This window comes from Squalius cephalus (assembly GCF_949319135.1).
Source record: "Squalius cephalus genome assembly, chromosome: 13".
Classification (NCBI taxonomy): Eukaryota; Metazoa; Chordata; class Actinopteri; order Cypriniformes; family Leuciscidae; genus Squalius; species Squalius cephalus.
The window spans coordinates 13,499,283-13,551,666 of record NC_137134.1 but is presented as its reverse complement, the minus strand read 5'-3'; the positions used below and the strand labels follow the sequence as shown (position 1 = coordinate 13,551,666).

The 52,384-nt window shown below is 39.1% G+C and overlaps 1 protein-coding gene across 22 annotated transcripts; it reads left to right on the top strand.

Moving 5' to 3' along the window:
• The first annotated feature begins 15,426 nt into the window (after window positions 1-15,426).
• abi3bpb (ABI family, member 3 (NESH) binding protein b) lies at window positions 15,427-43,393 on the top strand. Of its 22 annotated transcripts, none has more exons than XM_079891545.1 (22): window positions 15,538-15,771; window positions 21,284-21,463; window positions 23,611-23,679; window positions 23,863-23,995; window positions 25,801-25,982; window positions 26,075-26,127; window positions 26,996-27,032; window positions 27,763-27,834; window positions 28,031-28,105; window positions 29,863-30,063; window positions 31,421-31,591; window positions 32,176-32,241; window positions 35,715-35,783; window positions 35,986-36,099; window positions 36,274-36,363; window positions 36,491-36,700; window positions 37,579-37,684; window positions 38,291-38,370; window positions 39,961-39,990; window positions 40,594-40,752; window positions 40,845-40,967; window positions 42,035-43,393. In XM_079891545.1, exons 1-22 carry the CDS (start codon window positions 15,681-15,683, stop codon window positions 42,148-42,150), a joined length of 2,427 nt encoding a protein of 808 aa, XP_079747671.1. In that variant the 5' UTR covers window positions 15,538-15,680; the 3' UTR covers window positions 42,151-43,393. The 22 variants fall into 22 exon arrangements, with proteins under 22 accessions (XP_079747662.1, XP_079747671.1, XP_079747660.1 ...); XM_079891534.1 differs by having other exon boundaries at window positions 35,983-36,099; XM_079891551.1 differs by lacking the exon at window positions 28,031-28,105.
• The last annotated feature ends 8,991 nt before the right edge of the window (window positions 43,394-52,384 follow it).

Below are 52,384 nucleotides of genomic sequence, written 5' to 3'. Positions count from 1 at the left end.
GGGCCACTTTTGGCTCACACCCAGATGAGCCAGTGCTCACTGAGCCATATCTTTGCCAAAACTGGCCCAGATATGTTTTAAGATAACTGGGCCACATTTTCAGCATCATATGTGGGCCACTTTTGGCTCACATCCAGATGAGACAGTGCCATTGAGCCATATCTTTGCCAAAACTGGCCCAGATGTGTTTTAAAATAACTGGGCCACATTTGCAGCAGCATATGTGGGCCACTTTTGGCTCACATCCAGATGAGACAGTGCCACTGAGCCATATCTTTGCCAAAACTGGCCCAGATATGGTTTAAGATAACTGGGCCACATTTGAAGCATCATATGTGGGCCACTTTTGGCTCACATCCAGATGAGACAGTGCCACTGAGCCATATATTTGCCAAAACTGGCCCAAATGTGTTTTAAGATAACTGGGCCACATTTGCAGCATTATATGTGGGCCACTTTTGGCTCACATCCAGATGAGACAGTGCCACTGTGCCATATCTTTGCCAAAACTGGCCCAGATATGTTTTAAGAAAACTGGGCCACATTTGCTGAAACATATGTGGGCCATTTTTGGTTTACATCCAGATTAGTCATTGTCGATTGTGCCACGGTTTTGCCATAGGTGGCCCACATTTGGTTTGTGATATTTGGGCCATATTCATTGTTTATCATATGGGCCACTTTAGGCTCACATTCAGATTACACATTCCCATGAGTGCCGCATCTTTGCCTAAAAAGGCCCACATGTGATTTAACATATTTGGGCCATATTTGCCATTTTACATGTGGGCCACTTCAGGCTCAGACACATTTGGTCCGGGCCATAAGTAGGCCAGCAGTGCCGCATCATTGCCTGAAGTGGCCCACATCCGTCTGCTATCTGGGTCTGTGTTGCAAGGCACTTTTTGGTCCTTGTGAGTAATGAACTGTACCATGCAGTGGAAAAGCGTCAAAAGTATAAAAAAAAAGTTTTTCTTTAGTCATGTTTGATTTTGCCTAGAGCACTTAGTGAACCAGGACTGCGACTGATGCATGGCCCTCAAAAAAAAAACAAAAAAAAAACTATTAACCCTTTCAAGCGTGGTGTTGAGAGAAGGTCGGACAAATAAGATTAATTCAAACAGACTTTAATAACAGAATGCAAACCTTCACCAAACTCAGAGCAACAATAATGATAACCGACAAAGGAAACAGAAACACAGGCATGTGATGATTGGAGAAACAGAGGTGATACAAATAAGGGAGCTACTGAGTAACCATAGAGACTAACTAGAACGTAATGAGTAACCAGGGAGACAAACTGAGAACAATGGAGACCGGAAACTGATGAGTGCAAACTAAAAGTCCATGAAAAGGAAGAACATAATCGTGACAGAACACCGCCAGGATGAGAAGCCATTGTGGAGTCTTGACTGATGACATGACTGGGGGACAACCGACGGAGAAGAAGCCATTGATAGTGGAGCCCTAGGCGCAGACAGAGAGCCAATGGAACCGAAGGCTTCTGAGGCTGTGACAGACCTGTTGGATGACCCCTCGAGGTGGAACCGGGGTACCTAAAGAATGAGGCGGAACTGGAGCAACTGAGGGATGGCGGAGCATGACGGAGCTGTAGAGGGGGAGAGCCGGAGCACAGCAGACCTGTCCGTGGCGCAGGATGGGAAATGTCAGGCCGAGGTGAAGCCGGTGGTCCGAGGGAGCCCGGTGGATCCATAGGGCTGATGGTCCCTGGTGGAGCCGAGGGAGGGAGGAACAAAGGTGGAGGGAGTCAGGGCAACAGGAGTGGTGGAGTGACGGAATCAGCGGCCAGAGGCGGAGCCGGGGGATCCACGTGCTTGGGCGAAGCTGGTGGCTCTAATACCCAAGGCTTATCCGTACTGCAAAGCATCAGGGACTGCAGGAAACCAGCGAAGACGGAGCTGAAGGACTGGCTAGATCTTGATGAGACGGTGGGAGAGAGAGGCTGAGCGGGATCAGTGACAACAACACCATCCCAACACAGGGTGATGAAACAGGCTTTGTGCTGGGCAGGAAACAGCGGCAATGAAGGCACAGACGACCCAGGGCTGGACAGGACCAGAGATGATGAACAGACATATGTTCTGGAATGGACTGGTGGTGATAAGAGTTTGTGGGTGGGCTTGTGGAAAGTATTTCCTCCGTTTCCCAGTTGATAAGCCTCTCATCTGTGTCCAGCTCCACCAACACTCTTGCACAGATGTTGCCGGTTCACACACCTGGTCAGACTCACTGTGGGGCTTCATCTCCGGGACGATGGTCAGCACTGTCCTCATCACAGGCACATCCATCAGGCAGGTGTTAGCTCCCCATCTGCGGTGGGCTCTGACTTCTTATCCGCGGTGCAGGGTGAAGGTTGGCTGGACTTGGCGTGGTGACTGGTGCAAGGTGGGAGCGACATTTCCCTGGCATACACACACTCCACACACCGGAGAACGGCCTCACTTTTGGTAAATCCAAAGGGGAATAAAAATGTGCTCCTATCCAAAACGAAGATTTCAACATCTCATCATTAAAACGAAAGCATTGGGTGAGCTGGCAGAAGCAAACTAAATATTCGGGGGGAAAAAAGAAGAAAAAGTCCTTCCTGGGCGAAAGCAATGAAATTTGCTGCATAATATTATTGGGACCGGTTATTCTGTCACGCTTCCAAGCGTGGTGTAGAGAGGAGGTAGGACGAAGATGATTACTTACTGGAAACTAACTGAACATAATCGTGATATATGTCAAATTAAAAAGTCTCTCTGAGGGCTGACACTAGACCTACTGGATCTGTTTTTGCTCACCCGCCACAAAATACACCCACATTTTCCCACAAGCAGGCAAACTTGACTAGAAATTGCAGCAATATTACAGAAATTGGATTGTAACGCAACTAATAAATTTGTCCAGAAATTCAGCTTCATCACAGCAGGCATTTAACAAGCATCTTACTCTTTGACATCCACTTGCATAACTTTTTGGATGCACTGCAGGGAAACCTATGATAGCTAATCATAACCCAAATGCTGATCTACAGCTGCAAGTCACTCTACAGCTGCCATGGGGTTAGTCATGACTGTTGATAAGAAAAACACACATGATGGGCTCAATAGTCCTTGCCTCAAAAACACTCCAAGATATTGCTTCTGTTTTTAAAAAGAGCTTTAAAGGAATATATTAAAGTAAACAAAAAATATAAATTACTCACCCTCATGTCATTCCAAACCTGTATGAAGAAGAAATTTTTAAGAATGTTCATGCTGCTCTTTTCTATTGAATAAAAGCGTAAAGATATGAGAGTTATTGAATGAATACAGACAGGCTACAAATAGCCACATTATTACAAAAATTGGGCGGCAATTCAACTAATAAATAGCCAGTGTTTTACTAGCAGTGCACACAGAAGCTCAGCTTCATCACAGCAGGCATTTAACAAGCTTCTGACGAACAGAGCCCACTCACTGACGTGAACCTGCATCACTTTCTGGATGCAGTGCAGGGAAATCTATGATAGCTAATCGTAATCCAAGCACTGAGCTACATCTGCAATTTAGCCTACACAGCGGCTGAGGGGTTAGTCATTCCTGCAGATAAGAAAAACACACGATAACAGTTAACCATCCTTTCCTCAAAAACACCCCAAGATAACAGGTTTTAAAGTAGTGCCTGGATTTATGATGGTAGAGAGATTAAAATCTCTTCCTGCTTCTTTTTTTTTTTTTTTTTTTTTGTTTTTTTGTTCACTGAGAGGTTTAAAAGCATAGTTAAGCTAAAAATGAAAGTTCTGTCATCAGGTACTGAACTTCATGTCGTTCCAAAGCCAAATCTTTCTTCTCTATGGCATCTGAAGAATATAGCACACGGGCTACTATATATGGGCTACTTTTATGGTGGTTTTTGGAGCTTCAAAGGAAAAGAGCAGCATGGACATTCTTTAAAGTTGAAATGAAATGGAAACATAAAATGATATCATAAAATGCATCTTAATAATGTTATTGTGAACCATTCATAATTTTTTTGTAATATTTCATAGTCTTGATCTTCCTGTGAAACAACAGACTTCTCTTTGGTGACATATGCTGGACTTCTCCAATCACTTCAATCACAATCACAAACTCCACCCCTTTCTTATATTCAGATATGCTTTTATCCAATCAACAACCAAGGGATATAACCAAGTCCCCACCCTACATGTTTTACTTTTTTTTGATAATCCATTTCACTTGGATGTACGTCACAATACGGAAGAAATTATCTGTCACTTACTTCTTCTGTTACATTGCATATTTAAAGTTTCTAGTGTGTTTAAGTCACGTCACAATGGTCGTGCCAAGTGCAAATGAACACTACCATAAACTCAAAATACCATTAAAAACACTTTTTCAAGCCTTGACGTTTCCAGGTTGTGCACGTCATTTAAAAAAACACAATGAAGCAAATCATTATTAAATGTAATTATAAATGTTGATAGTACAATTTAGTTTTTACACATTTCCTGAACCATTAATGAAGAATAGCATTGATGATAGCCAGTAAACACTCATTTATCTGGTTTATGAGGAGGCAACATTATGCAACAAGACTACATTTCCCATCACTCTCTGCTGTAGCCTAGGAATAATAGAATACACAGATTTAACCAAATGTGCATCTATTTATGTTACATTAGAATTAAAAACTATCAGGCTTTTTGGAAAACATCCATCTTATTTAAAAACAAAATCACTTGAACGCACATCATGTTGGAATTTCCGAACTTAAAAGTAGGAACTTCCCTAGAGCACTTGAAAACAGGATCCTAAATTACTTGAAAGTGTTTTCAAGCCTTAAAGGTGAAGTATGCTGGATAAGTATATATGAAATGCATTACATCAAAGTTTAATGATTCTATACACTTAGGACCATGAATAACATGCATAATATTTCAGCACTTTTTTATTTCTGTTGCTAGAATGTGTATCATAACTGATCAAAATGTAGGCTATCATAATTTTCAAATCAGTACTGGCAGTACCGCACATGCTCAGATACTTATTCTTTTTTATATATAACAAACAAATTTCAATGCCAAGTGGAAATGTGAAATGTGAGTGAGAGCATTCTGTCCTTGGCCGTTTCTCTATTCATGGAACATCAAAAAATGATTTGCTTTCATAAAGCTCCACAAGACATTTCAGAAAATTCTTGGGTAACAACAAATAGTAAATGATACTCCACTACACACATGATGTTCAGAGTCTTTATAATTGATTGAGATCTGTTCTGGTAACATGACGTAGCCAAATAATTCCTAGAAATTGCTCCAGGCAAGAGATTGCTGTGCTTTCAGTACTTCGGGACCGATTAGCACACAGTCAGTGGAATATTATGTACCGACAGCTGGTTTTAACTGACAACAAAACATGTTTAAAAGGTGTGTGTCCTTTATGGTGCAAGAATTAACATAGCAAATACTTAAATCTCTGCCAGATTAAAATAACATGCCTGAAATTCTTCAGCAATCAGTGTTTGTGTATCATGTTTAGGAGAAATTAGGAACATTTTTAGATGCATTCAATATGTGGACCTTATGGTTTGGATTGGGAACTTTTGTAACTCTCGGTTGAGAGTCTAAGGACTAGAGTTGGAATATTTACAAATATTTGGTATTGGAAATTATATTTTGATGACTTTATATTCATCAAAGAATCCTGAAAAATATATGATGCCAAGTAAGTTTAATGGGCTTTTAAAAACATCCTAACTCATCAGTCTCTCCATCTAACAGAAGTACAACCTCTGGCCTAAAACGCTGTTATGGATGGTCATGGGTGATGACCAAGGTCATAGTGAATGAAACCTTGGAACATTTAACAAGAAAAGGAAGAAAACTGAGTTGTGAGAAACTTCCCATTAAACAGTGAAATGGCTGCGGTGGCTTTGTTATGGGTGTCTTCAGACAATGCAATTTATGACTCCACCGAATGAAGAGGTTTTGGCAGCGGATCATAGATAAGGAATTTCTGTGCCTGCAGTATGTGGGAAATGAGGGGAACGTTCATGTTTGACGCTAGATTTCGTGTCAGTGCTTCTATATGTGAGGTGGGACTCATGTTTCAGTATCCTGAAATCATTATCTGATAATCATATGGCTCATAAGTATCATGGGATGGCTGTGGCTTAGTAGTGGTAATTGAAAGGTTGTATGTTAAATCACAAAGTGTGATGCATAAGATACCATCATAGTAGTCTCATGTAGCCAGACGTTTGATGACTAGCAAAAGGACTAGTCCAAAATGTATCTTATTCTGACTTCAACAGGAAGAGACTAAGGCTACTAAGTGCCTCAAACAAAACTCTTAAACAAACAAAAATTTTACAACACAGCAAGGTTGCTTTAAATTACTTCCATTTGAGCTGTATAGGCCGCTATTATGAGTGATGAATCATCTAAACGAAACGATAACAAGTCCAGATGCTCCTCAATAAACTGTCCCAAACATTACTTGCAGATGGATTTGTTGACAGAGCCTAATTTGGGAGCATCTAGATGTGGTGTGATATAGATTCTAGGTCACCACTGAAATTAGAAGAGGCAGACTTTTAAGCAAACAAATGCTACACTGCTCTAATTTTGACAACAACCAACCTCAGCCTACCATCAAAGGTTGACCAACAAAGCACCACGAGAAAAGTCAATATGTGACATTCATAAGTGAGTGAACAAAAGCAGATTAGGCCAAACTGTTCCAGACCAGCCCATATGGGTTACAACTGCACGCATTTTCCGAATCGCAAATCCTGCTGACCAAAGAAAGCATCTTCTGAAATTTTGAGGTATATTGCTTTCTTGAACTAGTTTTGCCATAAGTGACAATTTTACACTAAATAAGAAGTATATTGTATCTTGTATATGAATACATAATTTTTTTTTTAACCAGCATAATATTTTTTTTTTCATTCATTTACTAATCTTACATTGGTTCTGATCACATAACAAGGCAGAAAATAGATATTTGTTGTTTTGTATGTTAACGGTCAGTTGGCCTTTTTTTCCTATCACATATTTTACAAGTCATCATAAATTAGGTCTCACTCGAGAGCTCAAACACTCAACATTTTTGTGATATCAACTTCAAATTTGGAACATAACTTGATTAGACACATGGCAGGCCTGGCGCCGGAAACACAAATTGGGGGAGTATTTATATTTCTCAGAGGGGAATTTAACCCATTTAACCCATTATGTCCCATTTAACATCCCTCGGTTCAACACTTTGTGGACTTCGTAGGCGTGGCACTTGAAGTCCACATACTTCGAAGGATGCAGCCTCTGAATTAGGACACAGCTCATAAATGGCACTTGGAGGACTGATTTCCTCATGAGTCATCATACAATGTTACATCGCTCTTCTTCGCTGGTCATACCGGCTCAAGAGTGATCTCTAGTTTTGTGCATGAATGAAACGCACATAAAAAAGAGTGTATCAGATTAGTGTAATTTAGTGGAAAATAGTTAAGAATGAAGATGCTACACTACAAGTAAACATGAGAATCCACTAGTATTTATCTAAATGTGCAGACTTCTGGATTAAAACTTCATGATTGAACAGGTGTTTCTATATTACTTTAAAACTCTGTTCAGTTTTTGTATTCCTAACAAAACTTCACTGGAATGTATTGATCGTAAAACTGTGATCACATATTGAAGTTGAAGCCTTATGCCATTCTAATTATGTATAGTTTGAAAAGATGAAAATATATTGTAAATAAAGGGTTTGGGAGTCATGTGCCTCCAAGCAAAATCTCTAATAAATACATAAATATATAATGTAAATAAATATTTCTATACAAGTATATTGAAGTATAAATTGTTTAGTAACTGGTCATTATTAATCTTTTTGCAATCATATGTTTGTAGTATAAGCTGTTTAAAAGTTTTAGATGTCACCCTTCCATGAAATGTGTCTTGTCATCTGCACACATGTGGGTTTTAGTGAGCACACTCCTGTCTATAGTGTTAAGTGTGCTAAGAGTCTCAGTGTGAGCCGGGCCCCTCAAGCGAGAGAAATTAAAGTCTGACGCATCGCAGCCTCTTTCACCACCATGAACATGTGGAACGTGTAACGTCCACACATCTATGCACAAGATGTCCAGGACATTAATAGGCGTTAAACCCCACAGGAATTAGGTCTCATCTGGATCTCAAAAGCGGAGCGAAAAGACACTCTGACCTACATTCACTCAATGATCGTCTTTTCCCCAGGACATGCAAATAAAGAGGTGGAAAATACCCAGCATGCCGTTCCTGCAAAGGAGCTCTGGACGTTTCTCTTCAGCCAGTTCCAGATGTACGTATGGTCCTTCTAGTGTTCGAGCTGAGGGGGGCTCTCTGACACCCTTAAGAATTAAGGGACAAGAATGGAAAAAAATATAAGGTGCTTGCTTTAAAAATACTGTTGCATTATTGCCCTTATAATTTGCTTGACATTCATGACATTTTTCATCGGTGATATGAAATCAATTTTGTATGTTCATAAAGTTTTCATTTTTTTTTTTTTTTTTTTTTTCATATTTCTTAATAGTTGTTTTGATACTACAACAACAACAACAACAACAACAAAAAAGGCTTCTTAACAAATCTTTCATATAGGCACACACAGACATCAAGAATTAGTGTATGAATCTCAGCAATGGTGACAAACCATATATTCAGATAAAGAGATCAACTCTAAACATAAGCTCATTATTTATTCATGCAGCAATGCATGTTGGGAGCCATGAATGAGTTTTGATTGGTGGGACCCAGAGTGCACTGCAACATGCTTTATAATTGTCGCCATTGTTGAGATTCACAGGCTGATTCTTGATGTCTGTCTAAAAAAAAAAAAAAAAAATTGTGTAAGAACAACTTTTAAGAAATAATTTGGGTTACATTGTAAATGTTAAAATATTATGCTGTTCAAGTACATTACTGCTAAAATCAATAAAGTAAAAATAACTCAGGAACTAGTCTCTATACGAGTTCAGTGATTCAGGTCAAATGATTGTGAAATATTGATGTTAAAACACAACACCCTCATATCACCTTTTCTCTTCGATCATCTGGCTGTTATAACTCTAGAACAGCCAAACTAAATCTAAAGTTAATTATTTAAAGGTCATGAGCCCAACTAAAGCATACACTGATCACCATAATGGCGACTTAACATTTGTGATTTTCTCCTTCAGTGATTCTGCTTGTTAACATCAGGTGTCTTCAATAATGGTCAATAATCACTCAATTAATCACTTAATTATCTCATTAACTTTAACACTGCTTCAGTGTTACTTATAACACTCTGAGTGTGGACTCATATAAACACAGAGCAGTGTTAATTTAACAATGGGGATTATGGCAACGGATGTTGGTAGGTTTACGTATATCGCAGCCACTGCAATAGCCATATTTCTAATAGAAGGAGATGTATGTTATCCAAGCATTAATGGTAAGAAAATGCCCCATCCCCTCCGAATATGAAAGGAATATTAATTCCGAAATCAAGAGCATAAAAGAAGCACAATTCATAATCTCATAATTCAAATAAAACAGATCAAGTCATTACATGTATGAATTGCATTATTTATGTATTTTTAAATAAATCAATATATCCGGACCAAAAAAAACATAACATCATTTTCCCATATGTATGCAATAAGGTTCATTATTTGCAGGGCTGGAAATGGCTAAGATTCACTGGTGGGGACTCAGTGCCTTTTTTTTCTCATTATTATTATTATTATTATTATTATTATTATTTTTACATTTAATGACTTCTCAGATGTACTTAAAAATGAAATATTATATGATCTATAATAGCATTAAACAGGTCAATTCCATGTTTCCTCCAAACAATACTTTCTTAATTATCAAGACAGGCACATGAAAGGTCAATGAACAGCATTTATTAATTGTGTGTGGCACAAATATGTTTATTCAACAGAATCTCTACTTGGAGAAAATTTTGATTTTGGCCAAATTAAAGATACATTGTCTAGGAATCTGCATATGTGGTGCATACAGAATTAGTTCTTAAAATCAACAGTTATTAAACATTTAAAGGTGAATCCAGTTTTAAGGGAAGGGAAACTGATGACCATTCTAAAATGCAAAATAATTTGGATAAACCTTTTTGGATAAAACATTGTTTTTCTTAAACTATGGTTAAAAGGGTTGAAATGTGATATTTATCATTTTATAAAACTTTTTGTTTTGAGGATGTTACCATCAGGGTCGTACGCACGATTTTATAAATACCGAGGTCCCAAAGGTGATCTTGCTAGGGGGATTCGGGGGATTTTGAATCGAACAAATCTTTTGAATGAATGATTCAATGACAAGTAAATTTTTTAACAGTCACTTGTCTCCACCTACTGGTGTAACAATGTAATCGATATCTTTATTTGAAGCATCAAGTTACTTTCAAAAGGTGATTTACTCTATTTTGTTCACTTCTGTTTGAGAGGGGGGAACTGGTTGTCTCCCTCGGTGGCAAGGCTGTAGTTTGGGTTTGAACATTGGGGGGTTAAAGTGCGAACCGTTTAACGGGGTAGCAGGAAATGCTCCCTCGTGAGGTTTATTTATTTGTTTTTTGCTTTATTTTTGCAAAATGGCCCACACATGCAAAGTTGGTTGATAACAATCACTTGTTTACAAAGTGGGAAATCAAATTATCATTGCTTAAAATTTTCAAAATTTGCTTAATTTTTTTTTAAAATGTTAGTTCCTGTCATTAATTGGATTATCTTTTATTTTCCCAATAGGCATATCTGTCATATTAGCAGAACACATTTTACACATGAGGAAAACCAATTGTTTAGTCAATAATTCAAGAAGGTCCATACTTTAAAGCTCTTGATTCTAACTTGTACTTGGCCCTATGAAAAAGTAGTTATTGTAATTGTTTAATATAGCATTTGTTACAATAAGGATATAATTACAGGTAGACCATTGATGGCTCACATTTTAACTTTTTCTTTAAGTCTATTCCCTTAACAGATTATTTATTATAAATTCTACAACAAGTTAGTTCAAATGTAGCCTACTACAATAAAAACAATAGAACTTGATAAATTGTAGTAAAGGTGGTCATGAGAAGTTTTAATAGCTTGCAGGAAGATGTTTTCCCCTCGTTTCATCAGTCTTTTTAGTGGCTGTTTTTAGATCATGTTTGACTTTCTCCACAGCGTTTTACTACATTCTCAATAGAATTAAAATGGGTTGTACATTTTATCAACGGCTCGCGCAAATCTTATCACAATTTTGAGCGCGATGTATACAATTAATTAATTAGCCTGATTTTATGTTTCTGTCAGAGAACGGCAACATGCGAGAAGTGCCGGCACGCAAGAAAAAGTGAGGGTATACAACTTCAAATACCGGTGCGTACCGGCCCACTTCAAGCACTAAGATCCATAGACAGTAAAAGAAATGGACACAGCGACCCCATAGACTTCAACGGAGAAAAGTGAAGTCAATTAGAAGCACTCACTTCCTGATGGCTGAGCGTACTGCGCAGACTCAAACTGAGCTTGACGACGTAGATGTGACGTGAGCAACCTGTCTGATAGTTGTAAGTCTTCTAGTAGCTGTGCCAAGAGAAATCTGAATGATTCCCTTCCGAATCTTGCAGAGACGGAGAGCGCGAGTAGGAGGTGTCCATGAGCTAGGAGCAGGAGCAACTTTATGACTCTCTATGGGCTTCTCCCTTGACTTTATCAGACTTTATGCCTCCATGTCCCCCCGATTGCCTGCGAGCTTCTCCTCCTGTCTATACGGTAATTTCTCTACTGTGCGACAGAGAGTCGCATGGTTATGATGTAATCGTTAGCCTATTTTTACAAAAACTACTTCTATGGGGCCATAACGTAAGATACAAGGTAATGGAGCCTTTTATACATTGTCGTGTTTCTTTAGAAATAAACAATGGATAAATCGAGTCTTTAAACACCTCAGATGTAAAGTTATTTGCTGTCAAAGTGATGCCAAAATGAATGAGAGTCAGCAGGTGATGGCTTGCTAACCAATGGCGGCCTCCGGGGAAGGTACGCTTTCCGGGTGCTGGATTACCCCCTTGGTAAGATCACGTGGATGTTTGGAACCAGATCGCGATATTTTAAAGCGGCGCTATGCAGTTCTGGCAATTTCTTCGCTGTTTTCTCGCTTTTTGGCCCGCCGACCCAAAACTGCAAGGGTGGTTTTTCCGCTCAAAGGCGCTAGGGCGGTGGGAGAAGACCACCATTCAACCCGAAAAAAGTCATATAACCATTCCAATGACTCCGAAGCTGTTCAGTTAAGGTAAATTAAGCTAAAAAAAAACCCTGTATAGTTCACCTTTAATGATTAATTATGCAATTTAATTGTGCTGTTTTGTGCTGAACTCGTGCGGAACGCCTGGACTCCATGGACTCTGTGTTACCCCCCATTTCCAGCCCTGGATTTTGGAGTAAGGTTGGGAAACCCCTTGAGCTATGATACAATTCGAACACTGGCTGGTTCCTGCTAAGACCATGCCGTCATCTCATTTTCATTCACCAAAACAATACATAAACCTGTCATGGCCACCATCCGCTCACAAGAAATTATTTATGTACAACAACTTCCAGCTGTAACAGTCTGTTCTGTTCTGTTCTGTTCTGTTCTGTTCTGTTCTAATCCTCGCTCAAATGAGCAGCCCATGGTGATGCCTAAGGTAACAGCTGGGTTACGTGCTGAAGAACATGATCTGTAATACACTCCAGCAGATAGAATACAATGATTGATGGTTTAAGAATAGAGGTTAATGTTCATGAGTACATGCTGGATTTCTTTGTGATCAGTGTGTTGCTTCTGGGTCAGAAAGACAACACTGGAGGGTAGGAGCAGACAAATGATTAATGGATCTCACAAAACAGGTGAGTGTTTTCCTCAGAGGGTGATGTAAGAAATTATGGTTTATGTGACTCAGCAGGGAATTTCAGTGGCTTTTCAGTTTTGAAGATGTACATGAAGCCAAACACGCACATTAGAACCTTTCCAGATGATAAAGCAAAACTTTTCCAATGTTTTGACATAAATGGTTGAACATTTGCACTAATATACAGTTCAATTTTCCTTCTCAGATCAAAAGTATAACCAGAAAAATAAGCTTTTTAGTATATCTAGCATTTAAAAGTCAGTTCTGCAACATCTCTTTTCTCTAGCTGAATTAATTTACGGGTAAATCAAGTGTCTGGAGGTTGGCGAAAGAGTGTTTTTGAACGTTTGCTGGAGTAATTTGGAGCCACTTTGAGCTGGGCTTCATTTTAGCATAAAATGTCTCACAGATGGGACTAACAATGCTTCTATGTACACATCTTTATATCAAACAGGCCTTGAAATCTGAGGAATTGCTTGATGTGTGCAAAGATTCCAGAATCAGAAATGTGCCATTAACCAGAGGTGACGTTTTCATTGGCCATTTTTGCAGTAATGTAAGCCATGCAGTTCAGATGTTCAGAGAAACAACAGCTTTAACTTCACATCCATGTGGAATACAATGGAACAAGCCCAAACCTGAGCAGCATTAGTACAGCCTGTGACAGTGATACCTGTGAAGAAGGCAACTCAACCTGACAGTTAGGTCATGGAACATCTCATTTATATAATCTGTTATACACTGTACATATAGCAGGGGATGCTGGAGGGGAGGCTTTAAATGTTTGTTTCCTTTTTAGAAAGATTTCATAGATCCACGTCACACTCCTTAAACTGATGCCATTTGCTCAAGGCTAAAAGACAATGGCTGCATTGTAAGGCTAAGAATGATTTTCCCTTCTTAGAAGCTCGATTTGCAGGCCAGGCATGGTGAAGCTGTTATATAAGCCATGATTTCTATGACATACACACTGCATGAAGCCCGTCATGTCTTTCCTGTAGTTTCAACACTCATCATCTTGATATGTAACAGGAGAGGCCATGAGCAGACTGTGTGTCATATGTGTGTGTTCCTCTGGTAGTATAGACACAATTTCTGCAGTCGATACCAATATGTGTACAATTTCACAGTTCTTGATATTACAGAAAAGTAAACAACAACAAAAGTATGCTATTGAATTTTTTTTATTTTTTTTTATTTTATTATTTTATTTCATTATGCAATTTTAAGTTATATTAAAAAGTGACATACCACGATTCAACCTGAAACATTGCGAAATCCATTTCTCAGTTGAAAGGTGAGCCGCTTGACCTCAGAGTAATTGTTAGGCAGTTAAATGGCAGCATAACAATTTGTAGCATGTTCCTAAGAAGGGTTACAGGTCAACATGTTTTCAGGTATGAAAAACAAAGCTGTAATGACCTGATTCTGGTCTACAAGTCTTCTCTAATTTATCCAAGCCTCAGCCCTATCCAGCTCGGTCTTTTGAAGTAACTCATTAAGAATTTACAAGGTAATCACAGAGACTCAGAGTGGTACCAGCTGTAGAAACCATTTTTATATATGCACCAGAAAGATGTATGTGGGGTTAAAGCTCTAGCCAAAGGCATCGCACGGCCTGTTGAGATGATTCTGGCAACTCACTTTGTTGTAAACTGTTGTGCTGGTAAAGCAAGCAGTCCTAGACATGATCACAGCTGCAAATGAGTGACGTTTTGTTTGAGTCATGATAGGGAGTGGTTTTCCAAATTGTACTTTCGTTTTTTTGTTTTTTTTGTTGTTGTTTTATTTATTTTTTTTGCTTGTAATGCTCTTTAAAATAATTCTTCTCGGAGCACGGGACGTTCTAAAGTAGGTTTCTTGTTTTATGGTGCTATGTCCTGATGATGTAGTAGGAGACAGGCTGTAGTTGCATAATTTTTGGGCAGCTTGATTCATGAATATGTCTTTGTTCACATCCTGTGGGTCAGACGAGACTCACTGGAACGAGTGCTTCCCTTTGCATGTCGCATGCAGTGGCACGTGTTGGAAGCACTTTCATTATGATCACTTTCCTCCCCCCCACCCCCACCCCCTCCAAAATTTCCTCCTATGTCCCTGGAGGTTAAGTTGTTTGGCAAGAAGTGTGGGGCTGGATGGCCAACTAGACGAGACGTAATGTGCAGCGGTTAGCAATGGCCGCAGATAGACAAGTGCTTCTGTCCGTGATGATGAAATAGAGGGATACTGTACTTTCCACCAGGTCAACTTACTGGATCAAGAGAGGCATATGCCATCTGCTGGTCCATCTTATGTCCTGCTCATGTACTCTATCATTCATTGTCCTCCTTGAACCCAGACTCCCTTTAGGCTATTTACCATTGTATGGGTGCCCCAAGTCCATGTATTAGGTCCAATCAGATTTTGGAGGAAACAGCCTTACACAAGCACAGACATGCACACCCACAAACACACAAGCTGCAGGAAAAAAAATCCTTGATGGAAGAAAAAGTGAGAGTGTGTGGTCGAGCAAGCCCAGTAAATGAAAGCCATGCCCCCACACATGTGTGTGTGTGTGAAGGTGGGTGTGATTGAGGCACACATCAGCAATCTCCTCCCTCCCTGGTCACTATACATCCTAGAGGACTCCTCGCACTGTCTATCACTCAGCAGAGGCACTCAGTGAGCTCAAGAAGTCCTGACCTGACACCAACTCAAGCAGAAGAACCAGCAGCAACTGTCTTAGAGAAATCAGGCAGCATCCCTTCTCTATTGGAGCAGAGCACCATGGCAGGCAGCACTGTCCTTCACTTGGGCTTCCTTCTGACGCTCGCAGGAATTCTCCTCCTCACATGCAGCTCCGCGCAAAGAGTCAGAGGCAAGTTCAGCACCACGGTGCCGCATGCTCGCAGAACAGGGGCACTCGTGTTTAATTTTTGTGATGCACCTGTTTGTGTTTGAGAATGCCATGCATTTCTGCAGTAGTTCTCGTATAATTAGGATAGCAATAGTTAAAGATGTTTTATTGGAGTTGCAGGTGTTAAGCTTTAACTATAGGACAAATTTCATTATCATTAACCTGTTGCATTACAAGGTGCCTTGGACTGGTCATCAATTTTAATTTTCATTAATTTTTAAGAACATGCATTAAATCTTGCACTTGCAGGTGCATTTGGGCATGCATGAGCAGAACTGAGTGTGTATTATGGGAATTATATGCAGCAGTCAGTCTTGCATGATTATAGATGGGGCGAAGCCAAACTCTGCAAAAGCGAGAGAAAAAAAAGGATAACTGGAGCCTGAAAGGTGCTGGAAAATTAGACACGTGCAATCTGTCTGCCATTGTCCAGAGTCCAACTTGAGAAACCAGCCAGGCACGTAGATCTTCTGTCTTTCTGGCCAAAATCACAGTTTATTTTGTGCATGTATGTGTGTATGTATATATTCCATGAAGGTGATTGATTGTGTGTGTTATAGTGCATGTGTAAATGCAGAATGAATACATTGCACCTTGGCATCCTGTTCAAAGTGCATTTGTGTATGTGTCTAAATATCTTCCAACACCATCCTTCTTTGTGCTAGAGTTGTCCGTGCATATGTGGCGTGTTTCTGTGCAAGATCTCATGCCCCCAGCATCCCTGTGGGCTCAGATTAGCTATGGCATTAGTAATACAAGCTCTCGGTTCACTATCAGCACTCGTTCATCAGCTATTAAAAACCACCTCCATCTCCGGAGGGGAAGAATGTCTGCGCTGGCTCAATGCCCTTTCTCTTGTACTGAGCGTCATTCATCACAGCTAGTCAATCAGCCCAGCAGCGTTCTGTGTTTATACTTCGTTGGCCAACTTCGTTTCCTTATGGATGTTGACTGGACAAAAAGACAGTTTAAATTACCGGGTGGGGATGAGTTCAACAAGAGTGAAGACATATTGAAAATATCTCATTCTTGCTGAAAAGAAACACGCTTATCTGATTCAACTGGTGTGGTTTGCTGGTTTTAGAGTGGTTTTGGCCACTTTTCAGCTCGTTTTGCTTGGAGACCACTTCTGTGAAACAGCTGTACACCAGCTTGGTCAAGTCGGGGGACCAGCTAAACCAGGTTGGACAAGCTTGACCAGACTAGGAGACCAGCTAGAACAGGTTGGACAAGCTTGGCCAGACTGGGAGACCAGCTAGACCAGGGGTAGGCAAGTTCAGTCCTAGAGAGCCGCTATCCTACAGATTTAGGCTCCAACCCTGAAAAAATCCCTCACCTGCCTATAGCCTTAGTAATCCCAAAGACATTGATTATCTTGTTCAAGTATGTTTGAATTAGGGTTGGAGCTAAACTCTGCAGGACAGCGGCTCTCTAGGACCAAATTTGCCATCTTAACCATCTTAAACCTGTTAAAACCAGCAAACCATCTTAATCTGGTTTAAGTTTTTTCAGCATGAATGATGAATTGATAATTGACGCCTTAAAAGGAAACAGCAGTCTGAGCTGTCTGCATGTTCGCTCGACTTAGACATAGCTTCTACTTGTTACTGTACTTCGAGTTGCCGTGGGGCAAAGACAGCTTAACAACACATGTGCAGGCAGCTGTACTGTAAAAGCAAGCCATAGAGGTTCACAATGCACTCTGGGAACTGCAGCCCAATGTTATTGGGGAAACAAACATTGAATTTTGAAATGAGCATGTGTTTAGGAGTGGTGATAGCAATCAAGGGTTGTCTGTATGCTACTAATACTGGTTGTTAATATCAAAATGTGTCTAGATGAATACCTCTGAAAAGTCAGAACAAGACAGAGTGGATGAAAGGATTTGGGGGGTGAAGGGGAGATGGGAACAGCTGTTGAGTGCAGAGATCAGGACTGTTGTAAATGTGCCTGAAAGACGAATGATTTGCTGATGTACGGGAAAACATTAGATTTACGTTCCCTCCGCGCCCTCAGGTGATTTGCTTCTTCTGAAGTTTAGTGGCATTTTTAAATAATCTCCTTGGATATTTGGGTCATGTTTGTCCTTTAATGGGGTACAAAAGAGCCTGCAGTTCTGCAGAAGGACCAGATTTCAGAATTTTCCATGAAAAGTGCTGACTTAAAGAAATAGCTCACCCAAAAATGAATTTGCTTACTCTCATGTCGTTCCATTGCATGCCTTTTTCGTCTGCAAATTAAGAATGTTTCAACAGTTTTTGCCAATTCAATGACAAAACAACTTTGGACCCAACTGATGTTCAATGTATAGACAAACAAAAAAAAGAAAGTCATACAGATTTGATTTGGTGGACATGAGGGTGAGTAAATAGTGATAGAATTTTCATCTTTTTTTTGCGGTGAACTAACCCTTTGGTGGTTGTTCATTGTAAAGCCAAAGATCAGTTTTAGTTTTCTTGAATTTGCTTATTTAAAGCCTTGAACATGAAGGGGGAAAAACAACTGAAATCGTTTGAGAGTGATTTGATAAATTGGACTGATTTTGAATGCAGACTTGGCAACTGCCTTGTGTAGCATGGCTTCAGTCCAGGAGGAATGCTGTGAATCAAACTGACCCTTCTAGAAATCAGTGTGTTTGTAAATTATGTTTTAAGTGGAACAAGTGCCAGACGTCCAATAAAAACTGGACCGTATTCATGCATAAAGCCAAAAACGAACCGTATCTGACAGAACACAGCTTGGGGCTGGTCTTTGACTGATCAGTCTGAACCTGGAAATCATTCAACATCAGAGCCAGGAAAGAGCATGCATGATTACGCTTGTCAGTGGTGTCAAATGAGATATACCTTCCCCCTCTGCTTCCCCTCCATATCTGAGCTATTCGCCCACCCTCTGCGTTTCTGGCTTTTTAAGGTACAACATCAAATCTTTGTATTGAAAAACATATGAAAGAATCAATCCAAGTGACTGGAAACCAAATTTTCAATTGAACTTTGGTGCAAAAAATACCAATTACTCAATGATAATTTTGTTTACTTCGCAAAGTGAAGTGCACAACATGACTTGGCTAAAAACGTATTATTAGTCAAGTAATTGAATCCATTTTTTTCTTTCAAAGTTGAAATGTTTTGGCTTGTTCATTTTGTAATAAGAATGTGTTTCAGATTCTGAGGCTTTCAAAATGATTCATGATTTGACCAGCATGGTTCCCCTGAAAAATGTGATTGTGTTTTCCCTTGACCGTAGAGGTTAAACCATTGTCCAGCCCTTCTCCACTGGTATGGTAAAACTCTTGTAACTGCAAAGCAACATTTTACGATTCTTGTCAGATGTAAAGCTATTACATTTTGGGAACGGAAAATATCTCTCAGCTACGGCTTTTAAAACCTCTGTGGTGACAAGCTGGTGTGAACAGATAAACCAACAACACTCAACCGCAAGTGTCCAGCCTGGTCCGTGACTCAGAGCCTTGGCCCCAGTCTAAAGCTACACTGAGACGATTTAGCAACTGAAAAAGACATCTGATAAAGAAACAAGACTGTGCCTGCCTTTTAATTATAGTTTATCAAAGTTATACGGTACATTTTTGTAATGTAACACCTAAAGTAGAGTTCATCTTAAAGTTCTCTCCACTGAGGAGTTTATTTTACAATGATCCCAGTGATTCAGAAGTGTGTATTTTTCCCTTGTACAAATTCAGCAGCTTCCCTGACCACACACACTTCCTCTCTTCTGTTTGTTTAACTGATTTTTAAAGATTAAGAAGACGAGTTACTGAATCATGTTGTAGATGTTTCGCCTTTCTGTTTGTGGGATCTGAAAGGTGTCTTCTTAGACAGTTTGGAAACACAAAAAGCTTGCAATAAAAACAAATCTTCATGCAGCTTATTTCCAAACAAAATCAGTTCATAGTGACTTACATCCAAATATTATTTAAAAAAAATGTATCATAAAAGTGGTCCATCAGATTCATGTTCTATATTCCAAGTCTTCTGAAGTCATACAATAGCTTTATGTGAGGAAACCCCAAATTTAAGTCATTATTTACTGAAAATATTCCCCTCCGGTGAGCAGTTAACTCTAGAACGATTGTAACTGAATCAATGAGTTGAACTCAGAGGAACAATGAATTCATATTATTTTAATTTAGTCTGTTCTTTTCAATGTTCTGTTTATCCATTTCACAAGCCGGACTGCATGATTAATTCGTGAATGGATAAACTAGATCATTCAAAAGAATAGGCTCAAAGTAAATATTCTTTCACTGATCCAGTTATTGCTTTCAACTCATTGAATCAATGATCTAATTACAGCAGTTCTTAACAGCTTACTAAAGAGGAAGATAATCCATGAATAATGACTCAACTTTCTCACACAAAGCTGTCATATGATTTAAGGAAACTTGGTGTAATGCTGTTCACTATTATATGAACCTCTTTTATGGTGCTTTTTTGGTGGTCACTATGAAATGTCGCTGTGAAGATTTTTCAGAACTTTAAATATTTTACTCTACAGACATCAAATGATTTTGGAGTGACATGAGGGTGAGTAAATAATGACAGAATTTTCATTTTTGGGTGAACTGTCCCTTTAATGAGCCTGATTAATGAGATCTCCAGTCAAGTTTGGTGCTTCACTGTGACTGACAGATTGGGGCGATGAGCTTGACCTGCCAAGCTTGCAATTACTTATAAAGTTAAATACACACATCACTTTCCAAAGGCCGAGACCAACCAGCTTAAATCAGTTTAAGGAGGACGTTTCGTGGCCTCTTTAACTCAGCGTAATCGTTAAACAGTTCTGATTGATGGGAAAAAGGTGGAAGCGGAAAAATCTCAACCCAGCCTGGTGGCTTATTGGATTTAGAATGGGCCTGAAACTGACTCGAAACATTTTCCATGCTGCAAATTATCCAATGAAATGGCAGTGAAAGATGACGCTGGTATAAAAGGAGGAAATTTATAAGGAATTGCTTGGCGCAGGTATGAAAAGATAATGATCAAATCACTTTAAATGTGTGTCAGTGTCATATTCTGAAACTGTTCAAAGCCTCATAATTCTGGTAAATATAATGCTGCGGAATATTGGAGGTCCATATGCTACTGTGCTTTGAGTGAAGCGATGAGGAGCTCAACTGTGAAAGCAATTGTCCTTGATTTACCTCAACGAATATTTTCATGGCACACACTTTTGCACTCCTCAAAAGTGCACTCCCCCTTTGGCCACATAAATCAGTAAACCCCATAAATTCACAAACCCCATCCAACACATGGGAAACATAATGTCTTACTCTTTACTCTTTCAGTAATTAATCATTTATTCATTGCCGTGTTCTGAAAGTCACTATTTTTGTGCAATTCCTTTTTCCTGCCATTGAATGTCAAACAAAGAAACACAGAGTGTTTGAAGAGTTGCAGCACTGTTTCTGAAGCCAATTAAAAATATTACAAACACTACTTTTTCCTCCGCACAGTAAGAAGACAGAATATGAAGGTTCGGATCAACGCCACTGGGGATACCATAGTTTTGAAGTTTGTTCGTCCCAACCCTGACATCAAACTTGAGGGCTACATCTTAGGCTATGGTTCCAGCATGTTCTCCAAACAGTTCATCCAACTTCCAGAAAACGGGGAACCCTATGAGACCGAGATTGGTGAGTTAGAGTATAACCACACTCAGCTGTTATTTCGCTCAAGAGCCTGAAGGAAGCCCACAAAACAATCACTAATGTTGTTTTGTGGGTTAGCATGGGAATGGAGGAGTAACCACAAATTGTTGATTCCTTAACCCAACAAAACCACCGTCTTGATTTGCACACCTATGTTTGCGCCAACTCTTCCATTATTTCAAAGCATAAACTGTAATTAAACCCAAAATGAATGCTATTTGTTAAAGCTTTGGTAACCACAACATTTGTCAACACACAAAAGCAACAGATCACGTTTGACAAGGTAAAAAGGTCACATATTACTCCCAGTAAGACTAACCACAATTATTTTATGAATGGACCTGTGGTCCATTCATCATCATTCTCCCAGGAGCTACAATCCCAGAGTTCATTTTGTATAGGTTAGGGCCAGGTCAGAGGGACCCTAAAGCTAATGTAAGTTTTTACTAAATGGGTTCATGCCAGATGCTTCATTTTGCTTCTGCAGGTAGAGTTCAGTTGCTTGTGGATTTATTGATAACATATTGGTCATTGGACAGTTTTTTGATATTGCATCTTTGATACAGGGCCCAAGCCCTAATAATATTTTTTTTTCCTCAGAATTGGACTTTATAACTCGCAATTGCGAGTTTATATCTCACAATTCTGAGATAAGAAGTCAGAATTGCAGGATATAAACTTGCAATTGCAAGAAGAAAGTCAAAATTGTGAGAGAAAAAGTCAGAATTGCTATCAAATTTCTCTCAATTGCGAGATTATATCCCACAATTCTGACTTTATAACTCGTAATTGCGAGTTTATTATCTCGCAATTGTGAGAAAAAAAGTCAGAATTGTAAGATAAGTCACAATTATCCATAATATTCCATGGTAGAAATAAGCTTCCATAGTTATCGGCCCTAACATGAAAATAATTATCTGCTCATCAGTGTCGGACAGAATTTTAATATCCTTGAAAATCCAATTCTGGGCGATGACAAACAACATGTGATTTAAAATTGTAGTGGACACGATCTCAAGAGTCAACCTCCAAGTCAAAGCCTTTGAAGTTCTCCACAATGAAAAGCACTGACGCAAGCAGAACAAAATGATACATCAATGCTTATCCAGAAGCTTGCAAACAAAGAATTGTTTGTTCCAAAAGGAAGGGCCTCTGAGTTTTTGGCTTTTTTACCTATGCAATTCAGCATAGGAACACACAGTCACATCATTATTCAAGATTGGCCACAGACAGAGGGATCATTGCTCTTGAATTTACAGTGTGTGCTGAGATTTCAATATGATACACGTGCACAACAGATGGCCGAAAGGCGAAAGCAGTTATTGGCCTCTTCCCAACCTGACATGCCACATGCACATGCACTCATAAATGTCCAGATTGTTGTGGACTTTGGAACTGGCACATTTTGTATCACCCTAATGGACTTCTTCTTCTTTCTTTATTTTTTGTCTAAATGAGTTTTCCTGTGTACATATTCATAAGTTTGTTATTTATGCCTTTCTAACAGTTATCACCCCAACAAATCAAATTTTGGCAAATGCGCTGTTTAATTCGGTTACATTGGAAACACGGATGTTTAGCAAACCATTGTCATCACAGAGCTATAAACTGTGTGAAAAGCTTCACATTAATCAACTCGAGACATTTTACTAAATAAATATCCACCAGAATCTTTTGGAATTGTGTCAGTGACAAATAACAGTGTACAAGATAAAGAAAAGGATGAATCTTTTCTTTATATACATAAAGTTCTTAGAACTAAATATTATACCATTTTAAACAATATTAAATTTAATGAGTTGTGTGGTCATCTGGTGTAACAAACAATATCTGAATCCAAAAAAGTTTTCCAATATATATATATATATTTTTTTTTTTAAGTAAAATGTATTTTTTTTTACAACCAAATCAACTTTGTCATGTCATAAAAAAGGTACATTTATCAAATTTTATGAGACTTCACCTTGACACACAGGGGTCCTCCTTTTGTTGACTCCTATACATTTCTTTTCTTGCTTATTTCGTTTATGTTGTCCGGAAGTTCATGAAAGGAACTTGCATTGCACCATGAAATTGCCCTTTTTATGGTTTTCTTTGAACTCCTAAATAACTTGAGATGCTTGCTTTCACAGATGCTGAACCCAAGTATCTGGTGGCTGTTCAGCCCATCCCAACCAATGATGTGAAGAAGCATTGCACAGGTAGCATGCATTTTAAAAAAGTATTGGCAATCGAAAAACCGAAACAGTCCATGGCAGGATATGTTTAGTGGAAAATATGCAACAGATGTGCTATAGAACCAGTGGGAATGTTTGAAAACCTTCACTTTAGCATTAGCTAGAAAACAAATTCCACTGCTAAATTTGATTACTGGTTTGTAACAGGTAAGGTGAACCTGGACAAACCTCTTCACCTGGTGATCGATTCTGTCACGCCGACATCTGTGCTACTATCCTGGGGAACCTACTTAAAGACACCCTACGAGGGAAACATCATGAACGACTGCTTGGAGGACGGGTGAGTTACACACACAACATCTGGATTTTACTTTTTCCTCCACCAACATGTTCCATTTGAGTGTCCTAAATCCCTGAGGAAGACTTAATTTACTCCACTTCATATTTAGGGGCCATTTAACCTGAAAAACATGGGGAAAAAAGATAATGAAATATCATGACACCCTGTCTCCAGTATTTACAGTAGGGGTCCCGTCCTCAGAAGCGTTGCAGTGCAGTGCAGGTTTTTATGCAATGCTCTCATTGCACTGACAGGATACTAGATTTATGTTGCAACCGAGAGAGCCATTCAATGAGTGTGATGTTTTTCTATGCAGAGGGAAAAAAAAAAGTGTGGGATATGGATCCCTGCCACTGCAGGTGTAGTGTGTGTCTACATGTTTAAATGCTTTTTAAGGATACAGGCACTGTTGGGACGCACTGACATGCTCTCAGCCTCCCTAAATCGCTCTGGTTTTCATATAGAGAAATATGTGCGCTTTTTTCCCCCCTCTGTTAAGGGGAGACTTTTGGAAAGGCCATTGGAAATGTTGACCTGGACCAAAACAGTTGGGAGCTAAAGACGTGTACCAGTGCTCTTAAACCTAACATCAGCTCCTTTGTTTAATGTCTGACAACTAATATGGTGACAGAAAACCAGTTTACTAAGTATTAGGGGTGTCAACATTAATACGTTAACTCATGCGATTCATTTCAAATCCTTAACGTGTTAAAATTATTTACCGCAAATAAATGACTGAAGCACGTGAAATTGCATCATTAAAGTAATTTACGTCACGTAGTAAGACGATCTTAGAAGCCGGGAGTTTATCACACTGCATCTACAATGGCGCAAACACATGGTTGGTGAAAATTTCTATTCAAACCCTTTGACCTGATTTCACTTCTCTGTTTGCGATCAGATCACTTTTAAACTGCTAAACTCTTTCAGTCCAATGATTAAGTGAATCCTTCAAACAATCAGACCAAAACAGCGCTGATAAAGAAAACCATGCTTATTACATCAGAGATGGCAGAGAGAATAGACTCATGTTGCATTTTCAAGGAATTATTAATTCCAGTGTGTTTCGCTTTAAAACTCTGTTTCTGAGAAGCGCGAGCCCTCATGCATTGCGCTGTGTGAAATACAGACAGAAAGGAATGCCCAAACATCCCACTGCTGTGTGGCCAGATGATACGCAAACTACGTTTCTCGGCTGGATAAAGCAAACCATTGTCTTAATCGCTAAAGTTTTGATAGATGAGGATTGCAATCAAGGTAAAAACGATTACGGTGACGTACAGGAGTCACATGTGTGAGTCCGTCATATTGATTCGCAAACCTGTTTGGTATCACAACTTGACTTGTCTAAAATGTAAACAAGCTCTTTGCTGATGCATTGTACACGTACTGTGAATTCTAAAAAGTTTTTTTTTTTTTTTTTTTACTGTAATGTTTTTCATGGGTGCTTTGCTGTGCATACATTTATGAATTATATGGACTCATTATATTGGTTATTTGGTGTCCTTTTGGAATCTCCAAGTGTCCTTTTGGAAAGACATCTAAATTTACCTTGAAAAAAGCTTGCAGAAAATACAGTTTTGTGAGAATCGCCTTGATTCTGATGGTTTACTTTGCTGGCAAATGATGACAAAATTAATGTGTTGAACAAGATAAATGGTGTATGCTTAATTTCACGATAAGTGTGCGATTAAAATAATCTATTGACAGCCCTACTACATAATTTGATGATTTATTATGACTAGCCAAAACGGTGTACAAATGACTCTTGAGCCTTTTAGATAACCAACGTGTCTTTGAACCAGGCATTACACCATCCGCTATAGAGAAAGAAACAGGAAGTGGATCTACCAAACCTGCCCCACCTCTGATACCGTAATCGACAACCTCAAGCCCAACACACCCTATGAATTTGGCGTCCGATCCAACAAAGACGACCGTAGTGGAATGTGGAGCAAGCCAGTGATCCACAACACCAACATGGGAGGTAACAGATACCCTAAACATCCATTCAAGGTTTTGTCTGAGAAGCTGAAAGATGATCAAGTCTAACTTGCATTGCCACTGTTTTGTTTTCAGACAAAAACTTCCAGATAACCTACAAGCCGAACAGACCCCTTGTCAAGACTTTGGTATGTAGTGTTGTTTCATAACAACTTTTATATAGTGTAAATGACTGTCAACCTAATGACTTTAACAGGCAAAACCACATGCCATGCACAACTTTAAGAGTTTGTGTGATGTCTCCGTTATTTAATTCAAACCATGTTCACATTCTGAGACAAAAAGATCTTTTTATTTTTTATGGGGCATTGGTGCAACAACACAGCGGTCACAAAAAAATCAAACCAGAATATCATAGAGATTTTAGGGGTGGAAACTTTTGATTTAAGTAATGAGTAACCAACAGGTGAAGCCACTAGCAATGCCCTGATAACCACCCAAAACACCACCATAACCACATTACAATGCCCTGGTACCACCTCAGAAAATGTACATATTTAAAAATAAGCAAATAATATAATGCTAGCACTCTATTATCTTACTTTTTGACCTTTTCTCTTCCATCCCTGCTGAAAAAAAGCAGTTTAAACAAGTCTGGTTTGCGGGTCTAAGCTTGCTTAAGATGGTTATCTGGTCTCCCACCATGCTTTGGCAAGATTGCCTTTCTTAGTTTGTTGTGCTTTCTGGTCTATTTATGAACTGTCATGGACATAAAGATCTGTGCCTGCGAGCAAACTCTTTCTCACATATTCTCAATCTCTTAAGTCAAGAATCCAGTTGTTGTATGTGTGTAAGGTACTCAATCTTCTCAGCGGAGGCAAGAAATAATACATGCCTGTCAGGGCATTTCAGGAACACTTTAGACACGGTGGAGAGACCCTGATTGCAGAGTTCTTTTACATGAAATGAAGACAGAACGCTGTTCTGTGTTCTTTCACTCTACACTTCATTTTTAAAGAGGGTAGAAAAAAAATGTGTGTAACCCTCTTTTTACAGGCTGGACCTCACAGCAGTCTGTTCCCACCTCGACATGGTAAGACCATCAACTACTACTTTTAAGAATTGCCACTTGTGTAGTAAAGAAAACAAGAGAATTCTGTCATCATTTACTCACCCTAATGTCATTTCAAACTCGTATGGCTTTCCTTCTTCCTTAAAAAAAACATATAATGATGGGCTTTCAAACTTTGAAAACAAAGCACCTTCATCAAATATCAAGAAAAGTAGTTTGGGGGCACTTTTAGTATTCAGGTGGCCTGGTGTGGGGAACAAACTGAAATTTAGGTGAACTGTGTAATTTCTGTGGTTCTGATGGCAACAGTCTGCCATTAGTCGAACAAACAGATAGCTCCGCCCCAAACTCACACCATTGGTTGAGGCAGTGTTGCCATGCTGGGCTGGTCGGAATCCTCAAACAAACAAAGCAATGTTTTGATAGCAAAGTGACAATGTTTACTCCTTGGGAAGCAATCTACCAGAAGGCTTAATTGTAACTTATAACTGTCTCTAATTATTAAGCTGAACTTCTGGGTGTTTTTAAAGGTGCTTTTTGTCATTTTAAATCTTGATAGCCCTTTTTATACCTTGACAAATCCTGGTCAATGTATGCTGGATGATATCTTGCAAGTAAGTAAGAGTAAATCGTGACAGATTGTTTCAGTCCATGTGTAAAATGGGTCAAACTACTTTCAGTACTGTTCTTTTTCTCCTATCTGTTTGAAAGTGTTTTGTGTTGGTTTCCTCCTTCACAATCTTCTTTCTAGGTATACCCAACATAAGCCAGCCAGGATCGCCCAAAAACACAGGCGTTAATGGAGGTCCCAAGACATCTTTTGGTAATTTTCCCTCACTCTTTCTGTTTGCACTCTTCTTTCATACAGGGTTTTATTGCAGTCAATCGAAGTCATGCTCACAGTAAAGACATTTAATACTCTCTCCCTCTCAAGAGCCTTGTTGGGGATGCCTGCTCACTTTTTCTCTCTTATTTTTTTTTTTTTTTCCATTTACGAAACATTGCATTATTTCCCACAGCTCCACCAATGGGTCAGCAAGGAACTGTGGCTGCTCCAAGAGCCAATGAGCCAAAATGGCCTCAGCTCCCATTGGGTAACCGAGAGAAATTTTATTTTGAAGTTTTGCTTATGAGCAGTCAGTTGGTAATCGCTTTGCTGGGTGTGGGCGGGGATTAAAGACATCCGCTGTTATGATTGGCTGCATGCTGGCATGCCTTGTAAGAACGTTGAGTTAGAAAGTCCCAATCCTGCCGTGATGAGGATTCCTGACCAGTCGCCTCCACAGTGAGGAGGAGGTGTGAGTGTAAGTTTTCCCAGGGTGCTGTGCAGCGAAACCCCTCTGCGGTCACGCATGGTCACGCATTGGCGCGGTCTCTGTAGGCCTGCTCACGCTCCACCCATCAGCACCAGTCAGATTCTGTGTCCACCAATCAGCTCTCTCTCTGTCACACTCATCTCTGCCCATTCAGTCCCCTATCATTTCATCACCTGTCAATCACATCATAACTGTTAAAATGTTTGGTTTCCTCAGTCCTCCATCTGTTTCATTACTGTGGCCATAAATGGCACTCTTATGTCTTTATTTCTGCCATTGTTTTCTCTTTGTTCCTCTGTGTCACTGAATATTTCCCATAATGTTAATAATGTTTCCCATAATGTTAATGTTTCCAAACGGAACCCAATAAGTGATAAATACCTCAAACTACCCCACAATTATTAATTAATAAAATAATTGTATATATAGTGGTAAATTTAACATCAAATGATGGCTCTATTAAATCTTATTCCACTAAATAAAAATATGTAATTTATATGTTAATTTTTTAATTATATGTATTGAACATGGTAACCACAATTGTGTACCATGGTATCATCATGTAATCATCACTTTACCCCATTGTATTGGCAGAGTAAGGTCATAGTATTATGATATCAAAATTTTAGTAGTCAGTAAAATCCAGCGTGTCAGTCAGCACTCATGTACCAAATTTAATCAGTACACTATTACGATACTGTACAAAGACTGGTATCATGTTTGTTTTTACTATCAGCTTTTTTCATTGGTTCACTCTTCATCCTCTTTTTTCTGAACCTCATCTGTTTTTTCATCTTCCATCATCTTTATCTGATTTCCTCAACCCTTTCATTCATTTTCAGAGTTTTTTGCATTTTGGTCTGCTGGCCTTCGTTCAGTCTGCATGAAGTCACTGCATGCAGAGAAAGAATCAGTCCCATGTTATTAGTTCTAGCAGGGAAAGGCAGAAATCTGGGAGTCCCACTTCCTTTCCTGTCTTCCTCTGTCTCTGAACTCTGGATAAGATAACATTACATCTCTGTGTGCCAAACTGATTATGAGACCAAAGTCAACAAGTTAATTCTCAACCCCCTAGGCAAATCTGTCAAGACAAGTGCTCAACATCGATAACAGACACTTAAGCGTCCGTACCATCTCAGCTCGATGGAATGGAACTGAGAAACTCTTACAAACAAGCTTAATATCGATGCAATGCAAACAACTTCCAAACAGTCTTAACAACATCATTACAGTCCACCCTGTAATACTCCTCTAATCATGGTCTCAACAGTCAGTCCTACTGGAAAATCCAGATAAAACCAGTTCAAGGTGGTCCAAACAGCTGGTACAGGCTGGTCTAGATGGATTATTAGTCGTCCTACCACCTGGTGGGGCCTCGTAGGTTACCCTGGATTAAGCTGCTAGAACACTGGTTAAACTGGTGAGCTGGTTAATCAGGATCCATCTTCAACTGGTTGACCAACTAGACCATCTTGAGCTGGAATGACTTGGTTTTTCCAGCATGGAGGGCTCATCTGCTCCTTTCTCCTAAACAGATTCAAACAGCCATGTTAGAAATGACTCCTCTCAGCTGGTGGAGATCCCTCCTGTCCTTCCCCAACACCTACCCACTAAACCCTCCCGTCCTTCAGTCACCCCTACCCCCAATTCCTTACCCAGCAGTACCCGGACACCCCTACACGGACGCCCTCAAACCAGGGCACCTAGTGCCACTCAGATGCCACATAGTTCCTCTGGTAATTCCTATGTTTCCTTCTTATTTTTTTAAGTTGACGGTTGACAGGTAATGAGAAAATAACATATTGCGTTAGTGATTCACTATTCACCACACAGATACTTGGTATTTTGCCGTTTGCCGTTCAACCTTTGGCTACACGTTCTACCACTGCAAACTTAGTCTAAACACCAGAATATCAGACTTCAAAGCTTTATTCAATTCATTCTCCTATTTTTTTTTTTCGGGTGCTTTTGGAGAAAAGTGATACACAGGAAATTAATGGATGTTCAAACCACGTTTCAATCAAACGCAGTCATTCGGTAACTTCAGCCACAAACAGACATTATTTCACACTCCGGCTCAATGGATTACAGGAAGAGCTGTCTCTAGTCTGTGTGAGCGAGACGGCCAGTAAAAACAGCAAGAACCGGTTACATCAGTTCATATAATCCTCTCATTTATTTGCTCTGTCAGGCAAGCTATCACAACTGTCCCATCGGTGTATATCATGTCTGTGTTATTGTCTGAAGTCACAGCTTTCCTGTATCCTCCCCTACACCATGTTTTGTCTTCACAGGAATGCACTGCTGCACTTTAATGCAACCACCAACACATCAGATTTAGCCTTACTGTAGTCAGAACAATGAAATTATTATTGATAAATTCACACATCATCCAGTTTTACCTTAAACAATGTAGTAAGCTTCCAACAAAGACAGCATTTTTTACACATTGTAAGCGTTCCAAAATGTATGCTACATGCTAGCATACATCCTATGTGGAAAACATATAACTATGCAAATCAAGTGATAGTAGGAATGGTATAATTAGGTATTATTATTTAAGTACTGAAAAGTATCAATTAAAAACTTAAATGTAGTTATATTACTCTATATTTTTATGTTTATGGAAATGTTGCACTGTTAGCTTAGCAACATGTTAGCATGAGACTATTGAAATCAATTTTATGTTGGGTCTCTATTGTACTTTGCGTGTGAAACGGTATTTGTATGATGTGCAAAGTTGCTACCGATGGAAAGTGTTCCAAATCAGAAGGTAATTTCAGTTAGGATGCTAGGCTAGCAAGGCAGATCACTTGTTTTGGTGTCATGATTCATGAATGTCATTTTCCTTTTAGTGAAAGAATGTACTATACAGTTTAATTTAGCATTTGAAGATCAGAATCAACACTTAAATTCCTTGATGGTATGTTGAAAGACAACTAGCTAACTTTGACATCTCTCATCAGCCCACAGATAGAAAAACTTTTTAACACATAGCAGCCCTTACATAATTGTAAAGTATCTGCCCCAGCATGCACTTCACTTCCTAAAGCCGACAAGGCATAACAAAAGCTGCTGTTGTTTTTTATCTAGGCAAGAGCATCCGGAGAGACTCCATCTCTTCTCTTCCATCCAAACCCATCGATTCAGTCCTAACAGGGACCACCAAGAACCACACATCACGGAGCAGAAACCCTTTCTCTCCCCCTAATGACATGAGACATTCTTCCCCCAGGACCAGCGACTCGTCCAGAATATATGGGGGTAAAAGACATTACTCTTACCCCTCTTATGCTAGTCTTTTTATTTCTCTACTCTTTTTTTTTGTGTTTTCTCTTCTGCTTTTCTGTTTTATTTATTTATTTATTTTTTACCTAACTTAAGAAACAAAAAAACCAACAACAAAAAAAAAAAACAGTTAAGAAAAAAATAATATTACTTAAGAAAATGATTTTCTTTTCTTTTGCTCTGCATTCTTCCCTGTCAGCACAATGCCATTTGGTTGCAGTTCTCTTGGGGCATTTTCTCTTCAAGAGCCCAGTTTTTTCCTTTGAAACATGTGGTGTGTGTGTGTGTGTGTGCAAACCAGCTATCATACTCTGTCACACCTGACAGTTTTACTGTCAGCAAAGTATGTGTGATTTAGCCCGATGGGCAAGCAGACCGCCAGCATTTGCACTAATCTGATCTTGAAAAGCCTCTCTTCCCCTCAGGCAGTTGAGCGGCCGCCTATATCTCTCTATGTAAACCCCAGTTTTCTTCAGCTGCAGTGCATCTCAGCAAAAACAACATGATGCTACCTTATTCTTCCTTTTCTCCATAACATCCACTCTTTTCCCCTCCAACAGTTAACGGTGAGCACCATAAGGGACTTTCTCTCCCCAAACCAGTCATCTGGTCCAGACCAAGAATGGGTAAACAGAGCCAACTCGTCCTGTTTGTGTGTTAGCCATCATTAACCTGCAGAAATATTGTTTGTGACGCAGCCTATATGCCCATGTTGGTGTCCTTCCCATCCATAATCTCCTGTAAACTCGTGTCTGTTCATTCATCCATCCACTCATTCACCAGTCAACCCATTTGCTCGCAAATCTGCCTGTTGTCTTCAACGTTTGTTGTCGTTTTGCAAGCTTCTGCAGATCCCATGCTGCCGCGAGCTTTGTGGTGTAATTGTCAAAGCTTTTCCCCAGATTGGTTTCTTTCATTTCTAAACCATCATGGTGCTGTAGGACATTTATTTTCAAGAGAAAAACATGTCTTTTGGAGGACACAGAAACCCACCGCAATGTCCTAAACTGTCTTGTAACATTCTGTGGCTCTTTTATTTGTGCATTTCAGCAATAATGTTTGAAACTCCCTTCTGCAGAGGACTGTAGCTGCTTCTGGTTAAAGTTCATTGTGTGCATGACTACTTGCATGCTTTATTGTAGTCACGAGCTTCCATGTGGTATGAGGTCTTTTTCAATATGCCATATTGTTTATCTGTGTAGCAAAAACAAAAAAGACTGAAAGATGACAACATTTTTGTATTTATCCACAACCTATTAATTCACATTACTGTTATTGTCAACACAAATGCCAAAATTCAAGGGCACCTTACTAAGAATTGCTTTAGCGCTATGAAGTGAACTAGCTGACTTCATACAAATCAGGTAATAGCACAATAACAGACACAAAATATGCGGTGAACTCAATTCACACGGCGTATCGGTTCTGACTAGACTTGGTTTTGGAAGACGCAGCAGACTTTTGCAATACGCCGTACTTTCCAAGACTATGCAGTATGACTCCACCACTGCGATATTTACATTTCCAAAAAGTACGTACGACTACACTAAATGTTTGAATATTTGCCTGTTCATACTCTTCCCTATTATTTGATCATTTGATGACAAACAAAACAATCCCAGGTCTGCAAAGTGATTGTCACATCTTATAGCTTGTGCAAAGACAGTGGAATACAGCAAAACGGATCATTTAAATTAGCACAGTTTGTTGGCATGGATTCTCTATCTTCTGATCAAAAGCCAGAGATCTGTGGAGATCAGTGGTGGCTCTCATTAAAGAGGGGTCTTATGGCAGATTTGCTTGACAGTGATTGCCTGAAATTTTCTAACCAATGTAATGATACCACAAGAGTTTTAGATCACCCAAAACATTGGGCATCACCACCGAAAACCTCAGCTACCTCTTTGGAAATTGCTTTCCCTCTGTAAAAGTATGACATCTGTTGGTCTTTAGTTTTATTTTCTGTAAAGCTTGGCTTTTTCACCACCCAGCTTTGCAATTTTTAACTCGTACCATCGGGTTTAGTGATCTGAGCTGTGTTTGATTGCCCTGTGATGAACTGAGGGTTTCACAACGGGTTCCTTGGATGTAAATCGAATCAGTTTTCCTGGGATGGGTCCACATGCTCTAGTCTGTTTGCTTTTTGGCTGTACTCCAAGATGGCACTGAGAACTGAAGGCTTGAAAGATGGATGAAGTGCCAATGGTTAGACTTCATCCATACAATGAGAAAGAAAACAAGCAATTTTTTCTCATTTCCAATTAACTTTGAGTTTGAACAATCTGTTGCTCCCATTTAGCAAAGCATCCAAATTGCAGGTTCTCAAAAGTAAACAATCATAGTCAGTTTGATACTTTAGTTTCCATAGATCAAGGATTTGAAAATCACTTTTTTTTTCATATTAGAAGATTTCTTGTCCTTTCCATTTTCAAATTGGCATATTGGATTTATTTCCCTTTCCTTTTTATTAAGATGTCAATGTCTTAAAAGCTGAAAGCAGTTGACGCCGATAGACTCGTGGGCAGTGCGCCGACAGCGCTGTTGCGCTTCGGGCGACCCAAGTTCAAGTCCCGACTCGTGGATCTTTCCTGATCCTGTCCCCCTCTCTCTCTCTCTCTCCCACTTTGCTTCCTGTCTGTAACTGTCCTATCATAATAAAGACAAAAACGCAAATTATATAAATCTTTAAAAGCTGAAAGAGGGGGGAAAAATCACCTTAAATCGAAGAGGTGTGAAACTCATTCAACCCCAAAAAATAATAAGAAAGGGAAATTTTCCATTAAAATCGTATTGCCTTTTGCTTTGCTGAAAAAGTAGCTAAACCAAGTTGAGGCTGGTAGTGATGTGTTCCACTGTTTTTCATGAGAATTAAATCTTAGGTTAAGAGAACATGAGCAGGATAATAATAATAGTAATGCATTTTATGTATAGGCGCCTTTCAAAACAATCGAGGACATCTTACAACTTAATGACAGTCATGAAATACAAGAAAGCAATACAATCAAAGCAACATCAGCATTAAAATAATCCATGAATTAAAATTAATCAGGAAAAGCTCATTTAAAAAGATGGAGTTTTAAGACATGGTTTAAAAGTCAACATACAAATTGTGGAAGAGAGTTCCAGAGACGAGGAGCAACAGAGCTGAACGCTCTGGATCCCATAGTGGTTAATCGCACAGCTGGTTAACAAGGGAAACAGATGAGGAATATCTAAGAGTGCGGGTGGGAGTATAAATGTGAAGCAAGTCAGAGTGATATGAGTGTACAGGATTGTGCAGAGCTTTAAAAGTGAAAAGCTGAATCTCTTCCTCTACACAATATTTAACAGGAAGCCAGTGTAATTGATAAATCACAGGAGAGATGTGCTCAATGGAAGAGGTTCAAGTAATTATGCGGGCAGCTGAGTTTTGGACCAACCATGGAGAAGATTTAGATGTAGCTCAAATAGGAGAGAGTTACAGTAATCAATCCGTGAAGTAACTATATCATGTACAAGAATAGCTGCGGTAGTGGGTGTAAGAAATGGACCAAGACGACTGATGTTCCGTAAGTGGAAATATGTGGACCGAGTGACATTATTAACATGTCTTTCAAAAGACAAGCTACTATCAAGTATGACACCCAAACTCTTAATCTGAGAAGACAGTGAAATTATGGAAATATAAATAGTAAGTGAAAAGCTGTCAAATTTTGCCAGATTGGATTTAGTGCCAACAAGAAGAACCTCAGTTTTATCAGTATTTAGCTTGAGAAAACTGCAGGAGAATGGGGATTAGATCTCATCTAAACAGTTCAAGAGGGAATAAGAACAAAGAGTAGAATTAGGCTAGGAGGACGAATAGAGCTGAGTGTCATCCACGTAGCAGTGGAAATTAATACAAAATATCTTAAAAATATGACCAAGAGGTAAAAGGTAGATAATAAGTGGGTTGTGTGGCAAATAGATGGAAGGGCTGCTTCTGACCTCTTACTGCTGTGTTTTTGGTGCAATTTTTTGACTTAGCGCATCCTTGTTTGTTCATTTATTACTGGAAAAGGGAGAGGAAACTAGATTCTGGCCTGACTTCACTTCATCACTTTCACTTCCATCATTGCAGGTTCTCCAGCTGCACGCCTTCCTATTCTACCAAAAAAGCCTAATCTTGTGGGCAAGCCTGGAGGATTAGGTGGGTAAAAAGTTAACTGAACTTAAAAGTACAACCAAAAAGGAGCGAAAAATTATTTTGTCATAAAATTGACCCTTAGACTACAAAAATGTGAATTAAAAATGTTTTACAGGCTTTTCTGCCAGTTAACACTGAACAACTTAGGAAGATGTTATGTTTAAAACATTTAATGTATTCACTCACTCATTAATGTACACAGCAGACAAGATAACAGGCCTGAATCAGGACAAAGACTCTATCTTGAAAATCAGGGTGCCACCAGTTTCTCCAACCAAACCATCCAAACCAAAGACAACATCTGCTCCTGCAGTGACAGGTTTGTCTTCAGGTTTTTTTTATTTTATTTTTTATAATATTATTCAATATTCTGCTGAAGGTTAGACATTCTTTTAATACATTTTCACGTGGTGTATAAAAATACCATGGTGGTAACAATCTGTTAACCACTGGTTTGAAATTATTGACACTGTTCATATTTTTGGTGTCCTAGCACCCCGATTTGAGACCTGGGAAAACTCTTCAGTTTTCAGCTCTGTTCCTGCTTCTAAAGTTGATGCCCTGGGCAAAGAACGCTACATTGGTAACTAGACTTTCTTAATCACTGTAGCTGTGCATGCCAAGAACTCTGAATGATGCTAATTTGAGTTTCAGAGCCAAAGCAAAGAAGACAAGTGTCTGAATTTAAACACAAATGTGTTGTTGTCCAGCTCCACATGTGGTCTATAAGACAGATAAGAAGCCAGATGAGCCCTGCTCCATCACCACCTCTCTGAGTTACTTCCCTGAGGAGGAGGGTGGAGAACAAAATGTCACCAACCCTCCAAGAACAGCCCCATCCAACCTCACCGTTGTAACCGTGGAAGGATGCCCCTCCTTCATTATTCTCGACTGGGAGAAAACCGATAATGAAACAACAGGTAGGACAGAGGGATGGATTATCAAAGGAAACCCAAAGTCTAATGTCTTTTGGGTTATACCCATTTGTATCCGAGGAATGGAATGTGTAATATGTTGCGGTGTTAGAATGAAATTTGACCTTGTCTTTGATGGATCAAAGTCAAAAGTTAGGGTATGACTCAAACACTAATACTTGGATTTGATCAGTCAAACACCAACCCAAGACTGTGATCTGTCAAACAATAACCCATAATTCTGACTGATCAAACACAAACCCTCTACTTTCATTTGTCAATTTTTATGAGTCAAAAACGAACCCGCGGCTTTGATTGGTCAAACACTGACCCACAACTGTGATCAGTCAAACACTAACCTATCTGACGACGGTGATTGGTAAAACACAAACCCTTTACTTTGATTGGTCAACTTTGATGTGTCACTAGCATTTCACTAGCATTGACTGTGATTAGTCAAACAAACACTAACCACTGACTTTGAGTAAAACACTAACCCTTGAATTTGATCAGTCAAACACTAACCCTTGTCTTTGACTGATCAAACATTAATCTTCTACCGTGATTGGTCAACTTTGATCAGTCAAACACAAACCCTCTACTTTGGTCAACATTGATCTGTCAAACTCTAACCTTGCACTGTAATTGGTCAACTTTGATCAGTCAAACACTAACCCTTGACTTTGATCTATAAAACACTAACCCTTGACTTTAATGGGTCAAACACTAAACTTTGGCTTTGATTGGTAAAACACTAACCCTCAACTTTGATCGGTTGAACACTGTCAACTTTGAACTGTCAGAAACTAACTCTCAACTTTGGTGTAACCAAACTGTGACCAGTCAGTCCCTTACCCATTTCCTTGTCATTTGACTTTTCACAGAATATGAGGTTATCTCAACAACTAAAGGTCCTGATGGTGAACAGGTTTCTATTCTGACCACCAACCAGACTCATACGGCGGTGGAGAACCTCAAACCAGAGAGCAGGTACAGTCTCAATGCAGAACGCCAACCTCTCTATTTAAGGCACTCTGCTGAATTTGATAGATGTATTTTAGTTGATGTGGGTGTCAAATACCAGGGTTGTTAAGACTTGCACGCATCCTGAGGTCTGGACAAGGTGTTGAATGTGTGCGCTGTGGTCTGGCTGTAGGGGAGCCGTCACGCTTGCTAGCTTTTTAATGAGGCTGAATATAGGCTCAAGATCTGGTGACACAATATAAACCAGGGCTTCCTATGGACTGCTTCTCAAGGCACGTGGGCCTTGGTTATGTCTCTACATCACACATGGAGGATCCATTAGAAGGGGGGCATAGGATTTGAGTCCTCAGTCTCTGCAGAATAAATATATCAAGTGTCAGGGCTCAAAAGACGGGAAATAAGAACCTCATTTTACTCAGAATTTGACAACAACCCACCAGGATTCCAATACAGAAGTCCATTTTAATAATTTTGGATTAAGCAAACTCAGAAGCACTGTCAGAACACTGTCAGAAGCATAACATAAGATCTGAAGTGAATATACTTAATGGTTTTATGTGGATCAAAGCAGAAACGTAATGTCCCATCACCTCTGTTTTTCTTACCTTACAGTTACGAATTCAAGGTGAAGCCCAAGAATGAGCTTGGTGAAGGGCCACCCAGTGAACCGGTGTCTTTCAACACAGAGTCTGGTAATGCGTTTTCTCTTAATTCTTAATTAAAAACATTTGAACAAAATATACTTACTGCTTATTTGAACAACTTTTGCCCCCCAAATTTAATTTCATTTGACCCTTTTAGGACAAGGCAAGCTTAGTTCCCGGTTGTAAAACTTCATGTGGTGCAACTTCCTGGAAAACTTAATGACTTTTCTGAATTAATCATTGATGATATTTTAAAAATATATATATACTTTTTATTAGGGATGTCCCGATCAAGTTATTTTATTTTATTTATTTTTTTGCCACCGATCCGAATGCCAGTCTTTCAGACCTTGAGTCCCAGTCAGTCAGATCCTTGAGATCGACTCAGGACATTCCTACATTTTATATTAAAAACGTAGATTTAAAAACTTAAAATGTGAACATTTACTTATACATTATTCAAGGTGTAAGGAAAAATCTTGTTGTTGTTGTTTTTTACTTGATGGTTACATTACATTTTGTGGGGTAATTACATTTAAACGTTCTTATAAATGGTATAAAAGTTGTTTTAAAACCATATAAAACCATGAATACAAAAAAAAAACTTTTTTTTTTTTTGGTACATGTGTTTTAAACTAGGAGAAAAAAAAAAGATTTTTCCTTTTCTTTATTGTGGACACTCTTACATCACAGACCCAAGATAATTTTGATCTTATCTTATCTTGCCATATGCACAATTTAATGTGAAATAGATGTCCTAGAGCTATCTGAATGTTTGTTTATTTCGGCAATAGTTTAACCATGAGTCGTCGTATTCTAAACAAATCCCAGAATTAAAATAAAAGATGTTTTTGAAGTCATACATTAGGCATACAATGCAAATAACCCCAGAGAAATGCTGCAAATTGCTTTTCCATGGCTTGTGCAAGTCAGCCAATATTTGTGACCTCTCCTTTATCTCTTAGAGATACAGTACATGTAATGAGTTGCTTGTAGTTAACATAATGACTCCAGCATGTCCCCGCACTGTCGTAACGTTAAGCCCCATCACTGCCTGCTGATGCACCCATGGAGTGTTGTCACACAGCCAACCTTTCCCTGTCTTACAAGCTCACTAACAACATATCATAAATAAGGAACAAATAAAGACCCATATCTTCCACGTTTTATGGGAGGAGGCTTTAGTTTTAAACCTCGTCTGGCCTGCATAAAGAAAGTCTAGCAACAGAATGGAAAGCAGGGCGAAGGAAAGAGAGTCCATATGTGCGATGACGGGAAAGAAATAGAGGAAAACTGAATGATGAGATTTTACCGCCAAAGCCCCTGAGGCTCAGTCTCTCCCCTATAGCTTTGGCAGATCCAGCAGGTTAGTTCATGCCAGCTGATCTCTCTTCATAAGGGAGATTCAAAATAAGCACAGTATTTTCAGCTTGTTGGAATTTATTGTACTTTTTTTTGTTGTTTTTTTGCTCAAGGCACTCTGCCCACCCATGGATAGCCAATGCAGAGTTGGCCGATTTGTGTCTTTAACTTTCCTGCGGGCTACAGATCATTTTGATCGTCTCTATGACCAGGTGGCTGTAAAACAAAACCATAATTTCTAATTTCTCCTCATTTGATCCTTGTTTTCTCTTGCAGCGGATCCGCGAGTGAGCGAGAACGTCTCAGGTACGTGTTTCTGCTTTGCACCCTATTTCTCTCAGGTGACAAATTCCTATCTGTTGAATAAATGGATAATGTAATGAGCAGTCCTAGTAGAGGAAAGAAAACGAACGAGTAAAGGAGCTGTGGAGACTTCCTATGAGTTCACTTCTTCCATACCAAGATCTCAGCCAGATAAAACATTTACTCAAGAGTGGCAAATGGATAACACCATCCTCTTCAATCCCTATTCTCAAATAAGGGCCTTGGTTGCCTTCTTGCACTTAGTGAATTGCAAGAATCTCCCTTGATTTCTTCCTGTGTATTGTCTATTCCACACGAAATTGATTGTAATGAACAATGGATATAGAGAGCAAAGTCAGCCAATAGTAAGACAAGGTTATGACAGGAGCCAATGGAAACACAGACTAATGGAGCAGCCCCTCGGCTCTTAGTGTCCAGCAAGCCTTTTCTAACACGTGTATAAACAAAAACGGGGTCTGTACTCCAGTAATCTTTTCAAAAGACCACTGAAAGAAACATTGTTTTGCTCGATCTGTGCCAGAACATAATATCTGGCCTTGTCAGTTCGTAAAATAACATCTTGGGGTTTCTCGGCATGCTTTTCAGGTAAAGATGCCATTTGGACCCAGTTCCCCTTCAAAACCGACTCCTACTCCGAGTGCAACGGGAAGCAGTATGTGAAGAGGACGTGGTACCGCAAATTTGTTGGCATCCAACTCTGCAACTCCCTTCGGTACAAGATCTACCTGAGCAACTCCCTCAACGGTCAGTCTTCTGAAAACTGATCCATACATTGGGTTCATTTTATGCTGGAATAGATTATGCATTGGTAGCTCTTTTCTTCTCGGTTCCTTTAGGTAAATTCTACAATATTGGAGACCAGACAGGTCACGGTGAAGACCACTGCCAGTTTGTGGACTCATTCCTGGATGGCAGAACAGGAACTCAGCTTCCTGCAGACCAGCTACCAACCAGGGAAGGTATTATATCTGCAAGAAACCACTGATATAATGTTACTGTTACCTTTTTGAAGTTCCAAACCCAGAATGAAGCTTTCTTTTAAAACCAGTTGATCCAGTTCACAAAACTCTTCTGAATGATTAATTGTGAAATTGTATTGAGCCGCATCTGAACTCACTGAATCAATGATCCATTCGCAGCAGTTAACAGCTCTAGAGGGGAAGATCATCAGTGAAAATGAATTAATTTTGGCTATTCACACAAATCTATTGTATGACTTCTGAAAACTTAATTTACAGTAATAGATATATACAGTATAGATATTGATATACAAGTCATATAAACCACTTTTATGAAACTCATACCTTAGCTTGAAATCTTCAGTCCCCATGCAGACTTTTGACACCATGTCGTAATAAACATAATTATGAGGCAATGACCTGTTGACGTTCTAATCTTTTCACATCCTCAGACTCGGAATTATACATTTCTTTGACACTAACACTATCAAACGGCAAAATTAACCTGCAGTGGTCAAGTGGGAGCTCTCAGAAAAGGCAGAATTCATAAGTTGTAATAATTGTAATTACGGTAATTCCGACATGGCGTTAAAGAACATCTTACCGGTTTCAAACATTGCCTGTTAAGTTTCAGCCTGGTAAGTTAACTATGGCTGTGTCTAAAATCGCATACTCTTTTGAGTATGTACTTCTTTTGAATAAGTAATTACTTCACGACCACTAAAAAAGTATGTTCTATATAGTATGAATGTGTGTAGTATGAATTTAATCCGGACACATGACTTTTGCCATGCTACCTTTATCAAGTGACCTACTAGCGTTAGTTGTGTCGCTTCACTTCCACTCATAAACCTCTCCGTGGCCTCATGTGCATTATATGCACACTTCCGAATCTCGCTGGTAGAAGTTGGTCATCCGGATACTTTTTGCCTACTCTTTTAGGAGTACTGTGAATTCGGACATAATCAATTTGTTACATACTGTTTTTCGCCTACTAAATAGTAAGGAAGTATGCACGTTTGGATGCAACCAATTACTTGGCCAATGCTTGTCTTGATGATTTTCAGGTTTCTACAGAGCAATGAGACAAGAGCCAGTCCACTTTGGCCAGATAGGTGGAAACTCCCACATCACCTACGTTGCATGGTACGAGTGCGGTACGCCGATTCCAGGGAAATGGTAGGACCGGAGCAAGTGTCCCGACGGAACCCTGAAGAGCAACTCTCATTGGTTGGGGTCGGTGCCTGCTAATGTCACATGACAGTTTTTTTTTTTTTTACTGTTTCCCCCCCACCAATGATGGTGAGTTCGGTCACTCCTCAGCCTACATCACCAAAAGTTCGTACCATGTATAATAGTGTACAGGATCAAAGAGTCAGGGAATACTTTTGAGGGCATTTGTAACATGTAATAGCAAAACAATGCCTCATCTTTTTATTTATCGTACAGTAACTAGAACAAAGGTTAAAAAAAAAAGAGTTCATTATTAGAAAAACACCGGATACATTGAAGTGATGAACAAAAAAAGAAAGGTAAAAAATACTTGTTTAAATATTGGGAAGCTGGCTCCCTGAAACTATTTTGATATTTTGTGTAATATTATTTATCAAAGTTTGTGGTTTCTTCATTGGCTTTCTTCCAGTGAGAATGGGCCAGGCTTTTATTAAGTGCTTTAAAGACAGCCTGGGCTTTTGTCTACCACCAGAGGCAGCTGTATTAGTTTAGGTCTCTGTTATGTCAGATTATATGTATAGCTGGGACTCTTCGCTATGTTGCTTTTACAAACACATTGTACTGGCTCAACAAGTCAGCTTTACCCACACTAGAATAGAAAGAATGGACTCAAGACGACAACACGTCTATGTTTACAATGGGTTGGGATGAACATAATCATTTTCTTTACATGCACACACACATCTACACACACAAAACATGCAAATTCTCATTCACTCAGATGTTTTGTACCATGGCTGTTGTCTTCCAATGTATGTCCTGGTATATTTAATGGTTCTAGATCGTAAGGATGACCTTACTCTTGCAATTTGCACAGCACAAATGTATTTATATGTATATGGAGAGAGTATTTTTTCAGGAAACCTATGAGAGAATTAAAGATCCTTTCCCCTCAAGCTTGTGAAACACGACACAAGTTTTTAAAAATAATTCTCGCTTTTTTTAGCGTTAACCCACTGAATACATTCAAGGAGTCTTGAAGATCTTAATACTTCAAGGAGAGCTTGTCTGGGTCCCATATTTTGTACAGTTATGTCCCTGCCAATCCCTTGGCAGAGTTTCTCTGGCTTATCCGTATTTTCATGGAATATGTTTGTAAGATGAAACTGTTGTTTGTTGTTGTTGTTCTGGGTTTGTTCTCTTCTGTATGTATTTTACAATAATAAAAAACAGAAGTTTTGTTTCTTTTTTAATCCTCTGTGTCCCGTCTTTGTTGTTGCACTATTTTTGAATGGATTTCTAGAGAATACAATGAAACGCAGTCTCTCAGGTGGGTCTGTTAACACTTGGGTCTCTTTGACCCTTGGGAATTTGAACACCATTAAACTCTTCTCAACTTGCCCCATCTCACCAACCCAAATTATAAAAATAAATATCAATACATGCTTTACTGCATTACTATACTTTTCCAGAGCTAGAAAAAGAGAGGAGTTTGCCCTGCCAAACCAAATACAGGGACATTCTCTGAAAACCACAAAGCTAGAGAGGAAAAAAAAAGACTATAAACTTCAAAATGCCTCTCGGTGACTTTATTAGGTTTCCAACCAAAAGAAAAAGGAGGCGCGTATAAGAGAAAGATAGAAAGATATAAACGTTAGTTTTGGTTTAAGACAATTAAAAGCCAACAGACTGTGTCCAAATCAGCAAAAATGGCAAAACAATCTGTTTGGTCACCATTTTCCACAACTTTATTCACATAAAAACGTTGCTTTTATGCAACCTAATGTTTCTAACCAATTTACTGATGTATGTACGGCTACAGACTGGGCAACCAATGCTCTGGTTGTGGGGACATGGGTCTAAAGTCCAGATTAGGATTGAAGGTTTACAGGAAGACAATGAAGGAATGAATTTAAATGGGGTGACGATGTCATGAACAGCTTCGACTGGTATAAAGCTGCAGATTACGAGAAGTTTTACCTAAACTCATCGACTGCAGGCCACCCTCACATCTTTACTTGGCTGTTTTCGACAGTGAGGCGTTCACACAAATCAACAGCTCTCTCTCTCTCTCTCTGCAAACTTTAGAGCTCGCTTTAATGCCTCGCTCTTCTCACAGCTGTGTTCAAAGTAGCCGCTGCTTGGTCCGTGCCTGGGCTGTCAGCAAGAATTAAGCTTCCTGCAACAAGTCCAGTGTCCAACTTAGGTCCCAACACGTGCTGGGAGGATCTCGGGAACGGTCACAAATACACATTGGTTTGTTATTAAAGAAGCTCTGGGTTTACTGACGAGACTTTGGTTGCCAGATTGAGCTTTAATTTGAGTGTATACAGCTGATCACTCAATATAAGCCTGAGGGTAGCTAAAGTACTAAAATCCGGCAGGAGAGCCGAATGTATTACATTTATGATGGATGGATGGATGCGCTTTTTTGGGCTTCAAAATCTCAGTTACTATTCACTCTCATAATACAGCGTGGAAGAGGCAGGATATTTTTAAATATAACTCCCATTGTGTTTGGCTGACAAGAAAAGAAAGTCATATACACCTAGGATGGCTTGAAGGGGAGTAAATTATGGGATCATTCTATTTTTTGGTTGAACAAACCCTTTAATTATGATAATTTAGATTCATTAATTGCCCAATCATTTAATGAGATTTATTCAAAATCTTAAAGCACGCGCAAAGTCAAATGTGCACAAACCAAAGGGTTTTTGGCGAATATGGATAGGGAAGAGGAATGAATCTGCTGACTATCAAACCGAACCAAAATAAACCCCACAGAGCAAATGAAAACGTGCTGTGGTAATTTTCATGGCTCACTGGAGTGGTCTCATTTTTAATGTGTGCATGTGAGTGTCCTTGTCACTAAATGTCCTTGATAAGTTGTGGTGAAGTGAATATATATTTGGTTTTAACCACAGACACACATACACACATACACATAATAACCAGCTCAGCATATTTCCAATGGAGTAAGATGTTTTTCAGAACCAGATGGTGTAGTTACATATACTCACGACCATGTCCTAACTAGCCAAACTTTGACCTTTTGACCCTAACTCCTGGAATTACCAGAAAACCAGCCAATTGGATTGAAGCTTGTGATATATGTACCATATGGTCTGTGAACAAGACGGATGAGCAATGAAAAGATTCAGCCTGTAACACAAAACTATCCTTCACTAGTTTTGTCATTTATCTCATCCTGTTTTGAAATAAGTTTCTCAGCTTTTTGCATGGGCCATGTGGGTTTTTTTCTTTGCAGAGTGCAGTGTCCGTTTGTTTTCTTCTTTTCGTCCTCAAAGACTTAAAACCAGATGTGCATGTGCATTTTGTTCATAAGATGCTTCCAAGATGGAAATATTGTTAGTGAGAGTGTTCTTTATAAATGCTTCAAACACTCATAAGCACCACAAACATTCTGCTAATCCACCCTGGAATTAAATTCAAGAAAGTCATTTGAGAAATGTACTAAAGCCAAAGGAAAACTTTCTGTCCCACAGCTGTACCGGACATACCTGTACTGTTTGATTATTAATCTTCTCACTGTTATCCTCTTATTCTGTGATCAAATGATTCATTCCATTAAATGTAACCATAGCCACACATACACAAACAAATACGCTTACACCATTTAATAGTGTGAATTTAAAGGGAAATGGCCATATCTCACAGGATGTTACATTGGAATTTGACTTTGAATGACAGGAAGAGGAATTTATTAAATTGCATTTCAAGGAAACTGAAAAATTAAATTGCAATTTCATTAGTGCAACATGTTTTGTGAAAAAAAAAAAAAAAAAAAAAAAGATTATATAAATCATTAAACTGAACTATTTAGGCATAAAATGGCAATTTATTATATATAATTTTGTTTTTATAATGATTTTTTAAAAAAATTTTATTCAAGTTAATGTTGTTGGTAATCATAATAAATAATAATAATAATAATAATAAATTACATAGTATATAACAGTACTACTAACATTATAAAAATTACTATTGACAACATTGCATATATTCATATTTATTGTATGTATATATCGTTATTATTCCAGTATGCTAATACTGCTGCTACTACTACTACTACACTGTAAAAAAACATAAATAGTAAAAGTACAGGTCATTTTCTGCCAGAACATTACCCAGTAATTTTACGGAAATTTCATTTCAATGCAATGCATGATTCCAAAATACATGTAAAACACCTGCGGAAGATTCTGTATTAGTATAATAACTAATTATATAATAACTAATAATAATAACAGTGCTACACCACTGCTCAATGTTATGAATTGAGGATAAACTGGATAATGTAGGGTAACGAGGCAAATGTGTGTCCCCGCCGAAATGCCAAATGCCCCCTAAAGTAAATCAACAGAATCTGGAACAATTAATGCTAAATGATCTGAGAGCAGGAGAGAGAACGGTAATACCATTACCATCCTGATGAACACAACTCACCGATCACCCAGCCAATCAACACAGAGACAAGGACCATCAATCTTGTTTCTTCTCTGTCATTCTCTCACACGCTTTCTTGAGAGCCAGGTGTCTTCTCCAAGCAGGCCATCTCTCCATCAGCTCCCTCACTCAGGGAATCCCAACACCAAGACGATCAGGGTATTTCCTCCACAACACTCAATGTGATTTGTCAAATCTCAACCCGGTGGGATAGACATGTCAACCTGAAAGAAAAACAGACAGAGTCAGTGTTTCCAAAACAATGTCTTGAGAATCCCCTCCTGCAGAGAAATGGCACACACATACATAAACACAATGTTATTTGCTTTTCAACACGAAACTTATTTCCATCGATCCAGTCAGAGCATGCAATTTGTTGAAGCCAAAGCTCATACTCCTATAGCACATTAATCATGTGAAAGAGAAAGAAGAGGGAAACCGCTCTTATTTTCACCTCAGATGACTACCAGCAACATTCTAGCTCTGCGTTTAGCATCCAAAGTCTTTTCTGAATGACCTGATGGACAAAAGATGCTTTGTGCAGTAGACTGTTTAGCTGGGTGTTTCTTCAACAAAACAACAAAAAAAAAGAAGTTTCAAGACAGATTTAATGTGTTTAAAAGCTGGTAGATAAAAATCAATCCCTGAGACTTAAAAGTACAGGAAGTTGAAGACCTAGTTGCGACATCTAAATGGACCAAGCTAACAGCCACCTTCCAGCCAATCAGAATCGAGTATGCAGACAGATCATGATAAAATGACGCTAACACCCAGTAACATGTTCACTAACTTCATTAAAATTGAACAATTTTCACTTCTGTGAGAATGGATGCGATGAATGCAGTGGTGTTTTCTAGATGCCGAAGTGCGAGATAGACTGGGTCAGGGAAAACAAACCTTCAAAGAAGTCTGAATTTAAGGATTAAAAAAATGCCACACATGCTTCAACATAAGAAAAATACTTATCTTCCACTTGTCAGTTAAAGGAACACGGGACTTTTGGGACTTTAACTTATTCACCGTATCCACCAAAGTTAGATAAGTCTATACATACCCTTTTCATCTCTGTGCATGCCGTAATTCTGTCTGACCGCTAGCCTAGCTTAGCACAAAGACTTGAGGTAAACAGCTCCAGCTAGCATACTGCTCCCAAAAAGTGACAAAATAACGCCAACATTTTCCTATTTACATGTTGTGATTTGTATAGTGTTGAATGTTGGCGTTATTTTGTCACTTATTGGGAGCACTATGCTTGCTGGAGCCGTTTACCTCCAGTCTTTGTGCTAAGCTAGGCTAGCGGTGGGTGCGTCAGACAGAGTTACGGCACGCACAGAGATGAGTTCCTTTAACAAAGGAACACTGTGTCTAGAAAGATCATTTGTTGACCTGATTTACATAATAAACAAAATTGCTTCTGACCATCTTTCCACCAGACGCTACAAGATGATCTTTAATTCAATTTCTTTAGCTGACATGTAGGTCAAGAGCTGTCTTTCGTAGTTTTTCCTAATGCGACGTCATTGAAATTACTTCTTCCCCAAACGAATGCCCGAACACTTGTCAGGGTCCTGCTGAAAAGATCAGTTTTTAGGACATGTATTGCTGGTTTCCATACACCAAAAAACTTTTTATTTAATGTTTTAAGGATTTATTTAGATATGTTTTCACTTGAAAAGAACACTAATTAAATTTTCAAAAAATAATTAAAATGAACATTTAAGAAGTTATTTTTTCATTGTAAGGTGAATAGGTCACATTGAGGACTGCATTCATTAGCCCAGAACCATAGTGGTATGATTCGCCACTCATTTGAATTCTTATAAATGACATTGGGGCGAGCCAGAGCGAGATTTTTCAGATATTTCCAATCCACAGTACTCTGGGGGAGTCATTTCAGAGTGACTGCATCTGTTATTATCCTTCCCCCCCCCCCCTTTTATTCGCTTGACCCCATCAACTGGAATGAAGGAACACTCCACAGAATCTCATGTATTTGGACACCTGTGATTTGAAATTAAATTTGAGAGAAGGAATAGTTTCCATATTGCACTTCAACAAGAACATACGCTGTCAATTACCATCATGTGTGTTCAAATCGTTTAGCAAGAAGGCCTCCAGTAACAGCAAAGTTAGGGCCTGTAAAAAGGTCAGTGCTGTTTGCAATGCAGCACTGCTCGGTATGATTAAAAAAAGGGGCATTGGGTTTCTTCGTACGTAAAAAATGAAAATCAAACAGATGGCACGGAAAACGCTGGAGAGAAAGAGTGTGAGAGCGAAAGAGAGAGAAATGTAGCAATTGGTTTTAAGACCAGGCTTTGTGTCAAACGTTTTGTTCTGCGCAGGAATTTCCTGAAAGACTTTCTCCATCCTGTGCCCGTGCTGACCCAGCCCTGCCTTCACCTTCAGCGCGCCTCTGCACGCCACATGGCTCGTTTTCGTTTACGCAGAGAGCTGAATCGAAAGAAAAGCTGTTGGAGATGGCTTCACCACCTGTTCTCTGGCCTGGTCTGAAGGCCAAAAGTGGACAGCAATTCTTCACAAGACCTCTGCCAGAAGCCAGAAAGAAAGAGAGGATGATGGAGAACAGTGGTGGCTTACATTACACAAAGCAGTAGGAGTAGGTTCTGAAAGAGGAAGTTGGAGTTATATCCTTCAAATGCAAAATGCAAATACTAAAAACTCTGGATGTACAAAAACTATAAAACTAGATGTTTTATGGCATGCTTTAAAAACAACAAGATTGACAATTCTTGTTTTTTTATGGAGTGCTGCAGTATTTATTATATTTTCTTTTTATTCATGTGCACATAGTCTTTCATCAAAATAACTTCCTCTCCCTCTTGCAGTGACATCTCTTCTCTGATGATGCATGTACTGGCACGAGGGCGGGACAACCTGTCACATATGAGATCGACCATTAGCAAACCACAACCATCCAACCAATTATATGTTCTTGTTCAAGAAGGATATACGTCACAGTAGGGAAGAATTAGAAAAGACTATCGCAACTTCCGTTTAATGCCGACTTTAAAGGGATAGTTCACCCAAAAAGGTGTCATTAATTACTCACCCTCATGTTGTTCCAAACCCATAAGACTTTCGTTCATTTTTGGAACACAAATTAAGATCTTTTTGATGAAATCTGAGAGCTTTCTGTTCCTCCATTGACAGTTAAGCAACTACCACTTTGACTCGTAAAACAAATCCATAAGAATTGAACAGTTTAGTCCAATTTTCTGAAGAGACAGATCTTTATATGATGAAAAGATTTAAATTAGGCTTTTTTTTCACATTTAAAAATTGATCAGGGAACATAAACAGAAGGTCAGCCGAACCTGCTTGACGTGCGAGAACAAACCTCTTGCGGAAGCTCAAATATGCTGCATAACATAAGAATGAAACTCATTGGTTCTCGCAGAAGCTCAAACATGCTGCATAACATAAGAATGAAACTCATTGGTTCTCGCAGAAGCTCAAACGTGCTGCGTAACATGAGAATGAAACTCATTGGTTCTCGCAGAAGCTCAAACGTGCTGCGTAACATGAGAATGAACCTCAATGGTTCTTGGAGAAGCTTAAACGTGCTGTGTAACATGAGAATGAACCTCATTGGTTCTTGTGGAAGTTCAAACGTGCTGCGTAACACGAGAATGAATCTCATTGGTTCTTGGAGTAGCTCAAACGTGCTGCGTAACATGAGAATGAATCTCATTGGTTCTTGTGGAAGCTCAAATGTGCTGCATAACACGAGAATTCTTTGGTTCTCGCATGTCAAGCGAACATGCTTGAGCTTCCGTTTACCATAATTGATATGTGAGTAGATGAATGTTTATATGTGAATAGAAGTCTAAATTCAATCTGTTCATCATATAAAAGTGACTGAGTCTCTTCAGAAAATGTGGTCTAAACCACTCAATTCATATGGATTAGTTTTACGATCTCTTTATGAACTTTTTGAAGCATCAAAGTTGTAGTTGCATCGCTTTCAATGGAGGGACAGAAATCTTTCAGATTTCATCAAAAAGATCTTCATTTGATTTCACAAAGATGAACGAAAGTCTTACGGGTTTGGAACGACATGAAGGAGAGTAAATGATGACAGAATTTACATTTTTGGGTGAAATGAAAAATCTGTCATCAAATTCGTATGACTTTCCATCTTCCGTGGAACACAAAACGTACAATTTTGAAGACAATCCTGTCTACTGTTTACAATATAATAAAAGTGAATAGTGACTGGGGATGTCAAGTTTAAAAAATGTATGAAAACGCACCATAAAATTTAAAAAAAAATAGTGGTCCATATGCAATTCGAGTGATATACAATATACAATACACGAGTCATACAATAGGTCTCTCTGACTAATAACGGCATGGATTATTTGCATTTGTGCACACAGGAGAACTTTTCACAAAAAAATGTTTAGATTATCAATGAATGATTTTTTTTTTCTCACAAAAACTTCATATGGTTTAAAAGAATTGGAATACATTGCAAGAGTCATGTGAAGTACTTTTGATAGTTTTATGGTGCTTTTGTGCTTTTTTAGAAGCTTGAAAGGTCCCGTCATAATTCATTGTACGAAATTTCAAAGTTAAAGGAAACTACGCCTTTAAAGTACATTTTATTTTGTTACAGCTCCTATAAATTTGATATATGTGAAAATCCTTCACTTAAGCCATTTTCCAGTCATGTGTAAACTGACCAACAAAAAATTATTTGCATCGTTTGTCCCTTTACAACTGCATCATTTCAACTCTTCCTGATCTTTAAAGTTATATATTTCTGGAAGTAGAAGCTGTAGATAATATCTGACATGATTATTGGACTTGCAATGTACTGGACTGCAACTCTGCAAGTTTCTTAGGTCCCAATAAGAAGGAAAAACACTAAAATATTCTGAAGCAGTTGGAAGATCAGCAGGCTGTGATGAGCCCTCCGAGGTTTCCCGGAGAAAATGTGTCACCTCTCTCTCGCTTTCCTTCATCTCCCTTTCACTCCTGCCTACCCCACCATCTGCTCTGGTGGAGATTTTCCTTGGAGCCCAAAACAAAAGAAATAACTAAACCGGCACTCCAAAAGACATCACTTAATCACGGCTGGAGTGGGATCTTACACCAGAGACCTCGAAGGGGACGCCCGTCCAATTCTCTGTCATGTCCAGGCCTTAATTGTTTAAACAGACAAAAGAAGAGGGAAACAAATCCTCTGAATATCTCTTCACCTGATGAGCTCTGCAGTTGCAGGCCATCTTTGTGCCCGCCAACCTGGCTGTCAATACAATCAGGCAATGAGGCCTTTGACCGATTGAAATCTTGACTTTTGGCACAAGTCATAGCTTAGAAGTTACCAATTCGACATTGGTGTAGGAGCAGAAAGTCCTCTCTACATATGCTTGTGATTTCGAATCGTTGTTTGTTTCCGTACATTCCCTAATATAGAAAACAGATTTGCTAAATTGCACTATTCTGATCCGGTTCAATTGCGCATCAATCGAGAAAAGGTACGGTCCATTTACAAACTTAAGATGGCTGTCTGCAGATCAAATTAGAGGTCTTTCAGTTGGTAAAAGAACAGGACACATCAAAGAAAGAAGAAAGTAATGATAAAAAATGATAGATTCTCTGCCATCTTACAAAGACTCGGGTTCAATTCGTGACTCAGGAACAAGGGGGCGTGAATTCGCTCCTTAACAAGAACATGCTGTCCTGTGTTCGCAGACCGTCCTTATAATGTTGAATGACGATGTTCATGATTCCACTACATTCTTACCCCT

Bases quoted from the DNA above. Each gene is read 5' to 3' on its own strand.
- abi3bpb (XM_079891534.1), top strand. From the start codon at position 15,681: ATGGCAGGCAGCACTGTCCTTCACTTGGGCTTCCTTCTGACGCTCGCA. The intron at 31,592-32,175 runs GTAAAAGACATT...CCCCTCCAACAG, and splicing joins CTCGTCCAGAATATATGGGG to TTAACGGTGAGCACCATAAG. The intron at 36,701-37,578 runs GTAGGACAGAGG...GACTTTTCACAG, and splicing joins AACCGATAATGAAACAACAG to AATATGAGGTTATCTCAACA.